The sequence below is a fragment of the Chiloscyllium punctatum genome, chromosome 29 (genome assembly GCF_047496795.1).
Source record: "Chiloscyllium punctatum isolate Juve2018m chromosome 29, sChiPun1.3, whole genome shotgun sequence".
Classification (NCBI taxonomy): Eukaryota; Metazoa; Chordata; class Chondrichthyes; order Orectolobiformes; family Hemiscylliidae; genus Chiloscyllium; species Chiloscyllium punctatum.
Window position 1 is genome coordinate 42,094,819 of NC_092767.1, and position 72,089 is coordinate 42,166,907.

Consider the following 72,089-nt stretch of genomic DNA (forward strand, 5'->3'; position numbering starts at 1 on the left):
CTGACCCCAAAATCTCACTCCATCACCGTCAACTCGTCCCCCTCACACTCCCTCCATCACCGTGGCACTGACCCCTTCACACTCCCTCCATCACGGTCTCCCAGATCCCCTCACACTCTTCCATCACCGTCACCCTGACCCCCTCACACTCACTCCATCACCGTCACACTGACCTCTGCACAATCACTCCATCACTGTCACACTGATCTGCTAACACTCACTCCATCACCGTCACTCTGAGCACCTCACACTCACCCCATCACCGTCACTAGAACACCCAGACACTCACTCGATCACTATCACACTGATCCCCAAACACTCACTCCATTACAGACACCCAGACCCACTCACACTCGCTCCACCACCATCACCCGGACCCCTTCGCAATCACACCAACACCGTCACCCTGACACACTCACTCTCATTTCAGCACCGTCACTCTGACACCGTCATACTCGCCCCATCTCCGTTAGTGTGACTATCTCATGCTCACTCCATCACAATCACCCGAACCACGTCACACTCAGTCTATCACTGTCACCCTATCACCCTCACCCTCAAACATTCACCATCACCCTGCTCCCCTCACACTCGCTCCATCACCATCACCCTGAGCACCTCACACTCACCCCATCACCGTCACCTGCACCCCCACACACTCACTCAATCACCATCACACTGATCCTCTAACACTCACTCCATCACAGGCACCATGACCCACTCACACTTGCTCCACCACCATCACCCGGACCCCTTCACAATCACACCATCACCGTCAGGCTGAAACCCTCATATTCAAACCTTCACCCTCACCCTGATCCCCGCACACTCACTCCATCACCGTCACACTGACACCCTCACATTCACTCCTTCAGCGTCACCCTGACCACCTCACACTCACTCCATCACCGTCTCCCAAATCCCCTCACACTCACTCCATTACCGTCAACCTGATACCCTCACAATCACTCCATCATCATCGCACTGAACCCTTCACACTCACTCCATCACCGTCACAGTGATCCCCTTACACTCACTCCATCACCGTCACACTGACCCCCTGACTATCGCTCCATCACCGTCACACTGATCCCCTCACACTCACTCCAAAACCGCCACCCTGACCCCCTTACACTCACTCCATCATCGTCACCCTGACACACTCGCACTCACTTCATCACATCACCCTGAACCCCTCAGACACACTGCATCAATGTCACCTTGACCCCCACACTCTCACCCTATCACTGTCACCGCATCCCCACAAACTAACTCCATCACTGACACATGGATGAACTCACACTTGCTCCACCACCGTCACCCAAAACACGTCACTCTCACTCCATAACCGTCATCCTAACTCTCTCACACTCCCTCCATCACCGTCACTGTGACACGGTCACACTCGCGCCACCTCCGTTACCATGATTTCCTCAAACACACTCCATCACAATCACCCGAACCCTGACAATCTCACACTCACTCGATCAACGGCACACTGACACCCTCACACTCACTCCATCACCGTCACCCTGACCCCCTCACAATCGCTCCATCACTGTCACACTGATCCCCTCACACTCACTCCATAACCATCACCCAGACCCCCTCACACTCACTCCGTCACCGTATCCCTGACCCTCGTACTCGCTCCACCACCATCACCCGGACCCCTTCATAATCAAACCATCACCGTCAGGCTGACACACTCACATTCAAACCTTCACCCTCACCCTGATCCCCGCACACTCACTCCATCACCGTCACACTGACCCCCTCACATTCACTCCTTCAGCATCACCCTGACCACCTCACACTCACTCCATCACGGTATCCCAGATCCCCTCACACTCTCCCATCACCGTCACCCTGACCCCCTCAAACTCATTCCTTCACCTCACCCTGACACTCTCGCTCTCCTTCCATCACCATCACCCTGACCCCCTCACACTCACTCCATCACCGTCACCTGAACCACCACACACTCACTCGATCACCATCATACTGATCCCCTAACACGAACTCCATCACAGACACCCTGACCCACTCACACTCGCTCCACCACCATCACCCGGACCCCTTCGCAATCACACCATCACCGTCACCCTGACACCGTCGCTTCATTCCATCACCGTCACTCTGACACTATCACACTCGCGCCATCTCCGTTAGTGTGACTTTCTCACGCTCACTCCATCGCAATCACCTGAACCCCGTCACACTCAGTCCATCACTGTCATCCTATCATGCTCACACTCAAACCTTCACCGTCACCTTGATCCCCTCACTCTCCCTCCATCACCATCACCCTGACCCCCGCATACTCACTCCATCACTGTCACACTTAGCAACTCACACTCACCCCATCACCGTCACCTGAACCCCCACACACTCACTCGTTCACCATCACACTGATCACCTAACACTAACTCCATCACAGACACCCTGACCCACTCACACTCGCTCCACCAACATCACCCGGACCCCTTCGCAATCACACCATTACCGTCACCCTGACACCATCACATTCACACCTTCACCCTCACCCTGATCCCCTCACACTCACTCCATCACCGTCACACTGACCCCCTTACACTCACTCCTTCAGCGTCACCCTGACCACCTCACACTCACTCCATCACCGTCTCCCAAATCTTCTCACACTCACTCCATTACCGTCAACCTGACCCCCTCACAATCACTCCATCACTGTCGCACTGAACCCTTCACACTCACTCCATCACCGTCATAGTGATCCCCTCACACTCACTCCATCACCGTCAAACTTACCCCCTGACAATCGCTCCAACACCGTCATACTGATCACCTCACACTCACTCCATAACCATCGCCCTGACCCCCGCACACTCACTCCATCAATGTCAACCTGACCCTCTCCCACTCACTCCATCACCCTCACACTGACCCCGTCACACTCACTCCAACACCGTCAACCTGACCCCCTCACACTCACTCCATCACCGTCACACTGACCCCCACACACTCACTCCATCACAGTCACACTGATCCGCTCATACTCACTACAACAGCGTCACCCTGACCCCCTCACACTCACTCTATCACCGTCAAATTGACCACAATAAATAGATAGATGGGATACAGTCGGGAGCCGAAACGCTAACAGGCAGACAGTGCAGGCATCTGCTGTGGCCTTGCCCCTCAGTAACATGTATACCATATTTGTTATTTTTGGGTGGGATGACTTCCGAGGGTAAAGCCATTGGGTAGAGGTGTTTGGCACAGAGTCTGCCCTTTTTCTCAGAAGGGTGGGGGAGAGAGGAGGAGAGCATTTGTTAAAGGGACTCCATATCGATGGGAACAGATTGAGATTCTTTGGATATCGGGCAGACCCATGATTGGTGTGTTGTCTCCCAGCTACCAGGGTTTGTGATATCTCGCATCGTGTTTTCAGGATCCTTAAGGGAGAGGGTGGGCAACCCCAAGTCATTGTCCACATATGCACCAACATCGGTAATAAAATTGATGTGAATGTATGGCAGAATTTCAGTGATCGAGGGTGACATCTAAAATCCAGACCAAACAGAGTTGTTCTCTCTGATTTGTTGCCCATTCTACGTCGTAGTGAGGTGAAGTGTAGGGAGAGAGCATTTGAAAATGTTGTTGGAAGGATGGTGCGGGAGGGAGAGATTCCGATACCTGGATAGTTGGGGCTCATACTGGAGTCGATGAACATTTACAAACAGAATGGTCGTCACCTGAACTAGAAGACTACCAATACCCTGAGGGGATAATTTGCCAAAGCTTTTCATGAGTGTTTGAACGAGTTCAGCCACAGAGTGGGAAGCTGAATTGTAGCTCTAGTTTGCAGGTGGTTGTGAGTGGTTTTGTCATAAATACCGTTTCATGTTTACAAGAGTGTACTGGTAAGGATGAAGGTGGGTTGAAGTGTGTTTGCTTCAACGCCAGAAGTATCTGGGATGAGGTAGGTGTCATGGGTTGTTACCTGGAACTTCGATGTTGTGGCCATTTCAGAGACATGAACGGAGGACTGAAGAGAATGATTGTTCCTGGTACCTCAGTTTCGATTTTTCTGTCAGAACAGGAGGGTCGTTTCAGAGGGGGAGATGTGGCATTTTTCGTCAAGGACAGTAATATGGTAACAAAAAGGATATTTTTGAGGACGCGACTGAATCTGCTGAGGTAAAATGTACTGAGATTAGAGTCAGGAATGGAGAGATCACCACAAAAATGTTCTAGATTTATGGAGGAAAAGATTGCAAAGATGATTCTGGATAGGAACAAATGTGACACGGTAGTTGTTATGGGGAGCATTAACTTTCCAAATATTGATTGGAAATGTTATCGGTTCAGCACCTCGGATCGGTCAGTTTTTGTCCAATGTGTGCAGAACGGTTTCCTGACGCAGCATGCAGACAGGCCAACAAGACACAAAGCCACATTGGATTTGCTTATGGGTAATGAACTCAGCCAGCTGTTCTCTTTGGAGGAAAGTGAGCACTTTTTTCATAGTGACTACAATTCGGTTCCGTTTATTCAGAGATGGATAGGCATAGGTATTTATTGCAGAGCACGAGGTATCGCGGGGAGAAAGGCCATTATGATGCGATTAGACACGAGTTAAGATGCACCGCATGTGGAAAGTAACTTCAAGGGTTGTGCACACCTGAAATATAGAGCTTGTTCAGGGAAAAGCTACTACATGTCCTTGGTAAGTATGTATGCGTCATGCAGGAAATATGAGGTCGACACAGGATGCTGGGTTTGCTGAAGAAGTTGAATCTCTTGAGAAGAAGGAGAAAGAAGCGTATGTAAACATGAGATTTGAAGGCTGAGATAGGACGCTTGGGAATTAAAAGCTAACCAGGAAGGGCCTAAAGAGAGAGCTACTTTGAGTGAACAGGAGGCATGAGAAGTCTTTTTCTGGCAGGAACAATCCTGAAGCTTTCAATTGATAGTTCAACAATAAAAGAATGTCTAGCATACGATTATGGCCTGTCGAGAACAGAAGTACGAAGTTGTCAGTGGAGTCCAAGGATAACAGAGACGCTGAATGTATTTCTTTTATCATATCAAAAATGAAAACGACAGTGTTGTCGAAGAGAGTATTGAGATGCAACCTATTAGAATAAACGAAATTGTCATTCATAAAGAGGAGTTGTTGGCAATTCATGAAAGTCTAAAAATAGGTTTGTCCCCTGGACTTGATGGGATGTATCCGAGGACTCTCTGCCAATCGTGGGAGGAGATTGCAGAACATTTGACTATAAGATTCATTTCGTCAGTATTTATGTCATGAGTGCTAGAAGACCCGAGTTTAGAAAATATTGTCCCCTTCTTCACGAAGTGGAGTAGAGACAATGCTGGTAATTATAGTACAGTGATCCTTAACTTTCTTGCAGCTAAACTTTTGGAACAGATTATGAGAGATCGGATTTATGATCATCGAAAAAGGAAGAAGTTGGTTTGGGATAGTGAGAACGCTTTTATGAATAGCAGGTTGTGCCTCACAAACCTTATTGATGTCTTTGAGAAGGTGAGCAAACAGGTGGATGAGACTAAAGTGGTTGATGTGCTGGATATGGTTTTCAGGATGGCACTGTCGTCTATTGCATGAAATACAGAGTTATAGGATTGAGGATGATTTAGCAGTTTGGATCAGAAATTGGCTCGCTGAAAGAAGACAGAGTGTGGCAGTTCATAGGAAATGATAGTCCTGGAGTTCAGTAACTGATGGTGTACTACAAGATTCCTTTTTGTGTCCGCTGTTGTTAGTCATTTTTATAAATGACCTGGATTAGGGCATGGAATGATGGATTCATAAATTTGTAGAAGACATTAAGATCAACGATGATGTCAATCGTGCCAATATCTGCTGACGGTTTCAGAGGGACATGGATAATCTGCAGAACTGACCTCCGAGGTGGCAAATGGAGTTTAATGAGGAAAAGTGTGGGATAATTTACTTCAGAAGGAGCAACAAGAGTAAAGAGTTCTTGGCTAATTGTTATATTCTTGGAAGTGTAGATGTGCAGAGCGATCTCGGTGCCCATGCATATAAAACTCGGAAAGTTACCACCCACGTTGGCAGGTTTGTTTGCAAGGAGTACGGTGTATTAGTTTTTCTTGGGAGAATGATTCAGTTTCAGAGTGAAATTATCACTTTGCAGCTCCAGAAATTAACTGGTGTGGCCGCACTCATAGAATTGCGTGCATTTCTGGTCGCCACATTATACGATGGATGTGAAAGCATTGGAAAGGGTACAGAGGACATTTTCTAAAATGTTGCCTTCTATGGAGAGATGGTCTTACAAGGAAAGGTTGAGGGACTTGAGGCGGTTTTTGATAGTGACAAGAAGTTTGAGGGGTGAATTTAGAGAGACATAGAAGATGATCAGAGGTTGCCATAAGGTGGACAGCGAAGGCATTTTTCTTCAAATGGTAATTTTGGCACAAGGGCACATCGATGTAAATTGAGGATGATAGATACCGAGGTAGGTTCCTTTATCAGTGAGTAGTAAGGGTGCTGAACGCCTTGCCTTCAACACTCGTAGACTCAACAACTTTCAGCGCAATGAAATGGTCATTGTATAAACTTGCGGATTATGATGGTAAAATACTAGTCAGATTGGTATCACAGGTCGATGCAACGTAAGGGCCACAATGAACTTTATTGCGGTGTAATATTCAGTGTTTGAACTGTTCTTCAGCTTGAAGTTGCAATCATCTCTGGTCACTATCAGTAAAACCAACACCTGGCGAGAATCAAATGTTCAACTTTGGCACCTTACACACTTCCAGTCTGTCGTGCAATTACATCAAACTGACGAATTGCACCACTGGAGCTGCCGTGTACTGATGATCAATGGCTACTGATCTTACCACTTGGGCCCCTCAAACCAATTACTCCTTTTTTGCTGAAGATCTGAAATGAAACACAGCGCGGAGGAGGTTATACAGATGATGGATCATCGATTATGGAGCATCAGGTTTAGGAAAATGAATAGTAAAATGTGGTGAAAATAGGCATAATTGAAGTCTGTGTTCGTTTACCGTAGCTTCCTGCGTTGATCACAGGCAATGTTATGTCGCTACTGTACTGGGATTTTCCTTCTATCGGTATCAATTCGTCAGAGAATTCGTTTCACTGGTACTTCACCAGCATCCTTTGAAATGTTCATACGGCACAATGACCCACACTGTACCCAACGTCAACAATCTTCTGCATTACTACATCCAAGGGCACGTGGCAGAGTATTTTTATAAATAGTGAAAAATTAATCATGTTATGCAAGGTCAAATTGAATTTTAGTTTAATTAGTAAAGTCGCAAGAATCCAGAGTAAGTTTTAAAATGTCAAAAAAATCACGTTCATGACCTTGGCCAGAATTCTCGCCCAGCAAGAGGGAAATCTGTCCTTCAATCCCCAGCATCCATGTGATCGCTTGCTCCATGTGTCCACTTGGAAACCTACATGAAGGGATGTTAAGCCTGACAGAGAACTTGTGAGTATCCTCCACTGTCTGACCTAAAGCTGAAACAGGAGCTATCTATTCCAGCTTGGAGGGTAGCGAAGTTGAGGTTAGACAGAAAATATTACTTGGTGTCGATTCACATTGTTCTCATTGTGATTGTTTAAAAACCTGGGCCAGAAAAGACTCAAGCAGAAAGGAGCAGAAGTAGTCCATTCTTAACACCGCACCTGCCCCGTCACGCCATTCTGTACCATCATAGCTCACACAGCACTTTTATGTCTTTTTCCAGCGCATCCATATAATCGTGTTGCCAAGTGGCTAACACATATTTATCGATCTCTTCCATAAATAGACATCGAAGTTATTCATTACTGTGAGGAAAATGTTGCATTTCGAGACAGTTGGGTTTCTGCATGAATGTTATAGGTTTTGCAGATGAGCAGCCGAGTCTGGTCTGAACACCTTTCAAACCATAAACTAACACTCGACTCTGATGTGAGTTGCATCCAGAACTTTTGAATGGCAGTCTTAAGAAAGGCTTAGAAATTCAACGCGCTTTCCATTGCACTACAGATTCGCGGCCTTACCCAGTTTTCAGCACAATAGTTTGCCTTAGAACGATTTCGTTCGGGACACCCATCTCACTTCTGTCTGACCTCGTCACACTCTCCAGTATCTGGTCCTTATCCACGTGTGCTCTGGATCTTTAAGTGTTTGGCTACATACTGCTGAAATGTCCTCATAACACTTAGCATTACCGCACGTTCAAATAAGAAATTCCAGATGAACAGCACTCTATGGGTGAAAGCGTTCTTCCCCAAATCTCCTCTAAATCGCTTTTCTCCTGCTTTTCATCTATGTCACTGGTTATTATTCCTTCCGGAAAAGCCTTATTCCTGTCATACATATCTATCCTCTTCATAATATGTGCACGTTAATCAGTTTCTCACTCAGCCTTCTCTGTGCTTAGTTACGCAGCCCCAACTTAGCTCATCTACCTTCACAATGGGAATGGTCCAGCCCTTGGCATTATTTTCATCTCCTGTGAACTTCTCCTCCTGTAATCAGACGGTTCCTGCGGTCTTGCGATTACAACGGAAAATGAAATGCTCTTTGAAGAAATGCCAAAATGTCTGAACAAAATCAGCAGCTCTTGTCCATCTATGATGAGAAAGGACAGTGAAAGCTTCGAGTTCAATGATTCGTGTTCGGAACTGATGGGATGTATGGGTGGGTGAAAAATGTGGAAGAGGGCGGACAGGATCCAAAATGATTGAACTCGATGTTGGGTCCTGAAATCTGCATGGTCTTTCAGTAGAAAATGAGTTGCCCAATCTTCCAGCTTGCGCTGTGCCTTGAAGAAGAACTGCAGCAGACCAAAGACTGGTATGATGGCTTGGGTACACAATGCAATGTTAAAGTGACAGGACACTGGAAGACTGGGGTAATTTTTGTTGATTCTGGGCAAAACTTAAGTGATCTCAGCTTGGTCACCGACTCTGTTTTCCTCTCTCCATTGTAGAGAGATCACATTCTCAGCAGGAACTAGTTTTCTGGATTGAATGAAGTGCAGGCAAATCACTGGAAGATGCGTCTGGAAGTTTCCACAGTGAGGAGAGACATCGGAAACCAGCAGGAAATGTATCTTACAACATAGAACGTTACAGTGGAGTACAGACACTTCGGCCCTCGATGTTGCACCGACCTGTGAAAATAATGTGATGTCCATTGCAATGAAAAATTAACATTTCTTTTGAAACCAATAAAAACACAGGGAAACAAAAAAAGTAAGGGCCTGACTTTGCAGAGGGCAAGTGTTGCAGACAGAAAGAAAATCGATGTATATTTAAACCGAACTAATAGCAGACTTACAAGGCCAGCAAACTACCGTATCAACAGCCAAGGAATTAGAAAACAAATCTCCATATCTGGAAAGGAACTCGAATGTTTCAGGCCACTGACCTTGAAGTGTTTATACGAAGAAGCGAATTGTACTTTAAAGGGAATATGTAAAAGCTATGAGGCGCCCATTACATGAGGCGTCTTGCCAATGTATTACCTGGGACACGGGAAACCTGAATTTGATGGAAGTCCACGCGCTACATGCTGAAAACTTTCTGGCCCAAGAGAAGGAAAAACGGAAATTAAAGATGGAACAGCAAACACTTAAAGCTCAGCTTACTCTGATGCAAATGGTCGCCCAGCAGCTGGGAGGAGGTGCTGCGTGAAAAGAAGGGCTGGCAGAGGTAAATCTGGCGGGTGCTTTGTTTGCAGAGCAATGGACCACTGAGTGAGGCAGCAGACGCCCAGACAGCCTCAATCGGCCCTGGAGGCTGGGCAGCAGGGTGACTAATGGAGGAAGGCTGAGGGGGAGGTGGGCAGGCCCAAAGTTACAGGTAAGCCTCTTTGCTTTAGGCTTGGCAACGAATAGTCGCTTATGCTCATCTCGACTACTAACCTTATGGGCACTGAAACATGTCCCACGTCTATACTGAGCACTGCGTTTGCGAAACGTGAACTATATTTTCAGTACAACGATGATGCATATAAGTCAATGCTTACATCTATGTTATATGTGGAAGGTGCACCTCTTACTTTTTTGGAAGATACAAGGTCAACATGTTCAGTTCATAAATAAAGGCAGTTCAGAGAGTCGACGGAAATAAAGATGAACGGAAGCTTCCTGAACTTAATGGGCGCATCAGGAGTCATGGCACGAGAGAGATTTACCTCACCCCTATTGTGCGAAACCAGTAATGGGGAAACATTCCAATTCTCATTTCTGTTATCGGAATTCTGTACTTTAAATCTGATGTCTCGGGATCTCATAGTGAGACTGGGGTCCGATTTGCGCAGTACCCCGACGGGCTTGCAGGTAATACAAAAAGAAGATTTAACAGTGCAGGCTGGAAAATATGAATCACGACCCCTGATGCATGTCAGAGAGCGATAGGTTCCGTGAGCGATTCACTCACCCAGGAAGCAAGTAGCCATGTTTATCCCATTAACACAGATTTCCTTGCTGGAGATATGCAGCACTGCACAGCACTCATACACTGCGATGGTCCTGACAAATCATAAGGGAAGGATTGGTTCAGGAGATTGGTTAAACCAGATCAGTTGTTATTGTGCGAATTTTATTGGAATGATCACAGATGTGCTGTCACTTTAAACGTTTTGAAGTATCTGTGACGGTAAATAGACCCTGTTTGTTGACGTGGGAGGCTCTTTTCCTCACGGATCATTGGCGAAGGCATCCAGCGACAGGTGTCAGAATTTGGGACCATGGATACGACAGGCACAAAAAACAAAAGATTGTATCTTCAGGGTCGGTGTGGGTATCTGCTTCAATGCAGTTATAAGGACGTATAGGAAGAAACTAAATTGGCTAACTCAGGCATACATGACAGTCCAGGTAATCCCTGCCAGGAGTGTCGTCTGGCGTTTACCTCTGGTAGATGTCTCAGACCCAAGATTAAGAAGGGTCCCAACTGATTTCAGGGCAAAAGGCAAACACAATGTGGGGCTCATACGAATCCTTAAGAATAACCCCGAAGTCTGAGTATCGTCCTTGCAAAGCAAAAGAGCCGTTAAAACCCGAGGCTGTGCAAGGAATTACTCCAGTCTTTGAACCTCTCTTATAGGCTGGAGTGATTATCCCCCGTGAATAATCACTGGTGAGAACACCCATTTTTTTTCGTTCAAACAGGCAAACATTCCAGGTGAATCGGGGGAATGGAGGTTTGTTCATGACCTGCAGGTTATCAAGAACGCTGTTGTTCCGCACACCCCAAATGTTCCCAACCCCTATATTATATTGGCTCAAATTCCACCGGATGTAAATGGCTCTCTATTATGGATTTAGCAAATGCCTTGTTTTGTGTACCGTTACACGCTGACAGTCAATTCTGGTTCACTTTTCCATTCAAAGGCAAATTGTATACTTTCACGTGACATTTTGAAGATTACTGTGAGTCCCCACCATAATTAACCAGGCTCTGCACACGAGTCTGGAGACTCTTGTTTTAACCGGGGGGTGGGGGAGTGGGGGTCAGCGCTTCTGCAGTATGTAAACGAATGCTTAATCGCAGCATCAACAGAGAAACAATGTGAGAAAGGTAGGCTTGTGATGCTCTGCCATCTAGTCTTGCAAAACTACAACTTGTGGAACAACAGTTGAAGTTCTTAGGTCACTTAATATCTGAACAAGGAAAGACCATTGGTCAAGACAGAGTTCAAGCAAACCAGCAAAATTCAAAGCCTCACATGAAGAAACAATTGTTATCCTTTTTGGTCATGTGATCCTACTTAGAATGTTTAACCCGCATTACACAAACCTTTAGGCGCCTAAAAGTGACATAGTTCATGGTTCAGGTTTGCAGAGCTAGAGTCTGTTGCAGTGACCCCTGAGGCCTAGAGTGCCTTTGTTGAATTGAAATGGCATTCCAAACTACACCGACGCTGGGATCCCAATCCAAACAAGCCTTTTGTACAAACAGTGGATGAGAAGCGTGCCTGCATGACATTTGTGCTGATGCAGAATTATGTGTGGAAAGTTTAGGTCAGTAGCTTATTTTTCACCTCAACTTAGATCCCGTAACGGCAGGATTGCATAATTGCCTCCGTGTCCTGCCTGCATTTGAAAAGGCTGCTGTTGCTTCCAGGGACATAGTCGGCTTTGTTGAATTAAACTGACTGGTCCCACATGCAGTATCCTTACTGCTTTCTGAGCAAAACACAGCACACATGTCGGCTGCATGTTGGCTCACATAAAATGCTATGCTATTGGAGAAGCCTAACATGACAATAAAGCGATGTAACGTCCTTAATGCTGCTTGTCTTCTCCCCACAGAAGGAGACTGAGACCAACATGATTGTGTCGCTGTAATTAATGACATTTGAAGCCCGAGAGCAGACGTGTAGGAGTCACCAATTTAGAATCAGGATACGGGGTTTTATTGTGGATTGGTCAGCATTCAGAAGCAAAGAGATAGGCCAGTGTCTGGTATTTTGTCGCAACTACCTACGAGGTAGTCAAAGCGGGATCACTTCCTTCTCATCTGTTAGCGCAAGCAGCAGAGCTGATTGCCTTGATTGTGGCATGTAAATTGGCTGAAGGAAGAACAGTGAATATTTACATCGACAACAGATATGCATTCGGGGTTGTACATAATTTTGGATCCCTGTGGAAAAACAAGGGCTTCTTGACCTCCACTGGAAAGCCAATCACATAATATGAGCAGATCTCTGACCTCCTGAAAGCAGTCCGATTGCCTAAATCTATCACTGGATGTACATGTGAAGCCAACAGGAAAAATTATGATTCAATTTCTCAAGGCAATGAAAATGTAGGCTGAGCGGCAAGGACACAGCAGCCAATCAGCCGCCAAGTGATGAGTTTGACATGTGTATGTCACATATTTGTAATCCAAAGCAGACTTATGGGAGTTACAGTCTCAGACCACAGCGAAGGAGAAGCGTGAATGGACAAGGGCAGGGTGCAGAATGAGGGAATGGGTGTGGTGTGGCCCCAGTGGGAAACCCTGTCTACCACGATCTTTATTCCCTTTCTATGCCAAAGTAACACACGGTAAGGACCATGTGTCAAAAGTGGGGATGTACGACAATATTTCATCACGATGGTACAGAAAGGGATTTACTCATTACTCATAAAAATAATGTGAATAATGTGTTATCTCTGCCACGAATAATGTGGGGAGGGGAATACAAATGAATCAGGCAGAACACCCCCAATCCCAACTAACAGCCAGCGAAGGGAAAAGGCATTGTCTGGTAATAGTTGATGTTTTCCCATGGGGTGGAAGTGCTCCCACGTCGAAACAGGATGCCAGTGCAGAAGCCAAGGCTTTGCTAACTGAAATAATTCCGAGATGGGGCATCCCTGAAAGGCTAAGCAGCGACAATGGAAAGCCATTCATAAATATTGCCCTACAGCAGATCAGTGATTACTTGGGAATAAAGGTGAGGCAACATTGTGCTTACCACCGAGCGAGCGGTGGGGCAGTGGAAAGAGAGAAATCTATCCTTAAAAATAAATTGGCAAAATGTTGTGAGGAAGTAGAGGTGACATGGACAAAGGCATTTCCAATTGTGCTAATATATATAAAGGAGAGGAAGAGTAAATATTAGTACGTTTGAGATTTTTTTTGGAAGGTGGCCCAATACAGGAATTGGCCAAGACCGATTGTAAAACAGATAACAGAGCACTGTGAGGACGAGATATTATGTTACGGTATAAATCTCACCACACTTCTGTCTCAAATACAAAATCAAAAGAAGGGCAGCACAACCGCAATCAGCAGAAGGGAAGATGCACAATCTAGAACCTGAAGCCTGGATAGTGGTGAAAGACTTCAGGAGCAAAAGCATGAAGGCGAAGAGCTGGATGGGACCGTTCCAAGCGCTCCCTACAACACAGACAGCTGTTAAGATCGCCGAAAGAGCCACGTTGATACACGCCAGCCAGTGCAAATGTGTAGTTGACCTTGAGGAGACATCGGACAACACCGGATCCAAATAAGTGTAAGTAATGATTAGAAGACTCATAGAAATATGGGGCTGCATGGCAGGACGAGTCGTGAAGGCAGGGGTGTCTGGGATACAACAGCAGACGGTAATCTTAACCAAGGATGTTAAGTTGACCTTTACATGCCACCCATGCCCGTTTGGTAACCAGGACGACTATAAATAAGGCAATAAATATTTACACAGAGATCCTTGAGTACCCAGTAACTGGCATTGAGTAGTATCCATCACGGCTACAGGTATGCCTGACACGGGATATCGGTTTCCTGTTATCAAAGAAGGAGGTGCCATGGCAAGGGTAATAATAACCAAGATTCAGAAGAGCGATGAGGAAGCCTGGTGGTGTGGAATAGATAGACCCTTCTCCGATATCTATAGACAGGTGAATATAGTGGTACAGCCTCGCACCCACCCCACCCGAGATGCAGTGCAGAAGGTCCTCCAAGAAATCGTAGCTCCTGGACTCGAAAAGATGAATGTCCAATGACCCTCACTGCAGATGGGCGGAAAGGCCTTTTCCAAGCTGAGAGAAATGGAAGAAAGAAATAAACTGAATGGGCAGTTAAAATGATCACAAACGAAAAAATAAAAGTGGATTCATTCAAAAATCATACAGCGCCATATTTGACTTTCCGTGGAAGTCGACTGTTAAGGACTCAGTGGTCTCACTGCTGTAGCAATGGGGGATTTCCTCTGACCGTTTATGTTGTTGACAACCTTCCCAAAGCAGGTAATTTGTATGGAACTGGCAATTAATCCAGTATTGTCACAAACAGGATTCAGACTAGCATAAATCAAAGAAGTGTGAATCCTGGAAATCTGAATCAACAACAGGAATTGACAGAGAAACTCTGCAGGCCTGACAGCATCTGTGGAGACAAAGAGATTTAATGTTTCATATCACAGATTCAGGCTACTTATGATTTTTATTGTTTTATTGCCTGGGTAATTGTCAATTTCACTTTGCAAAACAGCATACTTACCAGAATCTCTCATTAGCTGACAGACGTCATCTGTAAAAATGCAAAATTCCTTTATCGGCTGTAATGCTGTTGCTGTTGCCCTGAGTTGGTGAAAGGCTGGTTTACATTACCTTTTTCTTCTCCTTTATGTCGATGAGCAGCCATGGTGAATGGAGAATTTCTGTTTGTGTCCCTTTGTCTCTCTGTACCATCTAACTCTCTTCTACATTCTCCCACTCTCTGTCTGTCAATATCCCTGATTTTTCATTTCTACTCTTGGAAAAGTGTTAAAATCGGAGGCTATTCCGTGGCTTTCTACGCCCCCCCGGCCAGAGTGTGTAGAACTGGGCTCACAGTCTCCAAGTAATGTCTGTGTTACTTAGGTCTGAGATCAGGTGACATTTGTTCACTCAAAACGTTATGAGCTTTTACAATTCTAAATAGTAATCGTAATAGACCAGTTAAAAAAGCAGTTTCACTCCAATTATAGGATTTCTATGATGCCATTGCCGTTTGCCGAAAATCAATGAATGCTGACAGCAGACAATGAGAGCCATTATCTCACTGGATGCGTTATTACTACAACATTGTCCTGCAAGTCTACAGTGTCTCCTGCGTCTCTTCATTATTCCCAAAAAACGTGAAAAGACGGAAAGAGAATAATAGTAGAAGAGATAGACAAATCCTTGTCGAACAGAGTAAAAACAACTCTGCGTTGAATTAGGAGGATAGAACATAGACTAATGGGTCCACATCAGGAGGTAGGGCTTGGTAGCACGAAATAATAACGGTCTGAGCTCCAACACAAGAAGCATGGTGAGCCATCACTTTCGCGATGTTGGATAAACAATACGGCTTTTACAAGAAGTTTAAACAATGAACTTTCAATGTACAGAACATTTGACAGCATTTGACACCATTAACGTCTGGTTATTACCATATGCTTTCACTGACGAAACCACAGACACGGTTCTTCAAATCAATAAGGGCATTTAATGAAGTATTTGATCACAGTTAATTGGACTACCTTTCTGTAATAAAGCTGCTCGATGAGAATTTATATCAACGTCCGCTTGGGCAGGAAAGAAGTTCACAGTTGGTGACTGTCCACTGAAAATGTACAGGAAGAGGCAATCTCTTCTTGCTTTGATTTCAAACTGATACCTTCACCTATTTAACCTGACAGGATAAACAGTATGCGTTCATCCTCTGGGGGCCGATTTACAGCCTGAATGTGCACAGAGGGAAACTCATACCAAGAGACCAGGGTAATTGTGGTGAATTTACCAGGAGTGGTGTGTGAGTTGGTGTTAACAGTGGGCAGTAATGGCTAAACCATTAGCACTGACATTGATCCTTGTACCAACAGCTCCTCACTCACTTTCTGCGCCATTCATCTCAGTCATCACTGACTTTCAGTTTATCCTACTTTCCCTTCGAAACTTTACTTTTGTTCTGGACCACTTTCGGATGTCCACTTGGAAACAGCAGTTTTTTCAAACGAAGTTCTGGAGAATGCACGTCACTCTTTGGGATAGGCTTCACTTCCCAACCATAATTACTCAAGAGATTGAGATGATAAGTTACTTTACTTCGTCCTCGAAGTGCTCAACACAGTGATACAGCCATGATGTCGATAGGGAGGGAGTTCCAAGAATTAGACATAGCGACATTGAATGAACAGCGAGATAGTTTCAGCTCAGAAAGGCGAGATCCTTAGAGGGGATTTGCAGTGACAATTTATTCGTGTGTGTGCTGCCATGGCTGCCAGAGGATGTGGTGGAGGCTCCTACAATTGCAACATTTTAGAGGCATTTGAAATTGTATATGAGTAGGATGTGTTTGGAGGGATATAGGCCGTGTGCTGGCAAGAGGGACCAAATTGGGTTGGGATTTCCTGTCAGCATGGACAGGTTTGAACGAAGGGTCTGTTTCCCTGCAGTACATCTCTATGACTCTATGATTCCAGTTGGATGCAATCAATCACTGGATTCCTTCTGGCAGAATCGTGTCTGTGGTCTCTGTTGAAGCAGAAAATGGTTTTCATTCAGAGTAGCCACAAGAAGAGAAATAAATCTTCATTTCCTGACTTGGAATTTTATCCAGGCCTGGGCGATTCAAACCCAGACTCTGAAGCAGGGACTCCACTGAAGTTGACAACAACCCTTTCGACCTAACCTGTACAAACTCTTGTGCCTATCGTTCTTTGTCCCCACATTTTGAAGCACCGGTCCTTGCCGTGGGTGGTGAAGCAGCTAACTACTGCCTCGCAGAAAAACCGTGGGGTCAGACACCCGATCGATCTGTCATGCAGCGGGGATTGCATTGATCAGAACAGACGTGTTTGCTGTGTGGGACTGAAATTGAGCTCGATCACACACAGATACGGTGTAACAGCTGCCAGCAGATGTGGAGACGGTTGGGACAGTTTCATTCGCACTCTGGGAAAAAGACTGGATCCTAAATTCAGGGAAGCTAAGTGTCACAGATAGAAGGCTGAAAATTAGTTTGGCAACAATATGAGTCATGATCGAATGGCGGGAAGACCAGATGGGCTGAAAGCTCTAACTGTCCTCCGATGCCTTCTGGTCTATGACCATCCAGTATCGGAGGAAATAGAAACAGAGTTAATCATGCATTTCGAAGTCCTCCTCCCATAACTCGGTGAGGTGAGAGATGGAACAGTTCTGCTATTAAATTTTGAGACTGGGAGAATGTTTGGAGACGGAGTAATAAAAGAGAAACTGAGTACAAAGTTGAGAGTCAGGAGATATTCAATAAAATAGGTAGACGGAGATGGACATGGAGTAATAAGTGTCAATGGTCTTGAAGACTTAACTCGGTTTTCCATTCCAAGATTCTACCAGACCTGCTGAGATTTTCCCGCAATTTCTTTTGTTGGTACTGAAACAGAAGGGAAAATTCTGATCCTGGACCAATTAGCTATGTCTGCTCTGTGGACGTTTGAATTCTCTATTCGAAAAAATCACTTCTGACCCACACGGAAACCTCACTATCCTGCATCACCCCCATCCCCTGTTACTGACAATAAGCTGTTCATTACGTAAACACATGTGGGTACACAACAGCATCATTTACCGAGTGAATTGGGAGAATTTCAGGGAGACTTCCATTCTGTTTCCATCAGAGCATTCTCATTCAGTTAATTCTATTGCAGCACCATTTGACATGCAGCTGTCACTGTCATGTGGCCATTCGCATTCGACGTCTCTGGACATTTTGGTTGGGGCACGTTTGGAATGGAACCTCACGTTTTGGAAGGGACATCGTTTATAGCATATTCGGCTGACCTGATAACCTTGTCTCTTGCACATGCAGTACAGTGGAGACAGTTTTCACTCAGAAACCAAGAGTTGATCAAAACGGAGGAAAAAATGTGTCAACAAAACCTGCCTCAGCGAGCGAATTCGCTCTTGGAACATTAAAGGAGAGCGGCAAACCTATTAACAAACAACAGCGCCCTGCGTGGGCCTCGACCCCACACCATTGAGATGAAAGGTCTCAAGCTCTACCGACTGAGCGTACCAGGGCAGGATTGGTGTTGGTTAATTTATCATTTCTAACTGAGTTTAATTCAGCTGACACGGCAATTTTCAAAAATCTCGTTCATTCCTCCCCATTGCAAATAACATTATCCAAGTCTTTCAATTCTCAGATTTATTCCTTCAGACCATGACAATCCATTGAGGCCTTGCCCCGCGATTTTCGATTCTCTGTTAATATTTTCATATTTTGACCCTGATCCTTAGGTCGCCGAAGTGATTCCCAGACACTCTGGCAGACTGCAAACCAATCCGGAAAATACCTCAGGAAACCAAATCATTTTTGATTAGAGTGTAGGGAATCCCATCTGCTGAAGAGACACAGTCCTCACAATCAATACTTTCTTTGTTCTACCTGCCTTCAAAGTTTACCAGTTCTAATATTCGAGAAAGGAATTCTGATTATAAAATGTTTTAAAAACAGGAACAATCTTCTGAAGAAATTTCCAATTTGAATTAGAATGTTTTACCTTTTCACACGGTAACAGCCGTCCCTGAGGAAGGAGTTTCCATGAGCTGTGTCCCAGGGCTGGGCAGGAAGCCGCTGATTGAAATTGCAGTGGCCCCTTTCTGTTGGCAGCTGGGGCTGGTAGAGAGTGGGGTCACATTTTGCTGCACGTGACCGTCTCACTCATTGCGGACTCAGGGTCAATCATGGATGAGTTCCCGTGGTTGTATTGTCAGCACATGGTCGCTCTCAATACTTGATGTGAAATATTTGAGGCTCTGTGCTCTTTTTGGGCTTGGACAACCAATATTTCAGACAAATGCTCTGACCATTTGAGACACAGCAACTGGCAGCAAAATTGTGCGTGTACACATCCAAACGCACAGTGATCGAGAGGATGTGGACAGCAGTAGTTCTCATTATTTTAAGAATCAGTTGCTCATGTTCCCGTGTTTATCGCAGAGGGTGAGAGACCCGAGGAGTAACAAACACACCCACAAAGCAATATCAGGACCTGTGTAGTTCAGTCATAAAAAGCTGCCTGCAGTTGTTCTATTGCAAAGGTGGGTTTGAAACCCACGACGCAAAAGAGATTGGATCCTAAACCCAGCACATTAAACCTCTCTGGATTAGTGGTGCTGGAAGAGCACAGCAGTTCAGGCAGCATCCGGGGAGCAGTAAAAATCGACGTTTCAGGCAAAAGCCCTTCATACAAGGTTTCGCCCGAAACGTCGATTTTACTGCTGCTCGGATGCTGCCTGTACTGCTGCGCTCTTCAGCACCACTAATCCTGAATCTGGTCTCCAGCATCTGCATTCATTGTTTTTACCGACATTAAACAACTCGGCGACGCTCCCTGACGATAACTCAGCGCTAAACATGTCAAGACTAATGTTTCAGCATCGCTTCACTTCAGAAGATTTCCCTGGCACTTTCTATGAATACCTTAGCATAATTTAAAAAAAATTGCAACGATTTGAAAGGTGTGCACGGTGTGGACATTATTGAGAAGCTGAATATTCTTCAACAGTTTTCCCCGGAGCTTCAGGCCTGAGGGATGTCCTTGCAAAAGTTTACAAAATCATGAGGTAGACGAGCAGAGAACATAGTCAATCTACACTTTTTCAGAAGTGACGTGAGTTTAAAGTGAGATAGCATAGGTTTAATATGAGAGCAGTACAATTTGAAAGGGATGTGAGCGACACTTGTTTTTAATACAGGCATTTTTGTGCGTGTGGAATAAATTGCCACATTTAGTGGCAGAGTTTGGTGCACTCACAACACTTCAAAGGCATCTAAATGGGTATGCAGACAGGAATTGTTCGGAGAGATAAGGGACAAATATTGGCAAACATGTTTACATGAGTTACGGTCATCTGTTCAACAGGTGCAAGGTGGATAGGAAGGTTTGCTTCCGTGCTCGGCAGTTCTGTGACACTCCAGTACCTGACAACAGTTTGAATACACCACTTGCAATAACGCATGCTGTTTGTTACTAAGTCAGCGTGTTTGAAATTTTTTTTTCATGAGGCATAATGTTTGGAAATGACACAGAGAGGAATGTTTTCCAGACATTTACAGACAATGGCCATTCTCCTTGATACATTCTCAAGTTCTCCATCAAATAATTTCGTTGACTAAAAAAGAACCTCACAAATCGTGTTATCCCCTCAACTGTCCAGTGAATCCAAAAACTGACAGCTCTTAACGTGGACCAGGTGCAAAACTCAAAAGGCAGAGTCATTATCAGTCACGCAAACTCATTACTTCTGTCTGTGGGGCAGTGCGAGACGTGTATGTCAAGAACTGCTCACACAAATAACACCGAAGCAATTCCAAACGGAGCTTCCCGACATTCTGGAGATTTAGTGCATTGCCAAGTAACAGAAAGTGCTCAAGTAACATTAAACAAAACAGAAAAATGTACCATGCAAAGTGAATATTCCCAATTATATTCTCGATTAAATTAGGTCAACAATGCGCTGATGCCTCCATCTGATCGAGCGAGCCAATCTCCAGCCTCCCTCACCAGGACAGTAATGAAGGAAATGAGAGAAATATAATAAAGTTTCACGTTGCGATTGCCCACCTTTTAGCCACAACAACAAAAAACGAGGGAGCAGATTCAGTGCAGGATCTGGCTTCACAACAGCGGTGAAATAACGACGTCCACTCACTTTCAGGGAAAACTGTGAACAACTCACATTGTCCAGAATATGAATACACAGCGAAGGCTGTTTAGTTCCCATATTCTACTGCTGCCCCGACATTCATACGATAATGTACCTTTCAAAGAGAGCGTTTGTAGCTGTGGGATGACAGTGGCAGCTGTTTCCCCTCACTCTTACTGCCGCCCTTGGTCGTGTAGGGCCTGCAATTCTCATCTTACACGCGGTAGTTGAGTGTGCAATTCTCTGTTGTGGAAAAGCGGAGTGTTTTGGAGCAGAAAGATGTGTTGTTTGGATGCTTCTGCATTCTTGTTGAAAAGTTCGGTTACGCTAGGAAGATGGTTTGCAGACTTTTCCTCCCTTTCTGGGTGACATTCTCAGCGCTGTAGAGGTTCCTGTGAAGCGCTGCTCTCATGTTATGGTACGAATTGATTTGGTTTCATTCCCTCTGCTTCCGTTTGTTGGGATTGCAGATTGGGTCCAACGGATGGAATCGGTGGATGAATGCCCTGCTTCCATGAATTGTCTGGCTGTCTTTTGCTTGCCCGGTCCTATTATTGTTGTGCTATTCTCGTCAAATGTGTGGCTCCTGCCGTTTGTACGTATTGCTACTAGGGACTGCTGGACTGATGCCCACACAAATTCTTTGCCAAATACCAATATCCACCCACCTTCATTCGCAAATGCATGGCACGCAAAGTTCGCAAAGTGGATTTGCTATGAGATAATTTTTAAATCATGCTTCCCTGTGTTAAAAACAAATTCTGGAAAACGATATCCAGATTCCTCCGAACACTCGGACATATGACAGCACAGAAACCGAGGGCCTCACTCAGACAACAACTCACGAGAAAACAAGGCCCAATACCCCATCATGTGCAGTTCAAACGTGGTTGACGAGATTCCACACATGGACTGCACGAAACACGATATAGGAGAAAGAGGCTGACAACTAGAGAGCTGCATTCATAATTTCATCTGTACTGTAAAAACGCCTCGGACAGCTGTTCCTTGCAGTTATGCACAGAATATTGAATGTCTCTGATTCCAGGGCTTGAATTCGGATGATATGACAGTATGCAGCATTGGTTACCTCCTTGTGTGAGGTACCTCCTGATGGAACACATGTCACACTCTCTTGCTCATTGAGAAATACATCCAAAATAGGAGCTTAGAGCAGCATTTCTGTTGTCCTTCTGGTGCTTTCCCTGACATGCCCTGTGGCACTGCATTTATTCTGTGTTTCCTGAGGGTTCGGCACATGGTTCCACGATCGTTTTATAGGCAGAAATCTGCATTTCCGCTTCATTAACGTGTGTATGAAGCGTAGGTCCACCATTCTCCATTCCATTTTTCTCTTCTTATGCACAACTGCAATACAGTAAAAGATCAATTGATATTGAAAGATGATATATAGAGGCCTGTGAAATACCGAAGTTTTAATGACATTTATGCAATGGTTAGAGAATTACCTTGATTCAGGAAATAAGGATGTAAAGTCTGTTTGGCTGGAGTTGAGGAACAGTGAGGAATGGACTCACAAGCATGTGTAGTTTACAAGCCCACTCGCAGTAACCACAAAGCGAAATAAATCGTACAAGGGGGAAAAATGCGTGTGAGTGACAAAAATGGCAGTAGTCATGCGTGATCTTCATTTCCCATCTAAAACTCTCGGTTCTGTTGTAAAAACGTTTGGAGAACCAAAATCAAAAAAAATCCCACGTGTCCCATAAAACATCACGAGGGATATCTTGGTAATTGATTACTCTACTGGTGACTTAATTTTCCTATTTTCTTGGAAACCATCTCTTTAATTGTGAGCATCAGAAAAGGCTTTGTTTTGCCAGCAAGAAATAAATGTGTGATTAACCTTTGTTCGTTTCATGTATAAGAACACTGAGACTCCTCTGCACCGCACTTCTTTTTTTATCGATCGATTTTAACACTAGTGTGTCTTTTGATTCTTCCCAACAAAGTATATGACCTCGCATTCCCTACATGAAACTGCATCTGCCAAGAATACTCTAATTGTTGGAGAGAATCCTGAGGAACAGAATGTACATGTATCTGGAAAGGCAAGGACTGATTCGGGATTGTTAACATGGCTTTGTGCGTGGGAAATCATGACTCACAAACTTGAGTGAGTTTTTTGAAGAAGTAACAAAGAAGATTGATGAGGGCAGAGCAGTAAATGTGATCCATACGGTCTTCAGTAAGGCGTTCAATAATGTTCCCCATGGGAGACTGATTGGCAAGGTTAGATCTCATGTAACAGCAGTGGACCTAACACCAACCCTTGTGAAATGGCGCCAGGACCTGAACACCAAGAAGAACATGTTCCATCAACTACAACACTGTTTTCTATTGGCAAGCCAATTATTGATCAAAGCTGGAATCTCTCCCATAATTCCATTCCTCCGCATTTTGTATAATAGCCTATTGTGGGGAAACTTATCGAACAACTTGCTGAAACCCATATACACCACATCAACCGGGTTACTGTCACCTACCTGTTTGGTCACATTGTCAAAAAAGTCAACGAGATTCGTTAGGCAAGTCCTAACCATCACAAAACTGTGCTGACTGTCCCTGATCAGATTATTCTTTTCGAGATGGTCATAAATCCTATCTATAATAACCTTTTCCAACACGTTACCAACAACTGCAGTGAATTCACTCGTCTGTAATTACCAGGGTTGTCTCTACGAAACTTTTTGCACAAGAGAACAACATATGCTATGCTCCATTCCACGGGCTCTATTCCTGTAGACAACGATGATTTGACGATCAATTCCAAAGGCTCATCAATCTCTTCATTTGCTTCCCAGAAGGTTCCTAGGACAGATCCCATCCGGCCCAGGGGACTTGTCTGTTTTCACAATCTTCAGTATTTCTATTACCTAATCCTTGTGAACCTCAATCTCTACAACACTAGACGTAAGTATCTCTGTATCTTCCTCGCCAACATTTTCATTTTCTATAGCGAACACTGTCGAAAAATATTAATTTAGTGCTTCCCCTATCTCCTCAGACTCCACACAAAACTTCCCACTATTATCCTTGATTGTCCCCAATTTAACTCTCGTCATTCGTAGAGATAATGCTTTAAATACAGAACATTTCTGATGAAGAACTCGAGTTTCCCAAGTCTAATCAAATTACCGGTGTGGTTTGCAAGATAAGCTTTCTCAACGTCGAGTAGAAATTGTTCCAGCGGGATAGCATTCATAACGTACGTCAGCAGGACATGAACCTACGTGGGGAAACCCAAAAAAACTTCTAATCATTTAGCTAAACCACGCAGCCATGACTACAGACAAAGCTGCAATGTTGAGCAGTGACCAAATCAGCCGATATATCATTGAAAGCTGCCGCTGACTTGATGAGTTAAATGCTTCCATCTCCATTCATACCTTTGCTGTCATTTGTAAGGTGCGAGACACCAATGTAAAAGAAGAAAAGCACAAAGTTAGGAAAAGATATTTGCAGCAAAATTGATTGAAAATTATTTATTGAAAGTAAAATCGCACTCGGCAATTTGGTAGACCTCTTTGCGAACATGACCAGCAGAGGTAATCAAGGGAGCTATTGATCTGAGTATTCTTGGACATGAAACAATCAAAGGTTAGTGACATATTCATTTCTTTTTTTTAGCGATCGAAATGGTCTTTCCTGATGGTTAAGCGATCGAAATGGTCTTTCCTGGAAAAGCACAGCAGCATCCGAGGAGCAGGAAAGTCGATGTTTCTGTTGCCAGTCTTTCTGCGTTCCGCAAACAATTTTTGTTTTTGGCTCAGATTTCCAGCAACTGCAGCTATTCGTATTATGTTAACATTCATCATGTTTTGGACAAAACCAATGACCTGCTAGCATCGGAAAATCGGCAGAAGTACTGGGACACCGACATGTTAGCTGAACAATCCCAGCATTCCATGAGCGGGAATACGATCCGGGCCACGGTGCTGAGAGTATCGAATCCTCACAAGTAAATAACAAGACTAGGCGATAGATACTATCGTATTTGGTGAAAATAAAACACCCTTTGTGAACATTTTGGTTGCAGGTTATTTTCAACTTGTCCTCGAAGATTTACAAAGTGGGAAAAGGCCATTCCGCCTGTGTGCATCGCGGCTAATCAGAGAGCCATCCATTCCAGTCGCAGTTTCCAACTTTGGCCCAAAGTCTCGTGTGATCTAATGTTCCCAGGGCAAATGTCAATGACTTTATCCTGTGTTCTTAAATGGCACAATAATGGGGCAGATGCATGACACTTGCACAACGACTTGTAACTCTTTTGAGGAACTCATGCTCATTTTCACCCACAAAGGGAGACACACAGAAAGATACCCCAAAGCGACAGATATCTCCGTTGTGGTGAGCTGGAATTTGAAATGGACAATAGGAGAAATGCAAGTTTCAAATGTGGAAGCACAAAAGCGACGTCCCGGCAGGGCTTCACAGGGGAGCGTCAACGTGGGGCACGGTTAAAGTCAGACATCCCCCTCGAGCCAGGTAGGACTCGAATCTACAATCTTCGGATCCGAAATTAGGCGCGTTATCCATTACGCCACGGGCCCAAGAGACACGCTCACCACTCGAAGAATGTCGATATGTAATGCCATTGACTTTTACCGAATCAGAATTAAAAAGGTGAACAAGCAGCGAAGAAAATCACCAACACTGCTTCACTTCGAAGTTTCCAATTTGTGAAGCAGTGCCTTTCACTGGCAAAGGAGAAACATTTGTCCTCAGCTGCCTGCTTCAGGGTCGCCTCCTTCTCTGCTGGAAGTTTCCATCGTTTTATTCGCAGTCCCGACGCGATTTCATGATCCACTCCAGTGAAAACGTGTCATGGTGTCGTCTAAGCAAGACCCTGCCGAAACTCTGCGAGAGACATCTGGTCATTTCGAGCTCAGGATGTGGAATTAGACGAGCTGCGTGACACCTTTTATTGGCGCCGCCACTTCACTGCAAATTAGCGGCTCAAAACGAGCCGTTGTTAGCATCAGCTTGATTTGTACCTTCCTGTCGTGCATTTGCTGAACAATATCAGATAGATCACATCCGGCCCAGCTGACTTATCTATTTTCACACTCTGCAGTATTTCTAATATCTCTTCCATGTGAACCTCAATCTCTTCTAGTCTCGATGCAAGTATCTCTCTATCTTCCTCGCCAACATTTTCATTATCTATAGCGAACTCTGTCGAAAAATATTTATTTAGTGCTTCTTCTATCTCCACTGACTCCACATACGACTTCCCACTATTATCCTTGATTGTCCCAAATTTAACTCTCGTCATTCTTTTAGTGCTGACATACCTATGGAAAGCCTTAGGGTTAACCCTGATCCTATCTGCCAACAACTTCTCATGTCTCCTCCTGGTTCTTCTCAGCTCTCTTTTTAGGTCTTTCCTGATATCGTTGGAACCCTCGAGCGCTCGAACTGAGTTTTCACGTTTTCTCCTAACATAAGACTTCTTGTTCTTCTTGACCAGGGTTTCCACTTCCTTAGTAAAGCACGACTCACGCGTTCTATATCTTCCTCCCTGCCTGACAGGTACATACTTATCTAGGACACACAGGAGCTTTTCCTTGAATAAGCTCCACATTTTTAATGTGCTCACCCCCTACAGTTTCCTACCCCACTCTACGCTTCCTAAATCTTACCTCATTGCATCGTGATTTCCCTTCCACCAGCTGAAACTCTTGCTCCGTGGAGTACACCTATCCCTTTCCATCACGAAAGTAAACTTGAGAGAATTGTGATCGCGGTCCCCACAGTGCTCACCTACTTCCAAATCTAAAATCTGGCCAGGCTCGTTACCCAGTACTAAATCGAAAGTGGCTTCTTCCATTGAAGGCATGTCTACATACTGTGTCAGGAAGCCCTCCCGCACACACTGGACAAAATCTGACCCATCTATAGTACTCGTACTGTAGTGATCTCAGTCAATATTTGGATATTGTCTTGAGTGTTCCAGAGTTTTTCATTGTCCCACAGTCCAGATGAAGTTTGTATTCCTCGCGTACGGGAGCGAGAATTCTTTCAATGTCTCAGATCAGTTCCTGTGCCGAGAAGATCAGAGTCAATGTCCCTTCCTCTACTCGGACTGACAATTTACACTTCTTCAATCTCCTATGATTCCATTTCCCAAAGGTTTTCTCAAGATTTCCGAAGCTGGAGCCTAAATTATATGGTTTGTTTCCTAAACATTTTTCCAACTGCCAACTTGACAATATTTTCACAATATCTCTTCACAATCCTCTGGCTTGTACCATGTCCAGGGATGAGAAGTCCCGTTTGGTGGAGAGAGTTCCTAGGCTGGTGAGTTTCACTTTGGAACAAAGATGGTTAAGTGGCAATTTCCTGCGGTCGTTTGTAATGATGGGAGAGGGAGCGGTGGGGAATGAGCACTCTGACGAGCAGGAGGAAGTCTTGCCAATGACCAGAGTCAGAGAACAGAGGACCAGGGATGAAAGGAATCTAATGAAAAGCAGCACTTCTGCTCAGGGCGTTCAATAACAACTGCAGAAACCCGATGTGTCGAGCAGTGTATCTGGAAAGAGAAACAGAGATCATGTTTTAAATGTGGAGCATTTCTGATGAAGAACTCGAGTTTCTCAAGTCTAATCACATTATAGGCCTTCTGAACTTTGAATAGTTCCAGCAGGAAAGCGTTCATAACGTAGTCAGCAGGATTCGAACCTACGCAGGGAAACCCCAATGGATTTCTAATCCATCGCCTTAACCACTCGGCCATGACTACAGACAGCATCGCGTGCTGAGCATTGACCAAATCAGCCGTGACCTCATTGAAAGCTGCCGCTGACTTGAGTTAAATGTTTCCATCTCCATTCATACCTTTGCTGTCATTTGTAAGGTGCGAGACACCAATGTAAAAGAAGAAAAGCACAAAGTTAGGACAAGATATTTGCAGCAAAATTGATTGAAAATTATTTATTGAAAGGAAAATCACACTTGGCAATTTGCTAGACCTCTTTGCGAACATGACCAGCAGAGGTAATCAAGGGAGCTATTGATCTGAGTATTCTTGGACATGAAACAAACAAAGGTTAGTGACATATTCATTTCTTTTCTTTAGCGATCGAAATGGTCTTTCCTGATGGTTACAATGAAAGAGATGGTTCCCAATAAAAGACAGAGATTAATTCGCTTGTAGATGCACTTCAATGTGATACGATTCACTTTCAGCCCCTAATTACCCCAGAGATGGAGGGGGTGAGTTACTTTTCTTCACTCTTCAACTCGACAGCAAGGAGGTACAGACATGAAACCGCTAGAGATGGAGTTCTTGAATTGGGAACCAGCGACACTGAAGGAACTAGGCAAAAGTGAGGACTGCAGATGCTGGAAACCTGATTTTAGATCAGAAAATTCCTTCATTACTGTCCTGGTGAGGGAGAAAGGTGATTGGCTCTCTCGATCAGATGGGGGCACCGGCGCATTGATGGCCCAATTTAATCACAGATATAATTGGAAATGTTCAATTTTAATGGTTCGTTGTTGTGTTTTGTTTTATGATACTTGAGCACTTTCTGGGACTTGGCAATACACTAAATCTCCAGTAGGTTTGGAAAATCCATTGCTGTTATTTGTGCGAGCAGTTCATGACAGAGACGACTCACAGTGCCTCACAGACAGCACTTCAGCTTCGGTGTGTCTGATCATGGTTCTGCCTTTTCAGTTTTGATTCTGTTCCACGTTAAGAGCTTTCAGCTTTTGGATTCGCTGGAGAGCAAAGTGGGTAATGCGATACGTGAGGTATTTTTCTTCAGCCAATATCTTTGATGGCGAACTTGGTAAAGTGTCAAGAAGAATGGTCATTGGCAGAAAATATCCGGAAAACCTTCATCTCTGGATCGGTTGGGCTCATCCACCCTCCAAACAAAATAGCCAAACTCGCTGGCTGAGTAACAAACAACATGCGTTTTTGTTTTTGCAAATGGTGTATTCAAACTGTTGCCAGTGGCTGGAGCATCTCAGACTTGTCCAGAATGGAAACAAATCCCGCGATCCAACTTGCCCTTGCTGAATAGATAACCGAAATTAATCCATACATTTCTGCCAATATTTGTGCCTTATCTCTCCGAGGTCTTCCTGTCTGTACACCCATTCAGATGCCTTTGAAATGTTGTGAATGCACCAGACTCTGCCACTAAATGTGGCAAGTCATTCTACACACACAAAAGCTCTGTGTGATAAACATGTGTCCCTCACATCCCTTTTAAAATTTTCCTCTTTCACGTTAAACGTTTGCTATGTCGATTTGATCTCGCGTGTCTTGTGAAGAAGTGCTCCCTGACTATTTACTCTGTCTGTCTTCCTCATGATTTTATATGCTTCTGTGAGGCCAAACATAAGCACTGAAACTCCTGGGAATCTGACGAAGCCTATTCAGTTTCGTTCTCATGTCCAAGCACGGCAAAACTTGCAAATCCTTGTGAAGGTTTTCTAAACTTACACTTGCAAGAAGTGTGTCCAGCTGCAGCACTTGTTTAACCGCGTGGCTACTCTGGAGCTGCGGGTGGACTCACTGTGGAGTGTCAGCAATTCTGGAGAGTTATGTTGCCTCCCAGGTGCTCAGGCCAGGGATGTCGCCCATCAGCTGAAGAGCATTCGAAAAGGGATCGTGAACAGCCAGTTGTCTTGGTGCATACAGGCACCAACGAAAAAAAAAACGAGATGAGGACCTGCTGGGAGAATTCAAGGAGCTAGGAGAGAAATTAAAGAGGAGGACCTCAAAGGTAGTAATGTCGGAATTACTGCCTGTGCCATGTGAGTGCCAGCGGAGAAATGAATAAAAAAAACGGCACGGTGAACACGTGAGTTGAGGAATGGTGCTGCAGGGCGGGTTTCAGATTTGTTGGATTTTGTGACCAGTTCTGGGGAATGTGGAACTATAAGATAATTGATCTACATCTGAAGCAGATGGGAACGTATGTCCTTTCGGGAGTTTTTGCTACTGCTGTTGGGGAGGTTTTATACTAATGTGGCAGGGGGCTGGGAACCACAAGATTAAACAAGTCGGCAGTGAGGTGGAAACTGGAAACGCTAAGAATCTGCAAGATAGCATTAATAATGGGAAGAGTAGGCAGAGAGCAGATGAATGCAAAAGAACTGGTGTCCTGAAATGCATCTACTTTAATGCATGGAGTATAGACAGATGAATTTAGGGCTGAGGTTGGTGCCTGGAATATGAGGTTATTGCGATCACAGAGATTTAGTTGGCAACCAAATGTTCTAGGATATGGACGCTTCAGACAGGACAGGGAGGGAAGTAAAAGGGGAAGGAGTTGCATTGCTGGTCAGGGATGATATCATGGCTGTGCGAAAGGAGGACACCATATAGGGCTTGGGTCGTGAGACACTATGGATGGAGCAGTGAAATAAGAAGGGTGAGGTTAGATATTTGGGGCTGTATTACAGTGAGCGTGAGGTGTAAGAAAAAATAGTTAAACAGATCATGGAAAGACGTAGAGGCAATAATTTAGTGTTGATTGGAGATTTCCGTTTTCCCAACTTTGACCGGGATACTCTTAGCGTCAGAGGTCTGGATGGGATACCATTTGTAAGAAGCCTCCAGGTGAGTTTTCTGGAGCGGTATATCAATAGTCCGACGAGGGAATAGGCCATATTGGAACTGATATTGGGGAATAAGCCAGGGCTGGTGATAGCAGTTGCCGTGGGTGATTTCTTTGGGAAGGGTCCAATATTCTGTAAGTTTTAGAATACTCATTGACAAAGATGAGAGTGGTCCTACGGAAAGAGTACGAAACTGGGCCAAAGCTAATTATATCAAAATTATGCAGGAGGTCGGAAATGTGGATTGGACACAGCTATTTGTAGGAAAGTCCACAGTTCATATGTGTCAGGCTTTCAAAGATCGGTTAAATATAGTGCAGGATAGGCATGTCCCGTTGAAGGCAAAGGATTTGAGAACTGTTGATGACAGGACAATTGTACGACTCGCCAAGAGGAAAAGGGAAGCATACATAACGCCTCGGCAGCTAACAACATAATGGTCCCTGTCGGAACATGAGAAGTGTAGGACAAGTCTTAAACGAGGAATCAAGGGTGTTAAAAGGGGTCATGAAACAACTTCACGCTAGCACAATTAAGGAGAATCGAAAAGCCTATTATTCATATAAAGAAGCAAGCAGGTAACCAGAGAAAGGATTGGTACACTAAAGGAAGATTAAGGAAGGCTGTATGTCAAATCTGAGAGAGTGGGTATGATTCTGAATGATTATTTTGCATCAGTGTTCACTGAGGAAAGGAACATGATGAATGTTGTTTCTCGAGGAAGACATTTGATTAATCTGGATCATGTTGACATAAGTAGGGAAGCTGTATTGGGCAGGCTAGGAGTAATTAATGTGGACAAATCCCCAGGAAAGGATGGGATCTGTTCCTGGTTCCTGAGTGATGTGAGAGAGGAAATAGCTGGGGCCCTGACAGATATCTTCGTGGCATCCTTCAGCACAGGTGAGGTTCTGGCCGACTGGAACGTTGCTCATATTGTCCCCTGTGAAAGAAGGATAGTAGGGATATTCCGGATAACGACAGAACAATGGGCCTAACATTAGTGTTGGGAAAGTTGCTGGAGAAGGTACTGAGTGATAGGATCTATTCATATTTAGAAAATAATGTGCATATCAGTGAGAGGCATTGAGTTTTTCGGGGAAGTGCCTAAGTTGATAGATGAAGGAAAGGCTGTTGATGTCATATACATGCACTGCAGTAAGGAGTTAGATAAGGTTCCCCATGGTAACCAAATACAGAACGTAAAGTAACATGGTGTGCAGGGTGTTCTAGACAGGTGGATAAAGAATTAGTTGAGCAATAGGAGACAGAGTGGCAGTTGAATGGAGTTTCTGGAAATGGAGAAAGATGACCAGTAGTGCTCCACAGGGGTCATTGTAGTGGTCACTGCTGTTTGAGATATACTTAAATGATCTGGAAGAGAGCACTGTTGCAATAATCAGAAAGTTTGTAGATGACACGAAGATTTCTGGACTAGCAGAAATTATAAGTGACTATTAAAGAATACAGGAGGATATATATATACTGGAAAGTTGGGCATAAACGTGGCAGCTGGGGTTCAAAACAGACAAATGTGAGGTGACGCATTTCGGTCAGTCTAATTCTAGATGGGGTTATACAATGAACGGAACAGCTTTGGGGGGAAAAGAGTTGATGGATAGAGAGATCTGTGAGTGCAGGTCCATTATACACTGAAGTTTGCTGCACAGGTGGATAGAGTGGTCAAGCAGGCATAGAATATGCTTGGCTTCATTGGATGGGGTATTGAATAAAATGGCTAACAAGTCATGTTAAAACTGAACAATACATTGGTCTGACCACACTTAGAATACTGTGTAAATTTGTGGTCGCCACATTACCAAAAGGATGTGGACGCGTTGGAGAGGGCGTGTAAAAGGTTTAAGCGGATGTTGCCTCATATGGATGGTGCAATCTAGGAAGAGAGGTTGATAAGGTTAGGTTTGTTTTCATTAGAAAAAAGGAAAGTTTGAGGGAGACCTTTTTGAGGTTTACAAAATCATGAAGGGTACAGACAGGGTAGATAGAGAAAAGGTTTATTTCCCAGGTTGAAGGATTAAATACCGAGAGGTCACGCTTTCAAGGTGAGACATGAAAAGTTCAAGAGGGATACACGCGGCAACTACTTGTCACAGCGGGTGGTGGGTGTCTGGAGCGCGTTCCCAGCAGAGACGGGAGAGGTAATCACGGTAGATATATTTAAGAGGCGTCTGGACAGATGCATGAGTAGGTGGGGAGCAGAGGGATACAGATGCTTCGGAATTCGGTGACAGGTTTAAACAGTAGATTTCGATCGGCTCAGGCTTGAATGGATGAAGAGCCTGTTCCTTGTCTGTACATTTTTTTTGGTCTTTCTTCTTAAATTACGCCAATTTCATTACAAACTTTGCGAGGTCGAAGGGTCTGAAGTGATTCCATGCTGAAACACTAGTCATAACAAATCTGAGTGCTGGATTTTGTGTGATAGCGTGGTCGAGCGGTCTAATGTACTGGATTTTTAAGCTTCAGTTTCTATCGAATCGTGGCTTCAAATACCAGCATCGTCAGTGAGCAACTATGTGGAGATGTATGTGAGAGAACTGCGCATGTGTGCATGCCTTTTAATTGGGGTGTTTGCAGCTCCTCAGTGTGCTTACCCTCTCGGTGATAAAATGAGCGACCGTCTCTGAAAACAACGCAAGTTCCTGCTGTCCGACAGATCCTCATATCCCGTCGATAACTTTGCTTTTGGATAACTGCGTTGCTAGTTTCTGTATCTCAAATGGTCAGCGCATTTGGCTGAAATGTTGGTGGTTCGAGCCCACCCAGGGAATAAGCCTCAAATATTTCAGCACATGCATTTACCCCGACCATGTATTGACATTATAACCGGGAAAACTCATCCATGATTCACCCCAAGTCCGCAGGGAGTGAGACGTTTTCACGCAGCAGACTAAGACATCACTTTCTCCAAGCTCCCGATGCCAACAGAAAGCGTCCACTGCAGCTTCAATGAGCGACTTTCTGCCAAGCCATGGGAAACAACTCGTGGACACTCCTTCCTTAGTAAAAGTTCTTTCCGTGTGAAAGAAGCAAAACTTTCACTTTAAATTAGAAAGGCCTTCAGGACTTTGGAATGTTACTCCAGTTCTTGGAACGTGAATAAAACCTCTGACTTGAAAATAAGAACTGGTAAAGGTTTTAGGTTGAAAGAACAAATAAAGTGTTTCTTGAGACGACTCTGATCGTCAGCAGATAGGAAATGCCCAAAACTGTAAACGGAAATGTTTGGGTTTCCTTCGGTAATTGCCCGACTGATTTACTGTCTGCCAGAGAGATTGAAATTCACATCAGCGACATAAAGGTGAGGGTAAAAATGTGAAGATATTAAGGTTGAAACTTAAATCCCGGGACAAGTGCGGAATAGATTGTAATGCTTTGAAGGAATAACTGAAGTGAAAGGTGTGAATGATATTTTTGTGATTAGGAAGAATTAACTGGATCCTAACAAATTGCTGATGAATTATGCTCGCAATGTAATAGAAAACTAATCCACAGTGCACCGTGCTTGGTTATCTCAGTCGGTGCAGTGTGAGATGGTTAATCTGAGGGTGGTGGGTGCAAGCCTCACAATGGGCGCTTTCACTGCTTAATACAATTCCCGCTCTTCGTTCCACGTGCAGTATTGCAACCCTTCGCAGGGGAATGTTCTTGCTGCTTTCATTGACACATCCGTCCACCTGCTTTTGATCACACGTCGGTTTCTGAGTGAACACTGTTTCCATTTTCCTGGAGGCGCCAGAGACAACTTTATCAGTGCAGCCGAAAATACAATGAATGATGCCCGTTTGAAAACGTGAGGTTCCAAACCAACCATACACCACCCACAGTGTTCAAAGGCACGGAAAGCGAATGGCCACTTGCGAGGGGTCTGACACAGACGGATCAATGTCACATGGGTCCTGAACCAATTTTCAGTGATTCAGATTGTTCTGATGGCAACCGAAGGGTACTCTGCCTCAACGTTTTGCAATTGTTCTTCTTGTGTTTAACGTCATGAACAGTATATTGTCAGTAATGAGAGTGGAGGTGCAGCAGGATCGTGAGGTTTCAGTGTGGGACATAGCCACAGCCAGTCAAATATCCCCAAAGCACTGGAGAGCTGTTTGGTCCAGGATCACTGCCATCTTCTGTTTCTAAACCAACAAATGAAATTACTGGAAACTCTCAGTAGGTCTTGTAGCATCTTGGAAATAGAAATCGATTTAAGACTTCGGGACTAGTGACACTTCTTTTCCATGTCCATCTTCACCTGCTTTTGCATACTCTTCATTTTTATTGAATGTCTCCTGACTTCCAACTTTATATTCAGCTTCTCTTCTATTACTTCCTCTCCGACCATTTTCCCAGTCTCCGATTTTGTATCAGAACTGTTCCATCTTTCACATTGCCCAGGACTTCGAACTGAACAAATAACTCTGTTTCTATTTCATTAGATAGCAGATGGCCAGAGACTGGAAGGCAGTGTGGTTCCGAAAACTCATCCATGATTCACCCCGAGTCCACAGGGAGCAAGACGGTTACACGCAGCAGAATACGACACCATGTTCTTCAATTCCCCCGATGCCAACTGAAAGTGGCCACTGCAGCTTCAATCAGGTCTTCCTGCCAAACCCTGGGACACAGCTCGTGGAAACTCCTTTCTCATTAACTTCTCTTCCCGTGGGAAAGGAACAAAACTTCCATTTTAAATTGGAAACGGCTTCAGCAGATTGGGAGGTTGTTCCTGTTCTTGGAACGTGTTATAAACAAAACTCCTGTCTTGAAAATAAGAAGTGGTAAACGTTTTAGGCAGGAAGGACAAAGAAAATGTTGAATGTGAGGACTCTGTCTCGTCAGCAGATGGAAAATTCCCAACACTGTAAACGGAAATGATTGGGTTTCCTAAGGTAACTTTCTGACTGATTTACTGTTCGCCAGAGTGACTGGAAATCACTTCGTATGAAAATATTCGAGTTGAATCTTAAATGCCGGGACAAGCATTAAATAGATTGTAATGTTTTGAAGAAATAACAAAAGTGAAAGATGTGATTTATGTTCTTTGTGATTGGGAGGAATGAGCTGGATCTTTGCAAATTGCTGTGCCAGGTAAATTGTGCTCAGAATGAAATAGCAAACTAATTCGTCGTGTGCCAAGCCTGGATATCTCAGTTCAGTGAAATGTGACGTTTTTAATCAGAGAGTCGTGCGTCTAAGCCACATAATAGTCGTTTTCACTGTTTAATAGAGTTCCAGCTCTTCGTTCCACATGCAGAATTGCAAACCAACGCTGGTGGAGCATTCTTGTTTCTTTCGTTGACACATATGTCCTCCTGCTTTGATCACAAGTCGGTTTCTGAGTGTAAACTGTCTGCACTTTACTGGAAGCACCAGATACAACTTTATCAGTGCAGCTGTAATGATACCCATTTCAAAACGTGAGATTCCACTACATCCGTGCACCAACCAAAGTGTTCAAAGACACAGAACGCGAATGGCCATTTGTTAGTGGTCTGACAGAGACGGCTTAATGTCTCATGGGTCCTGAACAACAATTAACTGATTCAGAATGTGCTGATGGAACGCAACGGAGCTCTCCCCGAACGTTTTGCAATTGTTCTTGTTGTGTGCTCATGTAAGTTTATGTAATGAACAGTTTATTGCCAGTAACGAGGGTGGGGGTGGGGAAGGACTCTGAGGTCTCAGTGTGGGACAAACGTGATCTGATCGAACGGGTAAGTCAAATATTCCTGGAACATGGGAGAGCTGATTGGTCCAGGATCACTCACATCTTTGTTTCAGAATCAACAAATGAAATTGCTGGAAAATCTCAGCAGGTCCGGTCGCATCTTGAAAATGAAAACTGAATGAGATTTCTGGACTGGTGACACTTCTTTTTCCATCTCCATGTCCCTCTGCCTTTCTACAAACTTCCTTTTTATTGAATATGTCCTGACTTCAAACTTTTTATCCAGCTTCACATTTATTGCTTACTCTCCAAACATTTTCCCAGTCTCTAAAATTGTACCATGCTTTTTCTATCTCTCACTTTGCATAGGACTTCCAACTGAACAAATACCTCTGTTTCTATTTCCTTAGATACCAGATGGCCAGAGATTGGAAGACATAGGAGGACGGTTAGCACTTTCAGAATATCTAGTCTGCTCCGCCATTCGATCTTGGCTAATATCGTTCTTAACCCCATTCTCCAATCCTCTCCCTGAACACTTACTCCCCAGTCTTAGGATCCAGTCTTTTTCCCAGAGTGGGTCCGAATCCGTCCCAAAACCCTCCACATGTGTTGGCAGCTGTTACACCGTGTCTACATGTCATCAATCTCAGTTTCAGTGATTCTCGGCAAACACGAACTATTCTGAGCAGCTCGATCGGGTCTCTGACCCCACTGTGATCCTGCGGGGGAGCAGTAATCATCTTCATCTCCTACGGAAAGGATTGACGCTTAAAAAAAAAGGACAGAAAGAAAGATAGGCTTGTGAATATGTAGTTCTGAATTATGCAGGGATGTTTCCAGCACTGATGGTCACCATTTCTAAGAGTGCATGCCGCGAGCCCTGATATTTTCTGGACAGTAGCAGTATCAGTTTGTGCAAAAGTGGCCCAGTACAAAGCTTAGAAGAAACATTGTTGTTCCATCTTTACGGACATCAGTCTTTCATATCATGATCGATGGGGCTTTATTGCATACTCATCAGCAAGCCTTGTTTTGAAGTTACTCGCCCAATACTACTGTAGCGGTGGGAAGAATATAATTCCGAACACCTGCTGCGTGAATTTCATTCTCAAAGTTCTATTCGCAGTGGTCCTTCATATGTGGCGATGTTTCTATCACTGCTGGCCATCCTGTTTAAGAGTGCAGCTACATATGTTCTCTGTCTTGGCACTGCAGGGAAAATTGTCTGCCCCTTTTCAGCCAATATTTCCTGGATATTTCAACATGGTATTCTTTTTTTCGATCATGTCCACTTTAAGGACACAGATACCGGGCACTGATCCTTTCTGTAACAACAGGACCGCATTTGCTTTACATGCGAAGGTGACCTGGATCAGTTACAAGGAGAGTATTCATTTCCTTCTGTCACAGCGAACACTGGATTCATGATGTTAGTCTCTGTCAAATGCATCCGACAATGTGCTCTGAAAGCTTCATTTGAACGCTGTCTGGCGTTTCTCAACGTGTGTCAACCAAAACCAGAAATCCTCAGTCATAGTTTGGAGCTTCACATATTCGAGTTTCAAAGCAGCAGACACGGGTACAGTTCATTCAGAATGAAAAGATTTACAGGCACAGATGAACTCTCGACTCTTGTTCTCATACTGTTACTAATATTACCATGTGGCCTGAGGTCTAAGCCATGATGTAACTGAAAATGAGGAAATCACAGATAGGCTGCTGAATGACAGTATGTATTTTATTTTCTTGTTCTCACAGAGTTCCAGGAAAATATGACAGCGAGGGAGAGGAATGCAAGTCAAGTGCAGCTCTGGTGAAACACCTTCTGTCTGATTCAGTCATCAACAAGAAACGTGAATGTGACTAAAGCGGGACGCCTTTTCACAACTCGAACAAAGCGCAATCACGAACAGTGACCACTTCTTTGACATCTCAGATCGCTTTTGACCTTCCCTGAATATGTATAGGAACTAATTTTTGCACACCTCAAAGTGAGAACTGTTTGATTTACCGACAATAAGTGAGTCACATGTCCTTGATTCCCACATAGGTTTCCAACTCAGCTTGCAGCCAGGTGGCAGTTGTTCATGGCTCTGCTGGATAATGCACTATTATGGAGTAATAACATGAAAGTTGGAACTCTTATTGGCTCTGGGTTTCGAATAATCTTGCTACGTGTTCTGCCATTCTCGGATTCCAGTGCTAAACCAGTTTTTCAGTTCATCTGAGCAGCAGGAGATTCGGCGTTTCTGGCAGGAGCAGAATTCATCATCTCCAGTGATCACTTTATCTGAGGGGAGAGAGTGAACAAAGTTTCACACAGCGACTAATCGGAATTGCCTTCCGTTTCAGCATGGCAGCAGATATGGGCTAGCAAATTCAAAGCCATAGTTTCTGATGAGAACAACAAGTACGACCGCTCAGATAGAGCAATTCCTCCTCACCGCTTATTCTGCAGAACTGGTACGGTTGCTGTGAGTATGCTGCATGGTATCATCAGTTACATGCTCTTGGGTTTCTGGTTTTGGCCTGTGTGCTCGCGTGGCTGAGCAACCTGAGACTCTGATTTCAGATTCCACTTCTTAACAAGGCTTAACAAGGCTTGTGATTGTATCCCAGCGCGGCCACGTGTGCTAATGGATTAATCTGGCAACGTTTTGCAGGGATGAGTTTTGTTAAAGTTGAAAAGAAAAAGTAGTCATTTCTACGAACCCGGCTGTGATGTGGCACAGCAGAAAACAACCAACATGTCAGTTCCCACGCTGGTTTCCCCTTCTGCTGTAGTTGTCACGTTCCCCTCCAGCTCGAAAGGCCACCAGCATAATATGCGACTCAAAAACAGGCTGCGCCAAACTTTCATATTCCAGACAATTTGCATTTTTCACAGTTTCTCTGAAAGTGAATGGAGATATTTATTTCCCTGTTGATGTGAAATTAGGTTCTACATTGAATCTGCTCGCAGTTTTCTGTTGTTGTTACCAAAAGGAGGGAAATTGCGATACGAAACTTGGTTACTTTTCCATAATTTCCTTAATTTCTGTCCTGATGAGAGAGGCTGGTGATTGGTACTCTCGATCCGGTGGAGACATCAGCCCAATTGTTCACCTCGTCTAATCGAGACTGTAATTGGTAATCTTCACTTTTAATGGTTCATTGTTAGTCAGTTCTGATTCATGTTACTTGAGCACTTTCCTGGCAGTATTGGTGCTCTAAGGCGCCAGTACGTTGAAAGCACCATTTGGAATTGACTCGCTGCAATTTGTGTGAGCAGCTCATGACCCAGACGACTTGCTCTGCCTCACAGACAGCATTCATGAGTCCGTGTGTATGAAAATATGTTCTCTTTGTCAGTTCTGTTTCTGTTCATGAGTTGTCAGTTTTTGGTTTCGCTGGAGACACACACACAGAGAAAGACCCACACGCACACATATATTTTGTGTGATGATTTTTTTTTGGTACTTTCAGAGTTACATTGTACTTTGCTCAGAAACTACATACATTCATGTAGAACTCTGAGCTCAAAAACTGCATGAAATTACGTAAAACTCTGTTATCTCACTTTTTGGATTGGAATCAATCTAAACATCAGGTCATAGACAGAGAACGCAGGGGCTAACGCCTTCAACATATTGTCTAGCTATTACCATTGTTAACAGCTAATCCGAGAATGCAACTTTTAAAAAAAGGCTTAACAGACAATCAATTCTTCAATGTATAATTTCAGTTACATCACACTGCAAATCTTTGCTATAAATTCTGTGTTACGATCGAGCCCTCCACAAACACCTAATGAAGGAGCATCACTCCAAAAGCTAGTGTGCTTCCAATTAAACCTGTTGGACTATAACCTGGTGTTGTGTGATTTTTGACTTGGTACACCCCAGTCCAACACCGGCATCTCTGAATCACAACTTATTCCCGACAGCTTGCAAGTGTTCCCTGAGAAACTGCAGCTTTTGGAAACGTATTACTGGGACAAAGTCATTGCTCAATGTGATGGGATGCACCGTCAATCCCTAATTACTCGAGAGATTGAGATTTTGAGTTACTCCACAGAACCCTGGATGTCCTCAGTAGCTGGGTACAGGCATGATGACATGAGGCAAAGATTTGGATGAAGTGACTTTGAAGAAGCAGCGAAACATTTTCAACTGGGAAACGCGAGAACCTTGGAGGAGTAATTGCGGTGATAGCTTTCGCTTGTATTTTTGCCATTGTCCTTCCAGACAGATGCTGATCGATCACTGAATTGTTCTGGCAGGATCCGTGTGTGTGTTCTGGGTGCAACCAGGATTTAGTTTTTCTTCGGATAATTCACAAGAAGAGAATTAAATCTTCATTTCCTGGCATGGAATGAAAGCCTGTTCTGGGCAATGCAAACACAGACTCGTATGCAGGGATGTCCATTGATACTGCAGTAGCCTTTGGGACCTGTACAAACTCTAGTGCCTACTCTTCACGTCATAATCGTCTTCGTCAGCAGTGTTTCTCTCTCCAAGTTTCCAAGTCGGTTCATATTATCACCATTGGTTTCAATGTGAAGAAGGCAATGCTGTGATAATCTGATGTTGTTCAGCAGATATATTGCAGCAAGTTAAGTAAAGACTGATGCTAACACGAGCTCGTTTTGAGCTGCGCTGATGTGTTGGCAGCAAGAAAGGCAACGTTCAACTCGCCTCATTCCGGATGACGGGCTCGAAATGCCCAGTGGGTTCTCGCTGAATTAGTTCAGGCTCTGGAATGTCAAAAACTTCAAGTATGAAAGTACAGTGAAAGGAAATGTTTCACAGAGTGGGGCATTCCAAGTGAAACAGTGACGGTGATTATGTTTGCTGATTTTTCACCTTGTGAAAGCTGTTTCCCTGATGTGGACGTTTACATTGCCTATAGACAAACTGTCACAGCCAGACCTTGTCTTTGGGTCAGTGACGGAATTGGTAACACGCCTGACGTCGAATTAGGGATTGTCGGTTCGCATTTAAAATCACGAGGATGCAGCGTGCTAGTCCATTCCTGTTGTCTGTCAGGAACGGAAGGGTTTGGGTCTTCGAATTTACAGTTTCTTTCGTCCACTTCAAATTCTAGCTTAGAGCAACCTCTCTCATTGTCTGTAGAACTGGCTTTGGTTTAACCAAAAGCTGCCTATTGGCGGTGGAACTTGCATGTTGGAGCGGACATCTGAAGTGAAGCCCAAGGAGCTGGTCAAATCCAGAGAACTCTGGACTCTCGGGGAATGTGTCTGTGTGTCTCTTTCTGTGGGAGACACGACGTGGGTAATAACACAGTGTGACCATGTCAAACGTCAATCCCATTGTTGTGTCATCTAAGATCAAAGCGAGAACTTCACTGCCATTTGCACTGGAAACATCAGAACACATAAGGTTATGGACCAAAGCTGGAAACTGGGAATAGAAGAGATGAATGTCTTTAAACCAGACTGCACCATGGGCCAAATGGGATTTTCCATTCTGCAAAACTTGAAGACGATTAGAAACCCATCTGCAGTGAAACTGATCATAAATAAAATGGAAAATCCATTTCATTGAGAATAAGTGCAAGAGCGTCTGTCTTCATTCCGTGTAATCTCGTAGTTAGGATTTGGAATTCTAACCGCAGTCGTGTTGGTTCTATTCTCGGACAGGGAATGCATGTTTTATTGTGCAAATATATCGTGGTACCAGTATTTCTTACCACTGGTCCGAACCTGGTAATGCTTGGTTTTGTGCCAGGTTATCAAAAATCAAAAAGATACAGGTTTTGGAAATATGAACTAAATACGAGAATTGATAGAGAAACACTCTTCAACTGGCAACATCTGTGGAGAGAAACAGGTTTTTTTTTTCCTTAAGATGGACAGGAAACAGGTTTGTTATAGATTTCTAGATTATACTGTTGGGAAAATGATCATCTTACCTGTCGAATCAGGATATTTATCAAAATCACTCTTGAGCTTACAAACATCGAATTTACAATCTTAAAAGGACTTAATCAGCTGTCATGCTACTTTCATTTTCCTGAGCTGGTGGAAGGCTATGTTTCAATGGCCACTTTTTGGATTGAGGATTGGCTATCTAACAGAAGGCAGAGAGTTGGGTAAAAGGTTCTTTTTCAGAATGGCAGCCGGTGACGAGCGGTGTCCCGCAGGGTTCGGTGCTGGGGCCACAGCTGTTCGCATTATATATTAATGATTTGGATGAGGGAACCGGGGGCATTCTAGCGAAGTTTGCCGATGATACGAAGTTAGGTGGACAGGCAGGTAGTACTGAGGATGTGGGGAGGATACAGAAGGATCTAGACAGGTTGGGAGAGTGGTCCAGGAAATGGTTGATGGAATTTAACGTGAGCAAGTGCGAGGTCTTGCACTTTGGCAAAAAGAATAAAAGCATGGACTACTTTCTAAATGGTGAGAAAATTAATAAAGCCAAAGCACAAAGGGATCTGGGAGTGCTCGTTGAGGATTCTCTAAAGGTAACCATGCAGGTTGAGTCTGTGATTAAGAAAGCGAATGCAATGTTGTCTCTTATCTCAAGAGGGTTGGAATATAAAGGCAGAGATGTACTACTAAGACTTTATAAAGCTCTGGTTAGGCCCCATTTGGAGTACTGTGTCCAGTTTTGGTCCCCACACCTCAGGAAGGACATACTGGCACTGGAACGTATCCAGCGGAGATTCACACGGATGATTCCTGGAATGACAGGTCTAGCATATGAGGAACGGCTGAGGATACTGGGATTGTATTCGTTGGAGTTTAGAAGAATAAGGGGAGACTTAATAGAGACAAACAAAATAATACATGGCTTGGAAAAGGTGGATGCTAGGAAATTGTTTCCGTTAGACGAGGAGACTAGGACCCGTGGACACAGCCTTAGAATTAGAGGGGGTCATTTCAGAACAGAAATGCGGAGACATTTCTTCAGCCAGAGAGTAGTGGGCCTGTGGAATTCATTGCCATGGAGTGCAGTAGAAGCCGGGACGCTAAATGCCTTCAAGGCCGAGATTGATAGATTCTTGTTGTCTAGAGGAATTAAGGGCTACGGGGAGAACGCTGGTAAGTGGAGCTGAAATGCGCATCAGCCATGATTGAATGGCGGAGTGGACTCGATGGGCCGAATGGCCTTACTTCCATTCCTATGTCTTATGGTCTTATTTCCTTTTAGTTTCCGTTATTTAGCTGTCAGGCCGAATGGAGAATTGTTTCTTTCTGTGTCTGCCTCAATATGTGTCTTTGTTTTTTTTATATTTGTCTCTGTATCCTCCTGGGCCTTTTTCACATTCTCCGACTCTCTGGCTGTCCATATCCCTCATTTCCCATTTCTGCTCTCGAAAAGCCTGACATTCAGAGACAGTTTGAGATTCGAATTGCTGAGAGGCTTTCTGACGCCTGGCTGGAGTCGTTCGAAGTTGTCTCACATTCTCTGGATAATGCGTTTGTCACTTCGACCTGAGGCAAGGAGACATTTCTTCCTCAAAATCTAAAGACTCTTTCGAAGTTAAAGTTGAATTCCTTATCCAACAGAAAAAGAAAGTAATTACATGATAGCTGAAGAAGAACAACGATGCATTTACTGTTGGTGCACAACGAATGAATGGTGACAGCAGAGAATGAGGGTGATCATGTTGTGGTGTCAGTGCCATTACCACAACATTTCCCGGGAATGCTGCAGTGTCTCCTGCCCCACCACTTAATTTCCACAAAACTGGGAATGAAGGAATGAGAATAAGAGGATGAGAAGCAGAAGTGCTTGTGGAACGGCGGCAAGAATCTCCAGGTTAAAATAGTAGTTAAAAAGACCAACCTACACTACTGGATGTAAACCAGGAAAATGAAGCCGGAACGCGAAATCAGAATGTACAGCAATTCAAACAGGACACTGAGTTTCTCGATCAGCAACACAATACTTGCGAGTAATAACGAGCTTTCAATAGAATGAGCAGGCACCAGTGTGATGGGAGCTGCTTTCACCAGCTAAGCCATGGCACCACGTTAAAAGCCAGATTTCTCGTCCATATGTGCAATGCCTGAACCACTTGATCACAGGAATTCGAAAACGTGTTTTCTGTATTAATGTTGCTCAGTATGAATGGCAATCAAACTCTGCTTGTGCAAAAACAGACATTTCAATGCTGAGCATGCCCCACTATAAAGGCACAGAAAAAGACAGTATCCTCTTGCATTGGCATCCAACAGATATTTTCGTCTGTTTAAACTGACAGAATAAAGAGGATGTGCTCATCTCCTCTCGCGTCTCATTAACCACGTTAATACACACGCAGGGATTTTCAAACCAAGATGAACAGGCTCAATGTTGTGAATTGACAGCAGTGGTGTGTGAGTCATTGCGAACAGTGAGCAATAAATGCTGAACCAATAGCACTGACACTGAGCCTTACACCATCAGCTCCACACTCACATCTTGTGTCATGTCTCCTAGGCATCAGTGCATTTGACTTTAATTATTCTACCCTGCACCTCTCCTCAATTTATTCCCGACCGCTTGCAGTGTCGAATTACAACATGCAATTAGTATGGAGGTACTGACAAGAAACCACTAGAGATGGAGTTCCTGGATTGCGGAGAGCAGACAGACCCCAAACTGCTAACGTAACTCACCCAGGGAAGAGCAGATGGACCCCACTCTGTCAATGTAACTCAACCAGGGGACAGAAGTCTGACATCACACGATCAATGTGACTCAATGAGGAAATTATGGCCTGACCGCACTCTGTTAATGTAACTCACCCAGGGAAGAGTAGACTGACGCCACTCTGTCAATGTTAGTCTTCCAGGGAAGAGCAGACGGACCCAACACTTTATATGTAACTCACCCAGCAAATGGCAGACTGACACCACTCAGAGAAGAGCAGGCTGTACCCATTCTGTCTCTGTCACTCATCCAGGAAAGAGCTGGCTGATCTGATTCTGTCAATGAAACAAAAGCAGGGAGACGAGCCTGACCCCACTCTGTCAAAGTAACTCACTCAGAGAAGAGAAGACTTTTTCCATTCTGTCTATGTGAATCATCCAGCGAAGACAGTGATCAAACCATACTTGCTGTTAAACTCAGACAGAGAAGAGCAGACTCTCACGATTCTGAGAAAGTAACACGCCCGTGGAGGAGCAGACTGACACCACTCTCTTAACGTAGCTCACCCAGGGAAGAACAGACTGAGTGCACTCTGTGATATTACTCACTTAGAAAGGAGCAGGCTGACCCCATTCTGTTAATATGACTCTCCCAGGGAAGAGCAGATGAGGGCCAATCTGTCTATGTGACTCAACCAGGGAAGAGCAATCTGACCTCACGCGATCACTTTAACACAAGTTGGAAATTGCAGACTGACGCCACTCTGTCAATGCAACTCACCCAGGGAAGTGCAGACTGATCCCACACTGTCCAAATAACTCACTCCGTGAAAAGGAGACTGACGCCACTCTGTCCATGTAACTCGAACAGGAAAGAGTAGACTGATGCCACTCTGTCAATGTAACTCACTGAGGGAAGAGCAAACTGACGCCACTCAGTCAGTGTTACTCACCGAGGGAAGGGCAGACTGACCCCACACTCTCAGTGTAACTCAGCAGACTGATCCCACACGGTCAATATAAGTCATTCACTGAAGAGCAGTCTGACCCCACTCTATAAATGTAATTCACTCAGGGAAGAGCAGACTGATCCCATTCTGTCTATGGCACTCACCCAATGAATGAACACGAACCCCACCTTACCAATGTAACTCGCCAGAGAAGAGCAGACGGAAGCCAGACTGTCAACATAAATTATCGAGGGAAGAGAATACTGATCCCGCTCTTTCTGTTTCACTCAGGCAGAGAAGAGCAGACTGTCACCACTCTGTGAAAGAAATTCGCCCAGAGAAGGGCAGACTGACCCTACTGTATCTGCGTGACTGACACAGGTAAGAGCAACTAACCAACTCTGTCCATGTCTCTCCCTCAGGGAAGAATACCCTGACCCCTCTCTGTCCATGAAGCTCACCCAGGAAACAGCAGACTATCCCCACTCTGTCTATTTAAGTTCACAAAAATCCTCTGAAGTACGTCCTATCCAGACACTCTCCACATCACTGTCTCTGTAACCGTGTGCGTTCAATGGCGAATCCAAATAACTTGCAAATGTTCAGAATGTGGCAGCAAACCAGAGCTACCACACAGAAATTGGGCGAATGTGCAAACTTCCATCAGGCAGTCACCTAAGCCTGGAATGGAAACCAAACCCGAGAGCAGTCGTGGTTGTATAATGGCAGAACAGAAACCCCGCAAAAAGAATTGCGTCCCTGTGTGTTGCAACGATTCTGAGTATTAATTAAACCCCCCTTTCTGTAGTTAATTTTCATTTTCATCACGGCCAACCTTCTTCAAAGCAGAGCACGCACTTGCTTTTTTCAGACTTCTGATATTCCGCATTCATCCCGGTTTTTACCTAATCATATTTCTGACTTTACAAACTACGTCATAACAGGTTGACAACTGCAGAATGAGCTTTGTTCCGTTCTCCACTGATGTTTGCAGTAGTCATTCAGCATATTCGAGTAGGACTTGATGCGCTTGTGGGTGGTGTATTCGCGGCATTATGGCTTTTCTTTTCGTTTTTGGTCTTCTATTTCGAGTTCATTGCGCAGACTTCTGAAGAAGACTTTTTGGAGTCGAAATGGTAACTGTGTTTTCTCTTGAAAGACAGACGTAGCTTTATTTCTGTTCTCTTATAAATTGATCTTCTTCTGATCTTTGCAAGTGAAATTGGGTGCATTACTATTGCTTGGTTTTAGTTTCAAAATCAAGAGAAACATGAAGGAGACAATATCAAAGAACACAAAGTTCTGATTTGTTAAGATAATTTTTGCAGCAATGGTGGACATGAAGGTCAAATTAAGATAACGGTTCAAGAACATTTAGTCTGGAAGTAATATGTGACTTTAATTCCAAATATATGTTTCCGTTCTTCCAGTACATCTTTTTGACTCCCAGAAAACATTGATTGTTTTCTGTATTCACTTTGTTTCGCGATATCTGTCTTCTGGTCGACCAGAGACAACTTCAATTTGCGCCTGCATTGAATAAGATTTCGCTCTTTCTTTCGAGAAGCAATCCTATGCATTACGTAACATTTATCATGCTGATGGCTAAGAAGTTCAAAATGAATTACGGTTAATGGATCGTGAGCAAGAATGAAGTGATCCACTTGCGAACAGATGTCACCACGCCCTATTCCTACATCGGGCCTGAACGGTCCATTGGCAGAGTCTGCAGAAAGGAAATGTCTAAGGGAACTAGGCATTTGTTCAGTTTGATTTGATACCAATGGTAGTGCTGTGCTGGGGCAGAAATGTGTCAACATCTCTGACGTTAGAGTCAAAATTTAAGTCACATCTACTCCATGGAGTGTCCTCTCATATCGGAACATGCTGACATGAAAACATCTAGCACTGATAGCAAAGGTTTTTTCATTAAATTGGGAGTCTGTTTAACTGAGCAATTCAGGCAGCCAAGATGAATAATTGGCACTTGGTTCTTCAAGCTGAGCTCTCCACACCAACTGCTCCAACGGAGGTCGTGGATAAGATCCCCATCGATTATTTTGGTCAATTTTAGTCTCAGCAACAACCTATTGTTCTGAACAATACTACACCACAAACAGAGGGCTAAGTCTGATTTTCATCGTTAATTTTCAATTTCAGTTCTTAATGCACAGTTTCTTACGAATGTGGACAGCAGAAGACTGTTAACATTCCATTTCTCATATTTCCAGAAAATTCTACTCCGCTGATATCGCCTTGCCTTTTCACACCTCAAGCCAGGAACCTGGACCAGTCGAGTTCCTTTCCACACATGGAGTTGCTTTTTCTAATTCATTGACTGCTGATATATTAGATAATTGCCCTTGAGAGTCAGCTGTAAATTAGGTTGAACTTTCTCAGCTTGACTTTCAACTGATCCTAAAAAAAAACTCATCACCTGCAGGTAAATGTATTGCATTGCTTCTTGTTTTGCTTAATTTCACCCCCCCCCCCCACGCCTCCCGCCTCCCGCCTCCCGCCTCCTGCCTCCCGAACATCCAAATTTCACGATAGTTCGACAAATGTTTGGAAACTGATTCGTGTTGGAAGTTGATGGCTTTTTGTGTCTCGACATATAATTTATTCAATTAGACATCTTGAAGTTACTTCGGATCTTCACAGTTGAAAATTTACTTTCGATTGAATGCAAAGCTCAAGCTCCACGAAATCCAAGTTCTGCAAAGAAATTAATTACTTTCAAAGGAGTCAACGCTGTAAGCAGGATTCGAACCTGCGCAGGGAGACCCCAATGAATTGCAAATCCAACGCCTTAACCTCTCGGCCATCACAGCTCCATCCAGATTGCCAATATTCATAGTAAAAGAACTGAATTCATGAAATACGCAATTTTATTTGAAGAACAAATTGTCAAGACCCAAAGATTTCGCCAAATCCTTTGCAAAGACCCAGACGAACGTTACCTTAGCAGATTGACAGGCTTTCACCGCAAACTAGATCCTGACACAGCTGAAGTTGTGGGAATGATTCTTCATTGAATTATAGAGTCACGGATGTACACCACACGAAGTGAGGATCATTGTTTCACTGCGTCCGATCGATTTTGACTCAATTGCTCGTCATCTGGTGCCAAAGTAGATATGCTGTTGTGTTTTAATATTCATCGAAATATAGTATTAGAAATATTGATGCTAAGTCCATAAACACTAGCTACATTCGTAAAATAAAAATCGGAATTAGAAAGAATGCAGAACCAATTTACAGAAATGGATCCAGCAACTAATCCGTAAGTTCTGACATCAGGTAATGAACTTGTGAGCACAAGAGAGGAATATTGACCGAAGATTTGGAACTTGAAATCGTCTTGACGGAATTATTTGCAAAGTTTTTGCGATTGTTCTAGAGTCATCAAGTACTTGAACAATACAACTTGGAAAGTGGCCCTTCTTTCCAACTTGACCATGGTGGACAGTTATCCTAAATTAATAGGTCCCATTTGCCAACATTTGGCCCACAACCCTCTAAACCTTGTTACTCATATATCCATCCAGATTGTATTAAATGTTACAGTTGTATCAGTCTCCAACAATTTCTCTGACAGCTCGTTCTGGACACGACTGAAAAAGTTGCCCCTGACGTCCCTTTTAAATCCTTACCAACTAATTTTAAAACAATGTTTTCTAAATTTTGACTTCCTCACCAGCAGGAAAACACCTTGATGAGTCAACCTATCCATGTCCCTCATGATTTAATAAATAGCAACGATTTGACTTTATCACACTTGTCAGGAGGGAAATGTGTGGAGATTATTATCGAAGGTTTGAAGTAGAAAGTCTGATGTACAGATTATTGGAATTGCATCTTGGAGAAGTGTTTAATAAGTCAATGAAGTCTAGTAGCAGTTGTAGAAGTCTGTTGTGAAAGCTGCAGAAGGATTTCAGAGCACGAGAACAAAGTATTATTTCCAATGTATTGTGGCTCAGTTCGACCGCACTTGGCCTACAGTATGAGGAATTATAATCCTCAATTTAGGAAAGATACTAATGCCATATGAGGAATACCACGAATGGCGATTAGCCTTGATATCATGGATGAACATTAGTCCTGTGAATTGAAATTGGGAAAAACCGGTCTTTTTTTAACAGTTTCAAAACAAGAGAGGTAATCTCATTTAGAGTTGCAAAATATTTGAAGTGATAAACCGGGTGGTGCAATTAAATTTAGTTCCCTCATTGGTGAATCGAGAAGCAGGAGAGGACAATTTTAAAATGAAGCATTGTGAATTATGACCAGGATGAGAACTAATGATTTTTGTCTTAGCCTTGAGAAGTCTCGCTATTCAGCACTACAGTGAGCCTTGGATATTTGGTCTTTGAATGCATCACTATCAGCCTGACCCGCCGACACTTCCTGCATCACGAGAGACCTGACCCCTCGCACTTACCGCCTTAATATCAGTGTGAACCCCTCAAACTTACTGCATCACTATCCATCTGGCGTCCTCACATTTACTGCGCCACTTTCACTTCGAGACCATCATTTTGACTGTGTCACGATCAGCCTGACTGCCAAACACTTACTTTGTCACTATCAGTCACGCCCTTAAACTTCCTATGTTACTATTACCCTGACTCCTGACACTTACTGTGTCACTATCAGCTTGACTCCATCACACTTATTATGTAAGTACCAGACTGACGTCTCACACTTACCGTGTCACTACAACACTGCTTCCTCAAACTTACTATGTCACTATCACCTTGACCCTCTCACATTTACTGTGCCACAATCACACTGACCACCTCACACCTACTGCTTCACTATGAGCTTCAACCATAAGACCATAAGACCAAAAGACATAGGAGTGGAAGTAAGGCCATTCGGCCCATCGAGTCCACTCCGCCATTCAATCATGGCTGATGTGCATTTCAGCTCCACTTGCCAGCGTTCTCCCCGTAGCCCTTAATTCCTCTAGACAACAAGAACCTATCAATCTCGGCCTTGAAGACATTTTGCGTCCCGGCTTCCACTGCACTCCGTGGCAATGAATTCCACAGGCCCACCACTCTCTGGCTGAAGAAATGTCTCCGCATTTCCGTTCTGAAATGACCCCCTCTAATTCTAAGGCTGTGTCCACGGGTCCTAGTCTCCTCGCCTAACGGAAACAATTTCCTAGCATCCACCTTTTCAAAGCCATGTATTATTTTGTACGTCTCTATTAGATCTCCCCTTAAATTTCTAAACTCCAACGAATACAATCCCAGTATCCTCAGCCGTTCCTCATATGCTAGACCTGTCATTCCAGGGATCATCCGTGTGAATCTCCGCTGGACACGTTCCAGTGCCAGTATGTCCTTCCTGAGGTGTGGGGACCAAAACTGGACACAGTACTCCAAATGGGGCCTAACCAGAGCTTTATAAAGTCTTAGTAGTACATCTCTGCTTTTATATTCCAACCCTCTTGAGATAAGAGACAACATTGCATTCGCTTTCTTAATCACAGACTCAACCTGCATGTTTACCTTTAGTGAATCCTCGACTAGCACTCCCAGATCCCTTTGTGCTTTGGCTTTATTAAGTTTCTCACCATTTAGAAAGTAGTCCATGCTTTTATTCTTTTTGCCAAAGTGCAAGACCTCGCACTTGCTCACGTTAAATTCCATCAGCCATTTCCTGGACTACTCTCCCAACCTGTCTAGATCCTTCTGTAGCCTCCCCACTTCCTCAGTACTACCTGCCTGTCCACCTAACTTCATATCATCGGCAAACTTCGCTAGAATGCCCCCGGTTCCCTCATCCAAATCATTAATATATAATGCGAACAGCTGTGGCCCCAGCACTGAACCCTGCGGGACACTGCTCGTCACCGGCTGTCATTCTGAAAAAGAACCTTTTATCCCAACTCTCTGCCTTCTGTTAGACAGCCAATCCTCAATCCATCCCAGCAGCTCACCTCGAACACCATGGGCCCTCACCTTGCTCAGCAGCCTCCCGTGTGACACCTTATCAAAGGCCTTTTGAAAGTCCAGATAGACCACATCCACTGGGTTTGCCTGGTCGAACCTACTTGTTACCTCTTCAAAAAATTCCAACAGGTTTGTCAGGCATGACCTCCCTTTACTAAATCCATGTTGACTTGTTCTAATCAGACTCTGCTCTTCCAAGAATTTAGAAACCTTATCCTTAATGATGGATTCTCGAATATTACCAACAACCGAGGTTAAGCTGATTGGCCTATAATTTTCCATCTTTTGCCTGGATCCTTTCTTGAACAAGGGGGTTACTACAGCCATCTTCCAATAATCCGGACCTTTCCTGACTCCAGGGACTCTTGAAAGATCTCAACCAATGCCTCTGCTATTTCCTCAGCAACCTCTCTCAGAACTCTAGGGTGTATCCCATCGGGGCCAGGAGATTTATCAATTTTAAGACTTTTTAACTTTTCTAGCACTATCTCTTTCGTAATGGCAACCATACTCAACTCAGCCCCGTTACACCCTTTAATTTTTGGGATATTACTCATGTCTTCCACTGTGAAAACTGACGCAAAGTACTTGTTAAGTTCTCCTGCTATTTCCTTATCTCCCATCACTAGGCTCCCTCTGACTCACACTGACAGCGTCACTAACAGCCTGACCCCCTCATGCTTACTGCGTTGGTATCTCTCTGATCCCCTCAGAATTACTGCATCATAATCATTCTGACACCCTCATACTTAATGCGTCACTATCCCTCTGGCACCCTCAAACTTCGTGCATCACTCACACCTGACACATGCGCACCTACTGCATCGCTATCAGCCAAACCCCACTCACTAACAGCGTCACTCTCTCTCTAACCTGCTCACACTTAATGCATCACCATCACCTTGACATTCTCTCACTTAGTGAATCAATATCAGCCTGACCCCCTCACGCTTACTGCATCACTACCAGCCTGATCCCTTCAAATGTACTGTGTCACTATCAGACTGACCCACTCATACTTACAGCATCACTATCACCTTGACCCCGCAAACTTAATGCGTCCAGATCACACTAAACCTTTCACTCTCCATGCGTCACATTCAGCCAGACTTTGCACACGATCACTCTGACCTCCTCATTCTTGCTGCATCTCTATAACTCTATCCCACTCACGCCGTGTGTGTCACTATCACCTTGACAACTCATGCTCACTGCACCACTATTATCCTGACTCCATAACAATTAGTATATCATTATCAGCCTGACCTCTTACACTTACTGTGTCACTCTCATCCTGTCCCCTCACATTTCCTGTGTCACTCTCAAACTGACACCCTCAAAGTGTCTGCGTCACTGTCACCCCGAACACGTCACACTTACTGCATGGGTGTCTACCTGAAACCTCATGCTTATTGCATCACTATCATCCTGAGCGGCTCACACTTCCTGCGTCACTAGCACACCAACACTCTTACCATTACTGCGTCACTATTGGCCTGACACCTCACACGTACTGCATCACTATTAGCCTGACCCGCTCACACGTTTTGCGTCACCACCACCCTGACCCCCCTCACAATTGCTGTGTCGCTATTAGCCTAAGCCCCTCACTATCATGCTGATCAAGCTCATAATTAAAGCATCACTTTCAACCTGAACCCCTAACACTTTTTCTGTCATTATCACCCTGACCCTCTCACATGTAATGCTTCACTGTCACACTGAGACACTCACATTTTCTGCGTCGTTATCAGCCGGACCCGCCGGCACTCAGCGTCACTATCAACATAACCCCTCACACTTGCATGCCTCAATATCAGCGTGAACCCCTCACACTTACTGCATCACTGTCCATCTGCCATCCTCACACTTACTGCACCAGTTTCACCTTGACATCCTCATTTTTACTGCGTCACTATCAGCCTGACAGCCACACAGATATTGCTTCACTATCAGTGATGCCCTCGCACTTCCTATGTTAATATCACCCTCACTTCTAAAACCTACTGCGTCACTATCAGCCTGACTCCATCACACTTTTTGTGTCAGTACCAGACTGACGCCTCACGCTTACCATTTTACTAAAACTCTGCCCCATCACACTGACAGCGTCACTGTCAGCCTGACCCCTCAGACGTATTGCGTCAACATCACCCTGACCCACTCACACTTTTTGTATCAGTTTCAGTCTGACGCCTCGCACTTACTGTATAACTAAAACTCTCCCCCCTCACAATGACGGTGTCATTCTCAGCCTGACCCCTTCATACTTACTGTGTCAATATCAGTCTGACCCCTCAGACTTACTGTGTCACTCTCACTCTGATCCTCTCTCATTTACTTCGTCACTCTCACCCCGACCTCCTCACATTTATTGTGTCACTATCACCCTGGCCCACTCACACAGTCTTTGCCATTTTATTGCGTCCCCATCAGCCTAACCGCCACACACTTATTGTGTCACTTTCAATCACGCCCTCACGCTTCACATGTTACTATCACCCTGAATCCTTACACTTATTGTGTCATTATCAGGCTGACCCCTCACACTTACTGTGTCACTATCAGCCTGACTCCATCACATTTATTGTGTCGGTATCAGACTGACGCCTCACACTTATCTTGTCACTAAAACACTGCCCCGTCACATTGACTGTGTCACTATCAGCCTGACACCCTCACACTTACTGCAACACTATCGCAATGCCCCTCTCTCACTTACGACTTCATTTACACCCTGACAAACCCACACTTGCTGTGGCAGTATGACACTGAGGGCCGTACACTTAGTGTCTCGGTCATCCTGACCCCTTACACTTACTGCATCACTATCACACTGGTATCTCACACCCACTGTGTCACTATCATCCTGAGCCGCTTACACCTATTGTGTCACTATCACTTTGACCCCAACACACTAACTGCATCAATATCAGCCTGACCATATCACACATACTGCGCCAGTACCAGGCGAACTCCCTCACATATACTGCATCACGATCAGGCTGACCCACTCATGCTTAGTGCGTCACTATCTCCCTGACTCCCCACTCTTACTGCGTCAAGAGCATTGTGCCCCATACACTTACAGCGTAACTATCATCCTGACAACGTCACACTTACTGCGTCAAGATCAGCCTGATGCCCTCAAACTTAAGGCGTCACTATCAGCTTCAACACTCACATTTACGGCGTCACTTCCAGCACTACCCCTGCACACTTACTACATTCCTAACTGCCTGACCCCCTCGCATTTACGTCATCACTATCAGCCTGAGACACTCACACTTCCAGCTTTACTACAACCTGGCCCTATAAGTGCATCTACATCACTGTCACCCTGACCCCTTGCCCATACTGCGTCACTATAAGCCTGGCCCCTCAAATGTTCTGCATCACTATCACACTGATATCTCACACTCACTGCGTCAGTATCACCCTGACCCCTCACAATTACTGCATCACTACAATCTGACCTCCTGAAAGCATCTGCGTCACTGTCACCCTGACCCCATCACATTGCCATGTCACCATCACAATGACAGTCTGCTTCACTGTCATCCTGACACCTCACACTCACTGGACCACTACCATCCTCCCCCTCATAGTGACCTGTCACTATCATCTAGAGCCGCTCACACTTATTGCGTTCCCATCAATCTGCTCCCAACACACTTACTGCGTCACTATCAGCCTGACACTCGCACACTTCCCGCATCACTATCAGCCTGACCCCTCACAATTTCACCGTGTGTATCAGTCTAACTCCTCACATTTCCTGCATCACTATCACCTTGTCACTTAACACTTACTGGCCAGTATTAGCCTGACGCCCTCAACATACTGCATCAATATCAGTCTGAACACTCACACTTACACTGTCAGAATCACGCTGATCCCCTCATACTCACTGCGTCACTATCACCCTGTCCCCTCTCACTTCTTGCATTAGGATCACTCTGACTCACTGACACTTACTGTATCACTATCAGCCTGACACCTCACACACACTGTGACACGATCAGCCTGACCCCACCACACTTGCTGCATCTCTATCAGCCTGACCCCCTCACACTTACTGCTTCACTATGAGACTGACCCCTCACACTTACTGCATCACTAACAGCCTGACACCTCCCACTTGCTGCGTCACTATTCCCCTAACACCTCACTTTTATTGGCCACTATCTGCCTGACGCTCTCAACCTACTGTGTCACTACCAGCCTGAACGCACACACTTACTCCCTCACTATCACCCTGACTGTCTCACACTCACTGCCTCAGACTCTGCCTGACCCCATCACACTTACTACGTCACTTTCACCCTCCCACTTTGTGCGTCAGGATCAGCCGACACAGTAACACTTACTGCATCACTATCAGCCTGATCTCCTTCCAATTACTGCGTCACTATCAGCCTGACCACTCACTCTTACTGCGTCACTGTCACACTGACCCCTTACAGGAAGTGCTTCACTATCACCCTGACCACCTCACACTTACTGCGTCACTATTGGTCTGATCCCTCAGACTTACTGCATCACAATCACTCTGACCCCTTCACAGCATAACGATCGGCCTGATCCACTCACACAGTCTGCTTCACTACCACACTGACACCTCACCCTCATTGTGTCACTATCATGGTCACTCCATCAGTCACTGTCAGCCTGATCCCCTGTAATGGACAAGTATCATTTATTGTGAAATCTGTGAAAGCATGGTTGAAACAAAGAAGTATGGACCTAACTTTGCAAAAAGACAGAAAAAAAATGTAAAGTTCAACCTAATTTACAGCTGACTCTCAACGCCAATGATCGATTATATCAGCAGTCAATGAATTAGAAAAAGCAACTCCATGTGTGGAAAGGAACTCGACTGGTCCAGGTTCCTGGCTTGAGGTGTGAAAAGGCAAGGCGATATCAGCGGAGTAGAATTTTCTGGCCACTGCCTTGAAAGTCTTTCACTTCATCTCGAGCGCTGAATTGGCCCCTTTGAGTGAGAGTACTGGGGATAAGTGGATCGCTCCAGAGTCGCGTTCCGAATCAAATGGGGTCAGGGTAAGAGTTGTGGCTAAAGTAATCCAACATAGAGACTTTTTCGAAGAGAATATACGAACCAGGAAGAGGGACTAGTGAACTCTCGCACGGTATTCGAGTAAAACTCAAGGGAAAGGATTGCCGTCTCTAGAGAGTTTAAGTGACAGCAAGATTAACGTTGGTTTGAGACTTGGAGTCACCATGGGCAGCGTTGGAGTCGCCAAAGCTGTACCGGTTATGTGGGTTCTTGGTTTGTGAAAACCAAGGCAATGAGGCGGTCATGCCCAATGAGAGGGGACCTCCGGGAGGTAAAAGCAAGTTATATTGGCAAAGAGAAGATTATGGTATCCTGAGAGAGAGAGAGAGAGAGATAGACAGATAGACAGACAGAGAGACAGACAGAGAGAATGAACACTTTTCCAATATCCATGAAATCGGCTCCAGCAAGAGCAAACAAAAAGAGGGTCGACAGACAACTCGGAATGGTCAAGAAAAAATACAATATATGCTAAATAATTATGGCCCAGTTTCTGTAAAGCAGTTAAAAATGTAAATCAAGGAATGTGTTTTTCTGGAGGAAGGAAGTTTTAGTAATATTCCGTTGCAAATGCTGAGGTCACCGTTGGAGGAGAGAGAGAAGGAAGCGGAAGTGGCAGAGACAGGCCACTATAAATGCCGGAGGAAACAGCACAGAAGCGCTTCACAGGAGGCTCCCAAGCACTGAGGATGTCACCTAGACAGGGGACGAAACGTTTGCAAGACAAATTCCCAGCTCGGCGAACAGAATCACAACAACGAGCACCCGAGCTACAAATCTTCTCCCAAACTTTGAACACCTATGGGCAAGAGACGCTAAGACACGCTAGGAAATGGGAATCCTGTGCCAACCGCCTAAGCGCGACATACGAACAACTCCGAATCCTGCATGAATGCTGAAAGAATCGAATCCTTCCACCATGTGTCAGATACAGACCACCAGTCAACCATCCACAAGCCAGGGACACAGCCAGACAGAACGGATTCAGGATGATCCAGGGAATGATTACAGACGCTCACAACAGACTATACAAATACAGTCAAGAAATTGCGCGCCAAAAATCGCTAATTTCAAAAACCACCAATCAGGAATGGACCCGGACCATAGAACAGGCCATCACCATAGGACAGAACAGGACCAGACACCGCAAAAAAACGGCACGAAAAGAAAAAATGGCCAAACTAACACACAAAGAAGAGGACACCACAACACACACCTGGGTTAAAAACCTCTCCGACAGACAGCTCACAGACAGGGAAAGAACAATACTGGCCAAGGGACTCAACTACAACCACAGGGACGCCAAGACAGCAGACTTCCTAGCAGCACTAGAATGCACACTCAGGAACAATGGACTGACAGAAGAGACACAACAAACTGTGAGACAAAGTATCGTACCGCTGATAACAAGAAAAAAACAAACACATAACCTCAACACCAAGGAGAGGGAAGCACTAAAATCACTAAGAAACGATAAGAACATAATTATATTACCAGCAGACAAAGGCAGAATGACGGTCATCCTGGACAAAGTACAGTACATGCAAAAAGCACGACAATTACTTGCAGATACCAACACCTACCAAAAAAGTGAGTTTGACCACACCCCACAGCTCACCAACAGGATAAACAACACACTGAGGAATCTACAAAAAACGGACAGATAACCAGGTCTGATCGACAAAGAATGAACCCTGAAAGCAAAAACACCCCCAGATTCTATGGACTACCCAAAGTGCACAAACCAGACATCCCACTCAGACCCATAGTATCACTACCAGGGACACCATCACACAAACTGGCCAAAGAACTACAGCAGAAACTGAAATACCTGATCAGCGGATCAAGACAATCTAAACAATCGACACAGGAATTCTTGGACATCATCAGAAATATACACATAGTCAAGGAAGAAACTATGGTCTCATTCGATGTAACAGCACTGTTCACCTCCATCGACAAAAAACTAGCCAAAGAAACAATAGCCAACCTGCTGGACAGACAGAACAGACAACAGGACGTTGAACATATCAATAAAGACGGCATACTTAAACTACTGGACTTGTGCCTCACAACACACTTCACATTCAATAACCAAATATACGAACAAATCAACGGAACACCCATGGGCTAACCGATCTCTAGACTCATAGCAGAAGCAGTAATGCAAAGGTTAGAACAAACAGTCTTACCACAACTTCAACCCAAACTCTGGGTCAGATACGTGGATGACACCTTTGTAATAATTAAAAACACAGAAATAGAGAACACACACCAGATCATCAATGCCACACTCACAGGAATTCGATTCACTAGAGAAGTAAAAAGGACAACCAACTCCCATTCCTTGACGTGATGGTACAGAGAACACCGAACGGAGAATTCACCACAAAGGTTTACAGGAAAGCCACACACACAGACCAAGTCCTAAACTATGAAAGCAACTACCCCCAACACACACAAACGAAGTTGCATCAGGACACTATTCAAAAGGGCCACAACACACTGCAGCACACCAGAACTACAAAAAGAGGAAGAGGAACACCTATACAAAGTATTCGCCAAAAACGGATACCCTTGCAATTTGATCAACAGATGCCTAAGGGAGAGACAACGGGACGAGGACATGCCGCAACCCAAAGGACCAGCCACACTACCATACATCAGGAGCATTTCTGAACTGACAGCCAGACTACTGCGACCACTAGGACTCATAACAGCACACAAACCAACAGCCACGCTCAGACAACAACTCACCAGAACAAAGGACCCGATACCCAACATGAGCAAAACTAATGTAGTGTACAAAATCCCATGCAAGGACTGCACAAAACACTACATCAGACAAACAGGAAGACAGTTAACGATCCGTGTAAACGAACACCAAGTAACCACGAAACGACACGACCAGCTATCCATAGTAGGCACACACACAGACGACAAGCAACATGAATTCGACTGGGACAACACTACCATTATAGGGCAAGCCAAACAGAGAATAGCCAGGGAAGTCCTAGAGGCATGGCACTCATCCACAGACTCTATCAACAAACACATCGATTTGGACCCAATATACCGGCCACTACAGCGGACAGCTCGAACTGACAACCGGAAGCGGCAAAGACAGGCCACTATAAATGCCAGAGGAAACAGCACAGAAGCGCTTCACAGGAGGCTCCCAAGCGATGAGGATGTCACCTAGACAGGGCACGAAACGTTTGCAAGACAAATTCCCAGCTGGGCGAACAGAATAACAACTACCTCTATGTTATTTGTGGAAGGTACACCAGTTACCTTTTTGGTAGATACATGGCCAGCATATTCACTCCTCAAATCAAGACAGTTCAGAGAGTTGACGCCAATAAAGATGAGTGGAATGTTAGTGAACTCAATGGAGGCATCAGGCGTCGGGATATGAGAGAGTTTTACCTCACCCATATTGTGTGAAATCAGTAATGTTTATCCATTCTAATTCTCAATTTTGTTAGTGGAATTCTGTCCTTTACATTTCATGGTTTATGATCTCATAGTGAGACTGGGGTTGTATTTGATCAGTACTCCGACGGGCTTGCAGGTAATTCAAAGGGAATATTCACAAGTGTAAACTGTAAAATACAACCCACGACCCCTGGTGTATGTCTATGAGTGGCGATTAAGCCAGAGAGCAATGAGTTCAGTGAGTAATTCACTCACCCTGGAAGCAGGTAACCATGTTAATCCTTTTAACACCGATTTTTTTTTGCGGGAATATGCTGCACTGCACAGCAAACATACACCACGATAGCCCTGAGGAACCATAAGAGAAGTATTGGTTCAGGAGATTGGTTAAACCAGGTCAGTTGTTATTGTGCAAATTTTATTGAAGGGATGGCAGATGTGCAGTCAGTGTGAACTTATGTAAAGTACCTGCGACGGCAAGTAAGCTCTATATTTCTGATGTGGAAGGCTATTCTCCTCGCGTGTCACTGGCGAAGGTGTCCAGTGACTGGTGGCAGGATTTGGGGCCATGGGGACTAAAGGCATAAAGAACGAAATGTTGGGTGTTCTGGGACGATGTGGGTTTGTGGTTCAATGCAGATGTGCGGACATATAGGAAGAAATTAATTTGTCTAACTCAGGCAATAGAACAGTCGAGGTAACCCCCTCTAGCCCTGAAGAGCCTAGAAGGCTGGCCTGGCGTTTCCCTAAGATAAATTTCTCAGATCCAAGATTAATAACGGTCCCTACTGAATTATGGGTCAAAGGCAATCATGATGTGGGGCATATACGAGGTTGTGAACCAATACGAGTGACCACGAAGTAGGAGTATCGGCCTTGCAGAGCACAATACCGTTAAAACCCCAGGCCATGGATGTAGTTACTCCAGTCTTTCAATCCTTCCCAAAGGCTAGTAAGATAATCCCCTGTGTAAACTCACCGGTGAGAACTCCCATTTTTCTGATCAAAAAGGCAAAAATTCCAAGTGAACCGGAGGAATGCAGGTTTGTTCAAGACCTGCAGGCAGTCAGTAACAGTGTTGTCCCGCGCGCATCAAATGTTCCCAAACCCTATACAGTATTAGCTCAATTTCCACCGGACAGTAAATGGTTCCCTGCTGTGGATTTAGCAAATACATTCTTTAGTGTAATGGTGCATCCAGATAGTCAATTCTGGTTCGCTTTTTCATTCAAAGGGAAATCTTACGAGTTCACACGACTTTGTCAATGTTACTGTGAGTCACTCACCATATATAATGAGACTCTATGCAGGAGTCTGGAGGCTCTATGCAGAAGTCTGCAGACTCTTGTTTTCACCCCTGGGTCTGCGCTTCTGCAATCTGTAGACGATTGCTTAATAGTAGCACTGACAGAGGAACAATGTGAGAAGGATTCCCTTGCATTGCACGAGGGAAGGGCACAAAGCCAGTCTCGCAAAGCTTTGATTTATGCAACAGGTGAAGTTCTTCGGTCACTTAATATCTGAACAAGGGAAGACCAAAGGAAGGTCAAGACAGAGTGCAAGTAATTCAGCAAATTCCAAGGCCTCATATGAGGAAACAATTGCTATCCATTTTGGGCATACGCTCCTACTGAAGAACGTTTATCCCACATTACACAAATCTTGAGGTGCCCTGAAGTGACATGGCCCATGGAAAAAGGTAGCAGAACCAAGGTCCGTTGCAATGGATCCCAGCGGCCGAGTGGAATTGAAAAAGTCGTTTCAAAGTATACCTACTCTGTGGATTCCGAATCCAAACAAGCCTTCTGTCAAATGGTAGATGAAAAACATCGCTGCATGACATCTGTGTTGTTGCAGGATCATGGGGGAAAATTTCGGCTGGCAGCTTATTTTTCGGCTAAGCTTGACCTCGTAGCGGCAGGATTGCGTAAATGCCTGCGAGCTGTGGTTGCAATATAATCGGCTATGGCGACTTAACCAAACTGATCGCACATGCAGTATCCTTACTGCTTTCTGAGCAAAAGACAGCACATACGTCGGCAGCACGTTGACTCAGATACAATACTGTGTTCTTGGAGAAACCTAACATTGCAATAAAACGATGTAACGTCCTTAATGCTGCTAGTCCTCTCACTAGAGAAGGAGACGGAGACCCACATGATTGTATTGCTGTAATTAATGATATGTGCTGCCTCGACAAGACTTGCAGAATTGACCACTTCAGAATCCAAATATGGCGTCTTTTTTGTGGATGGGTCAGCATTCAGGAGCAAGGAGATAGGCCAGAATTGTATTGGGGATGCTGTAGTAACTATCTATGAGGTATTCAAAGCGGGATCAGATCACTCCCTTCTCAACTGTCAGCGCAAGCAGCGGAGCTGGTTGCATTGACTGAGGCATGTAAATTAGCGAAGGGAAAGAAAGCGAATATTTAACCGATAGCAGATATGCACTCGGAGTTTCACATGATGTTGGAACCCTGTGGAAATACAGGGACTTCTTGACCTTCACCCGAAAGCCCATCACACACCGTGATCAGATTTCTGACCTCTTGGAAGTGGTCCTATTGCCTAAATCAATCGATGTGTTTAAATATGATGCCCACACGAAAAATAACGATTCCGTTTCTCAAGGAAATGCAAGGGCAGACTCAGTGGCAAGGACAGCAGCCCAGCTGCCGATAAATGATCAGTTTGAAATGGGAATGACAAAAATCCTTACCCCAAGAGCAGATGTACGGGAGTCACACATGAAGTCCAGGCTTGAATTCGATTCGATTACTTACAGTGTGGAAACAGGACCTTCAGCCCAACAAGTCCACAACGCCCCGCCGAAGTTCAACCCACCCACACCCCTACATCTACCCCTTACCTAACACTACGGGCAATTTAGCATGGCCAATTCATCTGAACGGCACATCTTTGGACTGTGGGAGGAAATCGGAGCACCCGGAGGAAACCCACGCAGAAACGGGGAGAATGTGCAAACTCCACACGGAGAGTCGCCCGGGAATTGAACCTGGGTCTCTGGCACTGTGAGGCAGCAGTGCTAACCACTGTGCCACCGTGCCACCCACAAAGACACGTTTGAGTGGGAAAAAGCAGAGTGCAGTTTGAGGTACGGGGTATGGTGTGGCCCCAATGTTAAATCTTTTCTACCACGGTCATTATTTCCATTCTATGCCAAACTGACACACGGTAAGGAACATGTGTCAAAAGAGGGTAGATATGACAGCATTTCAGCACAGTGGTACACTGAGGGATTTAATCATTACTTCCAGAAATATTGTGAACGATGTGTTATCTGTGCCACAATAATGTGGGGAGGGGAATACAGATGATTCATGTAGCACTTCCGAAACCCCAAAAACAATTTGAACATTTACAACTGGATTTTACCGAACTAACACCCTGCGAAGGAAAGAGGTATTGTCTGGTAATAGTTGATATGTTTTCCAAATGGGTGCAAGCGTTCCCCACGGCAAAACAGAATGCCAGTGCCATAACCAAAGCTTTCCTAACAGAAATAATTCCGAGGTGGAGCATCCCTGAGAGGCTTAGTAGTCCCAAGGTTTGTGAAGGTTTGTAGCTCAGGTTGAGGTTTAGGGTGTAGGTTTGCTTGCTGAGCTGTAGGTTTGATATCCAGACGTTTCATTACCGGTCTAGGTAACATCATCAGTGGCGACCTCCAAGTGAAGTGAAGTGAAGATGTTGCCTCCTGCTTTCTATTTATATGTTTGTTATGGATGGGGTTCCTGGGGTTTGTGGTGATATCATTTCCTATTCGTTTTCTGAGGGGTTGACAGATGGTAAATAGATCTATGTGTTTGTTTATGGCGTTGTGATTGGAGTGCGAGGCCTCTCGGAATTCTCTGGTGTGTCCGCATATACAGCAAACCGACAAACACTGACCAAATACTTAACTAAACCAGCAACCATCCCAACACGCAAAAAGGAAGCTGTATCAGAACACTATTCCAATGAACCACCACACAGTTCAGCACAGACGAACTTCGGAAAACAGAGGAAAACCACCTATAAAGCGTATTCAAGAAGAACGGATACTTAAAAAATACAGTCCACGGATTCCTCAGGAACAAACCACGACAAGTAGACCTAACACAGCCAGAAACCCTATCTACCTTTTCATTCATCAATGAAGTCTCAGAAGTGGCAGCGAGACTATTAAGACCCCTCAGAATCCCACCAAAAGTCTAAACAAAACTAACAAATTTAAAAGACCCAGTACAACCCATGGACAAAACCAACGTCGTCTACAAAATTCCATGCAAGGACTGCCACAAATAATAGGTAGGACAAACAGGAAGAAAGTTAGCCACCAGAATACAGAACACCAGCTAGCCACAAAAAGACACGACCCTCTCTCCCTCGTAGCCATTCACACGGATGAAATTTAAACACCATTTCGACTGGGACAACACATCTATCCTGGGGCAGGCTAAGCAAAGACATGCCAGAGAATTGCTTGAGGCCTAGCACTCCAACCACACCTCCATAAAAAAGACATATATCTAGATAGCATCTATCAACCCCTCAGAAAACGAACAAGAAATGGCATCACCACAAACCCCAGGTACCTCATCCTGGACAAACATATATCTATAAAGCAGGAGAAAACAGTTTCTCTTCACTTGGCGTTCGTCACTGATGATGTTACCTAGAACATAGAACATAGCAAAATACAGGGCAGTACAGGCCCTTTGGCCCTTGATGTTGCGCCGATCCAAGCCCACTTAACCGACACTAGCCCAGTAACCTCCATATGCCAGGTACTGAAACGTCTAGATATCAAACCTACAGATCAGCGAGCAAACCTAACCTCTAGGCTTAGTAGTGACAGTGGGACACCATTTGTCCATAATGCCCTACAGCAGATTAGTGAGTATTTGGGAATAAACATGGGAAAGCACTATGCTTACCACCAAACGAGCGGTAGGGCAGCGGAAAGAGAAAATTCTACCTTAAAAAATATAATGATAAAATGCTGTGAGGAACTAGGGATGACATGGACAAAGGCACTTCCAATTGTGCTAATGTGTATGAGATCTAGGAGGAGAGGGAGAGTGAACCTTAGCCCGTTTGAAGTTTTGTTTCGTAGGCCGCCAAACACAGGAATTGTCCCGAGACGTAAGGGAAGCCAGATAACAGGCCACTGTGAGGATGAGATGTTGTGTTACTGCATGAAACTCTCTACACTTCTGTCCCAAATACAGAATCAACTAAAGACAGCACTACCCCAATCAGCAGAAGGGATCTATAACCTGGAGCCTGAATGGTGGCGAAAGACTTCAGGAGGGAAAACAGGAAGGCGATGAGGTGGCTGGGACCGTTTCAAGTATGTCTCACAGCACAGATAGCTGTTAAGGTCGCCGGAACAGCCACGTGGATACACACCAGCCATTACAAACTTGCAGCTGGGACTGAGGAGACATCGCACAACACCAAAGCCAATTTAGAGCCAGTATTTATTAGAAGACTTAAGCAAATGTGGGTCTGCCCCCGTTCACACTGTTGGCAAGCGCCCTGGTAGGACTATTCAAAAGGGCAGGGGTGTCTGGGATGCGGCAGCTGACGGTAACCTTAACTGATAGGACGAAGTGGATCTTTACATGCGACCCATAGCCGTTCAGTAACAAGGTCGACTATAAATTGGATAATTAAGATTTATGCAGGGATCCATGCCCCGCCGGTAACTGGCATTTAGTAATAGCCACCACGGCAAAAGGGGCACCTGACATGGGAAATAGATATTCTATGATCAAAGTAAGACTCAGAAGAGCAATGAGGGAGTCTCGTGGTGTGCAAGAGATAGATCCTTCTCTGACATCTGTAGACAGGTGAATACAGTGGTGCAGTCGCCCCACCCCCGCCCTCAGAGATGCAGTGCAGAATGTACTACAGACGATAGGAGCAGTGGGGCATGGCAACCAATCAAACCAGATCATGGACCTAACCCCAATCCGGGAAAAGGTCATTAATGACACACCCGAACCCGAAGGGAGACGGCTGTGGTGAGAGAGCGAATTTAAAGCAGGAGGGGAATTTGCCTGCTGGATATAAATGTCATAAATGCGATGCCAGTAGGTTGGGATCTGCGAAGGGTCATTGTCAGATGTGAAGGGAACAGAGCATGTGCTGTGGTCATAAGACAAAACGAGAGATTAGACGTTGGCTACACTTGTTGGAAATGTTTGCACACAGGCCAAAGGTAGACTGCCCAGCAAATTACTGAGAGCCTGGCGAGAAATGCCAGCTGTCTGCTTCCACGGGAGGCGACTAGTCTGACCGTGATAGTGGGGGGCAATTTGGGCAAATCTCGTGTCACCACCCGAACTCCAGGCTAACTACAGCCCCAAACCTGACACGTTACCGTCCACAGCATTCCAGATAGTGGATTGCAGGGGAGAAACGTGTATTTGCACCAATCGGGGGAGACTCCGTTTGGGTATTTCCCAGTGTACCTTGATGCTGTACTTGAACAATGACTCTTGTACAGCAACATACACAAATGATACGACCATAAACATTGCTTGTTCCTTTATCAATGGTCAGACCATGAGCGGCATGGTGGCACAGTGGTTAGCATTGCTGCCTCACAGTGCCAGAGACTCCGGTTTAATTCCCGCCTCAGGCGACTGACAGTGTGCAGTTTGCACATTCTCTCTGTGTCTGCGTGAGTTTTCTCCCACAGTCACCAAGATGTGCAGGTCGGGTGAATGGGCCATGCTAAATTGACCGTATTGTTAGGTGTTAGGTAAATGTATGGGTGGGTTGCGCTTCGGCTGGTTTGTATGGACTTGTTGGGCGGAAAAGCCTGCTTCCACACTGTAAGTAATCTAATCCAATCAGGATGGCAGGTATAACATGAGCAGGTGGCGAGAAAGGGTACCACCACTCCCCCGGGGAGAAAGGGGTGTTGCTACACTGCGATACTGTCCACCAACACAACAGTGTTCGCCCTAAAAGGCAGCAATTGCCGAACTCGAAGGGGCATCCCTCTGCATTGGAATGGGTACACACTCGCAGAACATCCTCGCATATGGTGTAATCGCAAATGAGACGGAGGAAGGCCTAGCACTCATTAACACTGAGTTAATGGCGGTTAGGAAGCAGTGACACAAAATCGATTAGTACTAGACATCCTGACGGCAGAGAGAGGGGGCGTCTGCAAAACGTTAGGTACCTCGTGCTGTATTAATGTTCCTGATGAGTCCTAAAATATTACTGGTTTAATAAATGGTATGAAGGCAGCTAAATGACCGCCTCCACAAGCAGATGACTCCTCCTCCCGATGGCTCACGTCCCTGATGGAGGATGGGGGTAATGGACCCTTATCGTTCTATTAGTTTTAGGACTGGTCTTACTCATACTGCTTTGAATAAGACCCTAGTTGTGTACCAGCCTACACCACTTGCTTATGAATGCACTAGGATACGAAATGTTAAGCTATCAGTGGCCCCAAAGAAGGTAGATCCGATTGCTGGCCCACACCCTACAGCGACGTTGACGAATGTGACGTGTGAAGATGGGCTGTGTATCTGGCAAACCAGGGAAATGGAAAAACCAGCACAAAGCTTTGTTAGAGTTAGGTGGTGTCTGAGGAAATGCCTGGTGTTCATCAACTATTTTTGATATATAGCTATCTGGCTTTTTATTTGGTTTTTGTCCTTGTTGTAAAATGATAAAAATTTGGAAAATGTAATGGAAAATTAACAAAATTAACATTTACTATGAAATCTGTCAGAGAATGTTTTGCAAAATTTAATACTTCGCTGAAATATGCAAACACTTTGCTGAATTCTGTGTCGAGGAGTCAGCTTGTCTTTGTGGAACTTTGCAAACATTTCACCTGGCCTTGCGAGCAGGCGAGTTCAGAAAAAAAGCTTCGGAAAACATAAAGACAATTATGTCCAAGGAATGGGAATGAGAAAATATGAGCTAGAATGTTTCCCAACACTTGTCCTTGAGCATGTGATAAGAATAGTATAACACGAATATGTGAATTTTGTTCACAGCCCTTACATATGGCACTTTTGCCAAGTGTATTGGCCGCTCTGCATGCAGATGTGGAAAAATAAACTCTTTCCTTTGATCTTGCTAGCAGTTGATTCGAGTCGATTAAATTTCCACGACAGGTGTCAGGGTGTCAGGCAGTGGGAGAATTGTTGGGTATCAGTAAAAGGGAGAATTGTTGCACAGTGCCATTACATTGGAAAATTAGTACAAATTGCCTATTCATTAAAGAATTTTAGCAGAACACCACTAAATGGAAGAATAGGGGAAGGGAATCATTGAGAAGGAACAATTTTGCAAGCAGCAGTAAAGTCGAGATTCGAGTCCGCCCACCAAGAAATGGAAAAGAAAACTTTGGAGCTGGGAAGCCAATACATGGAGGAAGTGTATCAGGAAACAACGCAATGGGACAATTGACGCAGGGCATCAATAATGGGAGAGTTGTTGCCGATGTCCCGAAAGTAGAGAATTGGTGGAAGGCGTGCTAGAACTGGTGCTGAATAATATTAAATGTGGTGGAGGTGCAGTTGCTGATGAAAAGAAGATTCGTGCAGGATTCGAAAATGGTAGAATGGTGCACGGAAGTGAAGCTGTTTTGGGGATAATTGTTGCACGAACCACAAAATGGAAAAATTGCACAGTGGAACTTTAACAGCGAATTGGGGTATGGCAACACTATCTCACAGAATCAGAGTGGCGTTCACCACACTGGGAGAAGTTGGTTTGGGTATCAATGAACATGAGAATTGTTTCAGGGCAATATTGAATTCGAGAATTGGTGTGGGGTGCTTAAAGCATGCAGAGTTGGAACAGAGAATAGTTAAATGGAGAACACAGGCAGGAATCAGTAAGTCGGAGAAATGTTGTAAAGTGCAGGAAAGTGGCCATTCGATGCACGGCGCCAATAATGAAAAAAACTTTGAGCAGTAAACCATTATGTGGAAGATGTTTGTCAGGAAACAGCAAAACAGGAGAGTTGGGGCAAGGCAAAACTCAGTGGGAGAGTTTCTTCAGTTCATGACGAAAGGGTGGATTAGTGCAGAATTGGCAATTTGAGAATTTGATGCAGTAAACGCCAAAATTGGAGAATTCCAGCAGTGGACCACGACATGGGAGAATCATTGCAGCTACATAGTTAATGGAAGAAGTGGTGCGGAGTGGACCAAAATTAGATATTTGGTTCAAGTCACCATTAAAATGTAGAATTAGAGTAGGGCACTCCTAAATGCGAGATTTGAACTCGGGCATCAGAAAATGAGAGAATTATACTGGGATTTGAGGAAATGGCAGAATTCGTATCGTTATAAGAAAAAGCAGGAGAACCCAATGTTGTAGTATGAGGAAATGGGAGAATAAGTATAGGGGTATGAGTAAATGGAGCTTCAACAAGATCTCACGGCTCTTAAACTCAATCCCCCTGTTAATGAAAGCCAAAAACACCATATGCTTTCTTAACAACCCTGTCCACCTGGGTGGAAATTTTCAGGGATCTATGTAGCTGCACATCAAGATCCCGCTGTTCCTCCACACTGCCAATAATGCTGCCTTTTGTCCTGTACTCAACTTTCAAGTTCGATCTTCCAAAATGCATCACCTTGCATTTATCCAGATTGAATTCCATCTACCACCTCTCAGCCCATCTCTGCATCCTGGCAATGTCGTGCTGCAGCCTGCAACAGTCCTGTATACTGTCAATGATACCTCCAACCTTTGTGTCCTCTGTAAACTTGCTAACCCATCCTTCAATCTCCTCATCCAAGTCATTAATAAAAATTACAAAGAGTAGAGGCCCAAGAACAGAGCCAGTGGAACACCATTCACCACTGACTTCCAGGCAGAATATTTTCCTTCCACAACCACTCGCTGTCTTCTGTTGACCAGCCAATTCTATATCCAGACTGTCAAATTTCCCTGTATCCCATTCCTCCTGACATTCTGAACGAGGCTACCATAGGGAATCTTATCAAATGCCTTGCTGAAGTCCATATACACAACATCCACCGCTCGACCCTCATCAACGTTTGTAGTAACATCCTCAAAGAACTCAATAAGATTCGTGAGGCATGACCTGCCCCTCACAAAGCCGTGCTGACTGCATTTAATCAAGCCATGCTGTTCCAGATGTTCATAAATCGTATCCCGCAGAATCCTTTCTAACACCTTGCAGATGACAGACGTGAAACTAACTGTTCTGTAATTTCCGGGGATTTCCCTATTTCCTTTCTTGAAGAGAGGAATTGCATTTGCCTCCCTCCAGTCCTCAGGTACGACTCCGGTGGAGAGCGAGGATGCAAAGGTCTTCGCAAGCGGCGAAGCAATCATATTTCTCGCTTCCCAAAGCAGCCGAGGCCAAATCTGGTCTGGCCTTGGCGACTTGTTAATATTAATATTTGTCAAAATTTCCAACACATCAGCTTCCTCAATCTATCTGTTGCAGCAGGATTACCTGCTCCTCAATGGTTTTATTCACTACAAAGTCCTTTTCTTTCTTAAAGACAGAAGCAAAAAACTCATTTAGGCCTTCCCCTAACTCCTCAGTCTCTATCCAAAAGTTCCCTAAGCTGTCCCTGATCGGCCATACTCTTTCTTTGATCATTCTCTTATTCCTCACATATGTGCAAAATGCCTTTAGATTCTCCCTAATCATTCCTGCCAAGCCTTTTTCCTGCTCCCTCCTGGCTCTCTTCAGACCATTTTTGAGCTCCTTCCTCGCCTGCCTGCAATCGTCCAGCACTGAGAAAGACTCTTGCTTCCTCCACCTTACGTAAGCTTCCTTCTTTCTTTTGACGAGAAGCTTCTCCACTCTCTTCATCCAAGGTTCCTTTATCTTACCCCTTCTTGCCTGACTCAAAGGAACACATTTGTGCATCACTCGCAACAACTGTTCCTTAAACAGTCTCCACATGTCTATAGTGCCCTTTTCATGGAACAATTGCTCCCAGTCCATGCTTCGCAACACAGTCTGATAATATCATAGTTTCTTTTTGCCCAACTAAATATCCTTCCATTGTGCCTGCTTCTCTCCTTCTCCATGGCTATGTAGAAGATGAGGCTGTTGTGGTCACTGTCACCAAAATGCTCTCCCACCGCAAGATCTGACACCTGCCCCAGCTCATTGCCGAAACACCAAATCCAAAATGGCCTCTCCCCTCGTCGGCCTGTCAACGTACAGAGTTAGGAAACCCTCTTGAACACACCTTACAAAAACAGCTCCTTCTGAATCATCTGCTGGAAGGAGGTTCCAATCAATATTGGGAAAGTTAGTCACCCATTACAACTACCCTATCCCATTCACACTTTTCCAAAATCTGCCGACCTATGCTTTCTTCAATCTCCCTGCTTCTATTGGGGGGCCTGTATTTAACCCCTAGTGAGGTGATTGCTGCCTTACTGTTCCTAATTTCCACCCATACTGACTCAGTAGGCAGACCTTCCTCGATAATTTGAACTTCGGTAGCTGTGATACCCTCTCTGATTCGCAGTGCTACACCCCTTCCTCTTTTTACCTCCTCCCCATTTTTTTAAAATGTTATGAACCCTGGAACATCCAGCAACCATTCCTGCCCCTGAGAAACCCATGTCTCTGT

The 72,089-nt window shown here is 44.6% G+C and overlaps 2 non-coding genes across 2 annotated transcripts; both read right to left on the reverse strand.

Moving 5' to 3' along the window:
- Positions 1 to 27,849: 27,849 nt before the first annotated feature.
- On the reverse strand, positions 27,850 to 27,931 carry trnas-aga (transfer RNA serine (anticodon AGA)). The gene has a single exon. It is a non-coding gene; the product is annotated as a tRNA-Ser (tRNA).
- A 20,809-nt stretch (positions 27,932 to 48,740) lies between these two features.
- Positions 48,741 to 48,822, reverse strand: trnaa-ugc (transfer RNA alanine (anticodon UGC)). The gene has a single exon. It is a non-coding gene; the product is annotated as a tRNA-Ala (tRNA).
- Positions 48,823 to 72,089: the final 23,267 nt, after the last annotated feature.